At 38.8% G+C, this 72,089-nt stretch overlaps 3 pseudogenes across 3 annotated transcripts; 2 read left to right on the top strand and 1 right to left on the bottom strand.

Moving 5' to 3' along the window:
- The first annotated feature begins 518 nt into the window (after window positions 1–518).
- On the top strand, window positions 519–17,032 carry LOC143626004 (serine/threonine-protein kinase VIK-like; annotated as a pseudogene). The gene is made up of 14 exons (XR_013152354.1): window positions 519–688; window positions 2,266–2,340; window positions 2,565–2,681; window positions 2,782–2,876; window positions 2,967–3,087; window positions 3,164–3,243; window positions 3,484–3,543; window positions 3,640–3,761; window positions 3,847–3,932; window positions 4,025–4,044; window positions 10,413–10,427; window positions 12,306–12,307; window positions 16,623–16,701; window positions 16,788–17,032. The product of XR_013152354.1 is annotated as a serine/threonine-protein kinase VIK-like (transcript).
- A 338-nt stretch (window positions 17,033–17,370) lies between these two features.
- On the bottom strand, window positions 17,371–19,605 carry LOC143626005 (transmembrane emp24 domain-containing protein p24delta9-like; annotated as a pseudogene). Its single transcript, XR_013152355.1, has 4 exons — window positions 19,395–19,605; window positions 18,384–18,593; window positions 17,618–17,694; window positions 17,371–17,508 (listed from the first exon to the last, which is right to left on the bottom strand). The product of XR_013152355.1 is annotated as a transmembrane emp24 domain-containing protein p24delta9-like (transcript).
- A 5,935-nt stretch (window positions 19,606–25,540) lies between these two features.
- LOC143626059 (rhamnogalacturonan I rhamnosyltransferase 1-like) lies at window positions 25,541–39,967 on the top strand (annotated as a pseudogene). Its single transcript, XR_013152367.1, has 7 exons — window positions 25,541–25,980; window positions 36,517–36,584; window positions 36,670–37,005; window positions 37,100–37,389; window positions 37,460–37,664; window positions 37,742–37,899; window positions 39,721–39,967. The product of XR_013152367.1 is annotated as a rhamnogalacturonan I rhamnosyltransferase 1-like (transcript).
- Window positions 39,968–72,089: the final 32,122 nt, after the last annotated feature.

Here is a 72,089-nt window from a genome sequence, read left to right on the forward strand (position 1 = left end):
AGGGGGCGTCTATACTCCCCCTGGGCCTGGCTTAACACTAGATCCGCTACTGGTTAAAAGACTTAACTGCATGGTTATTGGTTAGTCTTTGAGGTTTGCTGCAGGATTAAGCATGCAATATCGGCAAACCTAAGGAATCAACTGATATTTTTGTGATTTTGTCATTTTATCTTTAAATAATAATTTATAATAATAATAATATTATTATTATTATTATTATTAATATTATTATTATTATTATTATCCCGCGGTGTCACGCTGTATAAACATAACGAGTATCCATCACTCAACACTGGCAAAAACAACCTTCACTTTCTATGTTTAATAATAATAATAATATATAAACAAACTCTCATAAATCTGTTACAATCTCCGATCCAAACACACTAACTGAATGAGCGGCAGCGAAGAAGGAAGCTCCGGCCACTCCGCCGGAGATCCGCCACCGGCAGCCACCGCAGCGAAGAAGAAAACAAGCCGGACGTCGTTAATCCTCTGGCACGCTCACCAGAACGATCCAACGGCGGTAAGAAAACTGTTGGAAGAAGATCGTTCGTTAGTTCAAGCTAGGGATTACGATAACCGGACTCCGCTTCACGTCGCCTCACTTCACGGATGGATCGAAGTCGCCAAATGCTTGATTGAGTACGGTGCGGATGTTAATGCGCAGGATCGTTGGAAGAATACGGTATTATTTCTATTATTATTATTATTATTATTGTTGTTGTTGTTGTTTATATTTGTTTGATTGTAATTAGAGCTGCTTGAATGTTGTAGACAAATTGTTAGGCTAGGCCTGGAAATGAACAGAATGTTATTTAAGATGTTCATTCATTTAAGTTCGTGAACTGTCGTTTATGTTCGTTTATTTGTGTTATACTGGTTGGAATGTTATTATTATTATTATTATTATGATTATTATTATTATATTTGTTAAACGAACCAAATGTAAGTTTAGATATTCGGTTATGAACTTTCATTTATGTTCGTTTATTTGCGCTATGTTCGTTTAACTTATTAATTATGTAATTTTATAAAGTTTTTAAAATAATTAACTGTGTAAATTTAGAGGTGTAATTTTTGGATTTTTGGATGAATTATGTACTTAATGTGTTATATTTGTTCATTTGAATCATTTGTATAAGTTTAAGTGTATGTTTGTTCAATTACGTTCATTTTTGTTTGTGAACTGTTCGTTTAGATTTCGAACGAACATGAACATGCTTATTTTTTGAGTGAACGAACATGAACACAAATATCTGTTCGAATAACTGTTTGTGTTCATGTTCGGTTGAAGTTAAATGAATGAACATGAACATGTCCTTGTTCATGTTTGCTTAGTTCGTTTACAGGCCTACCAGTAGGGCTGTAAACAAACCGAACGCTCAACTAACTGTTCATGAGCTGTTCAGCTGGAAGTTTGGTTAACTAAATGAACGAACACGAACAAATTAATTGTGTTCTTGAATGTTCGATAATGTGTTCGTTTATGCCCGTTTATGCTCGTTGATGTTTGTTCATTAAAGCCTTTTACTGACTTTTCTAATTTCATCATATAAATTTAAGCAACATTATTAACTGTAAAACAAAGATATATATGAGTATTATGCGATTAATTTATATACAAAATTAGCATGAATCTGGATGTTAAAAAAAACCAACACAAACTTGGTAGCTGGATGGAATTGTTGACACTGACCATTCTCGGCTAGTCAAATTACATAAAACTATTTGTGATTATTTGTGTTCATGAACAGTTCACGAACAAGTTCATTTTCTTAATGAACGAACACGGATAAGAAATTTCATTCGTTAGTTGTATAGATGCATATTGTTCATAATTTCATCTACATGGCAGTATATCATATGGACAGCTTGATATTAATGCTTTTTAGGTTTTTGTATTTTATCATAGTTTATTCAAAAGTGGTTACCAAGTAGGCTTGACTGACAATCATAAAAAAACATAGTTTATATAGATACAGTGCATCTGTTTATGCTGTCCACCAAAGCAAACATTTAAAACTGATTCTGGAAGCATATATGGTGGTGCAATCAAACCTAGATTAGTAGGTTTTGCTTGAGTAATCAATCACCTATTTGTACACTTGTTTATATTGTAACATCAACAAATATATGATTATAATATTCAATTAGCATGCCTAATTGCTTCTTTAATTCAAATTTTAATAATTTTGGTGGTAAAAGATGTTCATCATCTTCTTGATTCAGTCAACTCACAATATTTGATATTGCTCATGACAGCCTCTAGCTGATGCAGAAGGAGCCAGAAAACATAACATGATTGAGTTACTAAAGACATATGGTGGCCTGTCGTATGTAAGTTCACAACACCTGTCATGTAATGTGGAATTTATTCTTGAAGCTTCATTTTGTGGTATAACTTTTTGATGCATGTTATTGTTATACATTGGATTCTTTAAATCAGTTAAGATTGTATTTACCAATAAACTATTCATCATTTAAGACTTTTGTTTATGGAATCCTTCATTAGTGATTTTTATGTGTTCTTAAGTTTCAAAGTTTTGGATTTTTTTGTGCAGGGACAAAATGGAAGCCATTTTGAACCAAGAGCGGTGCCACCACCCCTTTCAAATAAGTGTGACTGGGAAATCGACCCTTTAGAGCTCGACTTCGCAAACTCCCACTTAATAGGCAAGGTATGTGTTCGTTTTCTAAGATCTTATCAATATTTAATGTTTTAAACCGTTAATGAATTAGTGAATAGTGACTAATGACTATAGCTATTTACACTGATAGGGATCTTTTGGTGAGATTGTAAAAGCTTGTTGGCGTGGCACTACTGTAGCTGTCAAACACATACTTCCAAGTCTTTCAGATGACAAATTGGTGATGTGAGTTTTATCATATCTGGTCAACTAGTCAACTACTGTAAATTGTGAAAACAACCCTTTTTTCTTATTCTTGTTTTGTTATCAATCCAGTCAGGACTTCAGGCACGAGGTTAACTTGCTGGTCAAACTTCGCCATCCTAATATTGTGCAGTTTCTTGGAGCTGTTACTGAAAAGAAACCGTTAATGCTGATAACCGAATATCTTCGAGGGGTAAATTTTAAACAAATACATTAATATTTACATTCATGTTATAGATTGTTATCTGAATATTAATATATTAATGCAGGGTGATCTTCATCAGTTCTTAAAGGGAAAGGGTGGGCTAAGCCCACAAACAGCCGTAAACTTTGCTTTAGACATTGCCAGGTACTTCTTATATTATTTAGAGTTATTTGCGTTAATTACACGGATGGTCCCTATTATTTCACCATATTACACCATCAATGTTACCTTGTTTGTGTATAGTAAGGACTATAGGTGTAATTTTCAAAGGATGGGAACTAAATGTGCGATATGGCTAAATCCGAGGACCATCTGTGTAATTAACTTTGTCCGTTTATAAAGTAGTAAAATACACCTTTTTTCATTTTCGTTTTGTATTTGCAGAGGCATGGCTTATCTTCATAACGAGCCTAATGTCATCATACATAGAGACCTAAAACCAAGGTTTGTTAACTTGTTTATTTGATATTTTGTATATTAAACACAACATAAATAAAGATTAAGGTTTTCTCTAATTTGGTTCATTTTTATATATTCTAGGAATGTTCTTTTAGTCAACTCGAACGCAGACCATTTAAAAGTTGGAGACTTTGGACTTAGCAAGCTTATTAGAGTTCAAAATTCACACGATATTTACAAAATGACCGGCGAGACTGGCAGCTGTATGCTTTTTTTCGTTATAATTTTAACATTTTGTATTATTTTCTACATAATCATCTTTATAATTTTTTCTTGGTGTAATTACAGATCGTTACATGGCTCCTGAAGTCTTCAAGCACCGTAAATATGACAAAAAGGTCGATGTGTTCTCTTTCGCAATGATTTTATATGAGGTAATTTCTGGTTGAATAATTTTTGTTATATAAGATTATAAAGATAAAACAAATAATACACATTTTGATTATTATTTTTTTGAAATTTTTAGATGATTGAAGGGGAGCCACCGTTATCGGGCTGAAGAAACGTGGATCTACTCACTGGTAGCAGATCTACTTTCCTCGGGTATAATTAAACTGTTTCACCGATGGTTCTTCTGGATCCGTGTTCTTCCACCTACAAAATGAACAGCGCCGTTACTTACCCCTCAGAAAGGGACAGAGGGGTCCTCTTTGGGGTAACCCTCCGGCGTGAGAATCAGTATCTTTGTGGAGAAGATAATAATGTGTGAGTCAGTGAATCTCAAGAGTATTGCTGAATCGCTGAATACTCTTGATTGTGTGACTGTGTGTTTTCTGTAACTGACTGTGAGTGAATATAATTCAATATGATTGAATGTGATATCACTGCTTGTAACTGTCAATGATTGAGTGTCAATGTGTCATCAAAGTGGAGTTGATGCTGTATTTATAGTGCTAGGGTTTCCACTGGTTGGGCTCAGCCTCGTTGGCCTCCTCCAATCGCACTGCGCCACGTGTCCTCTGGGACACCTGGCGCTTTCTCGTTGGTTGTAATCATGTGGTAGCACATGTGTCATGCTGAGTTGTCGACCTTTCATTTGGCAGCTGTCAACATCAGCATATTCTTACTCCTTAAAAAGATGCCTTCTAGAAGATTGTCTGACGTGCACAATCAAGGTTGCCCTGATCCTGATTTGGATAAGGACGAGGTTGATTATGTGCACGTGTGATATGCGCCCATCCTGAGGATGCGCGAAGTCTTCTTTTTATTCTCACGCGCAGATATTTCATGCGCAGGTGTGATATGCACGAGCGTGTGATATGCGCCGCGCGCTGGTGCGCCACGCGCATATGTGATGCGCGAGCATATGTGATGTGCAAGAGCATGTGATATGCGCCGCGCGTTGATGCGCCGCGCGCATCACATATGATGCCTGAGCATGTTTTGTATGCGCCATGCGCCTGGGTTTTGGCTTTGTGCCTTCATAATGTCTTTATCTTGTGGGTTGACCCGCCTTGCTTGGTGTTGAGGCGGGTACATACCTCTTCAAGCCCCCCCAGTCTAATGTGTGTCTTATCTTGCGCGAGCGCGGTAAGATAGATATTAGACTCACTGAATTGTCCTTTTAAAGGGGGTTTTGTCGTTTTCTTGGTTGTTTCCATCGTCGCGCGAAGTTCTATCCATTTGGTTGAAAACGAAAGGTCCAAACACGTGGTTGGTTGGTGATGACGTGCGCCGTAAACGTGTCAGACGTTTCGTGTGCTCGAGGTGCTACAGTTGCCTTTCATGTCCCCTCACACAGCTGTCTTGAACACGTGTCGCACTCGCATTGGTTAGTACCTGCGAGTGGGGGCGCGTCTCTGTTCCGTGGCAGGTCGGTTACATCTTTATGTCCCCTCACACAGCTGTTAGGGACACGTGTCGCGCCTTCGTTGGCTTGCCCCTGCGAGTGGGGGCGCGTGAAATCCGATCAGCTGCCACATTTCTCTCTCCTGGGCCTATAAAAGCAGGCCCTTAGGAAATTTTTATCTTCATCTTCATTGTTGCTAAAATTCAAATTTCTGCTTTCACATTCTGATTTGAGTGTTTACATCGATTCGAATCCTCGATTATCGGCTATTGCAGTTGTATGTCTGATAGTTCATACTCGTCTAGCCCTTCAATCACCTCCGTTGCCTCTCGAAGACGCCGTGTGAAATCTGTGGTGATGTCGACATTGAAGCAAAAGGGGAAGGGGAAGAAGGTTGTTGAGACCACATCGGAGGAAGTAGGGAGGACCAAGGCCACCAAAAGGTGGAATGAAATCCCCTGCAAATTGAAGCAGGCAGATCTCGACAACCTCATCACCTCTCAGGGCTTTCCCACCCTGTTTGGCTGCACGTTGCCTAGGTCCGGGCAAACGGCGGCGAACCCGCCTGCCGGCTATATATCCCTATATAGCCACTTTTTCACCCACTGCAACCTTCGTCTCCCGATGACAAGGTTTGTGGGTGCACTGCTGAAGTTCTATGGGATTCATATATCCCAAGTCCATCCGTTTGGACTCGTGCGCGTGACTCACTTTGAGTTCATGTGCAAATCCCAGCGCGAGGAACCCACTCCTCGGCGCTTTCAGTATTTTTATAAGGCCAAGATCCAAGACAATTGGATCTCCTTTATTCCTCGCAGTCAGAAGGTGAAGTGCTCCACTGTTTCATTCAAGAGCCTTCATGACTGGTCTGAGAGGTTTTTTTACATTAGGGCCGGTGTGATCCCCATCCGTATGACCATGCGCTCTATCACTTCTGCGACTGCGGATGAGGGTGTCCTCAAGAACCCAACTGGCGCATGGGTTAAGAAACTGACCGCCGAACCATCCCCCGCGAAGAAAATTTGCGAGGAGGCGCTGGTTGGGGTCGGCATGAGCAGGCTCTGGGCCGACAGCGCGATTGAGCCCGTTATCCAAGTCGACGGGTTGTGTAAGTTTTTTTTTTTTTTTTTTTTTTTTTTTTTTTTTTTTTTTTTTTTGCGCGAACATCGTTCTTTTGCTGATATCATTTAACTTGTCTTTGCGCAGTCACCAAGGATTACATCCTTGCCGCTTATGATGAACATGTGGAGGGCGGCTCCGTCGAACTTGGCGCTGGGGAGGTTGGTTTCCCGGATCGCTTCGATGACATGTTCATCCCAGTGGATCTGGATTTTGACTTTGACGGTGACACGCCTGGTAAGCCTTCGCACTTCTGCTCATTCCTTTAGAATACCCAAGTTTATTAACAGTTCTGTTGCTTGTTTTTGTAGATGCGCTTGAAAACTACAAGCTAGAGCTCGCGGAAGAGGAGGAGGAGGAGGAAGAGGAGGCGCCCCTACTAAAGCGCAGAGCTAAGGGGAAATCTGGCGCAGGGGCCAGTAAGAAACAGAGGAAAGATGACACCCCTGTCGCTCATCCCCATGCTCAAACGAAGGGACCAAAGGAAACCCAGGTGTTTACCACCAAGGTTTCTTTAGCTTCGTTGCCTGTGAGAGTGGGCAGGCCTCCTGTCCACTTGAGGTATGGGGGCGTCGCCTCCTCCGTTCGCGCGGCTGAAGAGAGAAGCAGTGCCGCGCCTGCAACAGGTATACTTTGCTTATCTTCATCTGGCTGAATTGTTATTAAACCTTTCCTCCTTTGAATGTTTGCAGAACCGGCGACGGTAGGAGATGAGCCACAGGCGCCACAAGGTGCTGAGGCTGCGCCGGGGGCTGCTTCGGAGTCCCCTGTTCTACCCTCTGAAAAGGGTAGAATGAATTTTATGGCGATGTTCGCCGCGCGAACAGAATTGCGCCAAGGTATGTTTTGCACACTTGTCTTCTTTATTTTTCTTTTGGATTCAGTCATAAACCATTTTTCCTTGTTGATTTGTTCGTAGGAGTTGTAGCTGGCGTAACAGTTGCTGGTGATACTCCTGGCGCCGCTGCCGGCGCCGCTGGTTCTGGTCCTGCTCCTGCTCCTGCTAGTCCTGAGTCTCCCCTTATTGGGATTACCAAGGAGCAGGAAACCGTATTGCGCGCCGAACTGGCGGCGTCGAGACCTCCCTCGCCTCCTCCTGCACGCAGCCCTCCCCGCGAGGCTGGTTTGGAGCCTTCCAGGTCGCAGGAGAAGAGGCCTGTTGAAGAAGATGAGGAGGATGAGGGGGTTCAAGCTGAAGACTCCTTGGGAGACCGCGCCAGTCCTGCGATGCCGCAAGTGTTCGCAGCGCAGACTTCTGGTGGGGCTGGCGCTGACTTTCCTGCTTCATCCCCGCAGGTATGTATTGATTTGTTGGTCCGCTGCGCGTACCTCCATATAAGCATGTTTTATGACTTAGAACATTATGTTTTATAACTTAGAACTTTTCTTGTGTTTTGCAGGAAGATGACCACGTTTACCGCCCGAGATGGAATGTTAATGAAGAGAGTTCCTTTCAATCCATGGGCGTATGCGAGGACTTCTGGGCTCATGCCGTGCCTCCTACTGAAAGGAGGTATCAGGAGGAGCGCACCCGCGCGGACTTGCTGAACGACCATGTTTTCGCTGGGTCGGCTTTCTTCGCTGCTTCCCAAGAGCTTCGTCGTGATTATATTAAAGTACGCGACGCTCTTGTGGAAGCCCAGCGAGAGGCTAAGGTGGCCGCCTGGAACCTGTCTGATGCTCGCGCGCGAGCTGAGAAACTCCAGGCGGAGCTCAGTGAAAACCGAGCAAGTGCCAATACCGCATACATCAAGCGCGGGCATGAGCTCCAAGCTGCGCGGGAGAAGCAGCAGTTGGCGGAGGCCGAAGTTGCCAAGTACGCGCGCAGAGTGCGTGTCTTGGAACAGCAGGCCGAGGCGCGTGACCAAGTTATCGTCCAGAGTATCACTGAGAAATCATCACTGGAGAGCGAGGTTGCGCGCCTGAAAAGGGATTTGGCGGCCGCGCAGGCCGATAGAGATGAGGCCTTGGCGACGACGGCGTCTAGCCAGGAAGCACTTGGTGCTGCGCAGGCGGAGAAAGAAAAAATTTTGGTGGCAGCAGCGTCTGATAAGGAGGAACTAAAAAAGACTAAGGAAACTGTTGAGTTATTAAACTCTCAAGTTCCTGCCCTCGAGACGTCTGTTGCTGGCCTCGCGCAGGATCGCCAATGGCTGGTGTCACAGGGCATGGCTCGCTGCGCTTTGGCGATGAAATATTCCGCCGAGTTTCAAGCCCTTGTGATGGACTGCAATGCCGCCGCGCGCTTGGTGGGCCGAGCTGAAGGGTTTACGGATGGGTATGACTATGGCATGTTGAAGAAGAACCCATCCGAGTACCCTTACAAGAGCGACGCGGCCTGCGCGGACATGGCCGCGGTGGGGGAAAAGTATATGAATACTCCCATCCCCATCCTTATGCAGGTACCTTGATTTTAATGAGTTTTACTTGACTAATTTTTCCAAGTGTTTTATACTCAATATTTTTCTAATGATTTACAGATAGCTGCGCTTGCTGACCAGCCCGACCTCGGCGCGCTAAAGAAGTTGCTTGATGAATGCGAGAGGGCTGGTGGCGATGATGGTGGCGTGGGGGATGTTGCCCCTGCCAGCGGCTCTGGCGCGGCGAAAGAATCTGCTCCTGACACCGTTGTGATCGAAGACTCCAACGAGGAGGAAGAACTTGACTATGGTCAGTTCGGGGATGAGGAGCAGACCGCGCCAGATGCTGCGGGAGATGATGAGGGTGATGAAGCGGCTGACGTCGACGTGGAGACTTGAGAAGCCCTTCATCAAATTTTGTATATTTATTTTTTTTTGTTTTTGTACTTGTAATTTGTAACTCATCATACTTGTAAATTTCAATGCAATGGAATGAAACTTGTTTTCTCCTTCTTTCATCTTGCGCAGTTCCACTCATCTCTTCATGTTTGCTTGTATAGATATAAGATATGGTTGCACGTTAAAAGAAGAACAAGGTTGTAAGGAAATTAGTCACTTAACCATAGTCCTATTTTGTAAGTGGTTTCGCAGTATCTTGTTTATGCTGACATGCGCGATAACTTTTCACAATTCCTTTTTCGCGCGTCATAGTCGCGCTGTTTTTACATGGAAGTATGAGTTTTAGCCATTACATGTCAGCATGTGTTAGTCAGATATCCACTTTGATTCCTCGCGCGATCTCGACCTGAGACCTTAACAACTATGTTATGGCATGTACTTTGCCTTAGTCGTTTTAGGAGTTTTATGATCAAGCTGCGCGGGATGTAAAATGGATGTTTGTGAGTGTTTTGAGCTAAGGCTCTTTGTTTTGGGCTAAGGCCCTGACGTATTTAGAGTTAAGACTCATTAACGTGTTTGAGCTAAGGCTCGTAGGTTTGGGCTAAGGCCCTGGCGTTTTAGAGTTAAGACTCGTTAACGCGTTTGAGCTAAGGCTCGCGCATGTATGTTTTACTTCGCTTTATGTTGCTTTGAAGTCGATATAGTGTTGTCATATTGTTCCAAATTAATAAAGGAAGTGTGAAACATGTATGCAAAGGTAATAGAACAAATATTGAAAGATAGCGCGACAAATATTGAAATATAGCGCGAATCATCATTCATGATGGCTTAGAAGCCTTGATTACATATTTGAACTTTTTACATGAAGCATTTTCTAAGTTGTGCCGCGTTCCACGCGCGCGGTATCTTTTTTCCATTCAAATCTTTTAAAGTGTACGCGCCTTTCCCCAAATCTTCTGAAATTTGATAAGGTCCCTCCCAATTGGGGGACATTTTTCCTGGGGGTATTGCGCGACTAGCTTCATTGTTTCGAAGGACAAAATCATTTTTCTTGAAGTGGCACTCTTTAACGCGCTGATTATAATATTTTTCCAGCTTTTTCTTGTATCTGGCTTCATTAATGATAGCCGCTTCTCTGCGCCCTTCAAGTAAGTTAAGGTCCAATCTTCTTTCGCGCTCGTTATCAGTTTTGCTCATCATGAGTACCCTATGGGATGGGCATCCAATTTCTGCTGGGATCATAGCCTCTGTCCCATAGGTTAGGCTGAACGGGGATTCGCCATTGCTAGTTTTGCTTAATGTCCTGTGCGCCCACAGGACATTAGGTAACTCTTCGACCCAAGAATGGGATTCTCCCTCCAACCTTTTCTTCAGCCCATTTAGCAAACTTTGATTCGCGCGCTCCACTTGGCCATTCCCCTGAGGGTGGTAGACGGACGTGAAGATTTGGTTGATGTGCAATTCTTTGAGCCAGCTTGATATCTTCCTGTCAGTGAATTGTTTGCCATTGTCGCTCACGATTTCCATAGGAAGGCCAAAACGGCAAATGATGTGGCTCCAGATAAATTGCTTCATCGCCTCAGCTGTGATTTTTGCTAGTGGCTTGGCCTCAACCCATTTTGTGAAATAGTCTATCGCCACTACCAAAAATTTCACTCGCCCTTGCGCTTGCGGCAGGGGCCCCACAATATCAATGGCCCATTTGTGGAAAGGCCATGCGGAGGTGACTGGAATCAAGTTGTTCTTTGGACGCATGGTGTTTGGCGCGTAGCTCTGACATGCCTTGCATTTTTGGATTTCTTTTAGCGCATCCAAGTACATGCCTGGCCAATAGTAGCCTGAGCTCATCGCCTTGGCAACCACCATGCGCGGACCAGCGTGAATTCCACAGATTCCTTCATGAATCTCCCTAATCACATAGGTTGCTTCTTCAGCATCCAGGCATTTCATGAGCGGTCCAAGATAAGAGCGCCGATATAATGTACCATCAAGTAATTCATAGTTCTGTGCCTTGTGTCTTATCTTTCTCGCCTGTGCGCGATCGTCCGGTAACTTCCCCTCCTTCAGGAATTCCATTATTGGAGTTATCCAGGATGAAGGGGTTGTATGAATTACAAGGACCGATTGCGTTTGCACTGACGGGCTGCTCATTACTTCCACCCTGACATCTTTGCCAAAGTGATCAAAATTAGTTGATGCCATTTTACTCAACGCGTCAGCGGACTTGTTTTCGCTTCGCGAGATGTGTATGATTCTGAAGAAGTCAAACTGCTCAACGAGCTTTTTTGCCTGCTCTAGATACAGAGGCATTGTGTTCTCCTTGGCGTCATATAGGCCGTTGACCTGAGCAGCTACCAAGTAAGAATCAACATGCGCCTCTAGTCTTTTAACCCCAAACTTGCGCGCGATGCGCAGACCAGCCAGCAGGGCTTCATACTCAGCCTCATTGTTGGTACTCTTGAAGTCCAACCTGATAGCATAAGTATATTCATGATTATCAGGGTCCACCAGTTTGAGGCCTGCGCCGGACCCTTCGCTGTTGGAGGCTCCATCAGTGAATAGCCTCCAAACATCTTCTTCTTCATTTGCTCGCGGAGGGTCTACCTCGCGCTGAGCTTCTTCAATCTTTCCCTCTGGGATTTCCGTGATGAAATCCGCCAAAACTTGACCCTTTATCGCTGGACGGGGCTTATAAGTGATCGTGTGTTCACCTAATTCCAGCGCCCACTTTGTCAGCCTTCCGGAGAGCGCGGGGCGTCGCAAGACTTGCTGGATGTTGTAACCAGTCAGAACTTCAATAGGATGACCATTGAAGTATCTATGGAGCTTGCGCGACGCGTGTGTTAGTGACAAAACTAACTTTTCCATGATGGAATAGCGCGTCTCAGGGTCTGTGAGCACCCGACTCACATAGTATATTGGCGTTTGTATCCCCTTGCGATCCACCAATAATACTGCGCCGATCGCGCGGTCTCCAGCTGACAGGTACAATGTAAGGGTTTCGCCAGGAAGTGGAGCTGTGAGCGCTGGCAACTTTATGAGACATTCTTTTATCTCAGTGAAAGCTTGCTCAGCCTCAGGCGTCCACTTGAATTGGCTCTTCTTCAAACAGTTCCTCAAGGTGTTAACGAATGGAGTAGATTTGCTGGCGTGGTTCGCTAGGAACCTGTTGATTGACACCAATCTACCATTCAGCTTCTGAACCTCTTTCATGGTGGATGGTGAAGGCATGTCAAGGATGGCTTCCACCTTTTCCGGGTTCACCTTGAAACCATCCTTAGTGACCATTACACCAAGAAATTTCCCCTCTTCTGCGCCGAAAGTACATTTGCTCGGGTTGAGCTTCATGTTAACTTCCGTTAGGCGCTGAAGAGTTTCCTCGATGTCTTTGAGCATTTGTCTCTCCTCCCTGCTCTTGATCACCAAATCATCAACGTAGACTTCTAGATTTCTTCCGATTTGTTCACTGAAAACCGAATCCATAAGTCTCTGATAGGTTGCGCCCGCATTCTTTAAACCAAAGGGCATTTTTGTGTAACAAAAAACACCCTTGTCGGTTCTGAAGGCAGTCTTGTCTTCATCCTGTGGTGCCATTTGTATCTGGTGATAGCCTTTGTAGGCATCCAAGAAACATTTGAGCTTGAATGGCGCCACGGAGTCCACCTTTGCGTCGATGTTTGGGAGGGGGTAACAGTCTTTCGGACATGCTTTGTTGAGGTCCTTGAAGTCAATACACATTCTCCATGACCCGTTGCTTTTCTTTACCATCACAGGATTGGCTACCCATGTCTGGTATCGGATCGGGCGGATGATGTTTGCGCGCAACAGGTCCTCCACTTGCTCATTCATGGCCTTCGCCTTTTCATCCCCCATGATTCTCTTTTTCTGAGCAATTGGCTCCACCGACTTGAACGTGTTAAGAGAATGTTGCGCCAAGTCTCGCGGGACCCCCGTCATATCGGAGTGTTGCCACGCGAAAACCGACGTGTATTTTGTGAGCAACTTTTTCATTCTCAATCTCGTTTCGTCTGAAATGGTAGCGCCAATTGTGACCGTTTGCTCTGGGAATTTTGGGTTTAAAATCCACTTCTCTGGCGCATTGTCAGCCATTGGAAGTTTCATTCTCCCTTCCCGCGGCGTGCTTGTCACTGCGCACAAATGATCGCGGTAAACAAATGCTACGCCTGTTGGTGTAGGGATCCCCAATGCGCCGTGCGCTGGCGACGGTACAGCATTAAATTGGGCAATCGTTCCCCTACCCAGGATCATATTGTGGCATGACGTGGTGGGCAAGACCAAGAAGTTGACAACTTCGGCTCGCTTGTGCTCATCATCCCCCATAGTTAGTTCAAACTGAATCTGGCCTAGGGGATGTATGATTTCATTTGAGACACCACAGATTGGTGCGTTCACAATTTCGAGCCGCGCTTGGTCTGCCGGGTCTAACTTTCTGAAACACTGCTCATACATAATGTCAGATTCGCTTCCAGTGTCCACCAGGACCTTTGACACTTCGTAATGAGCAATGTGTGTGGTGATGACGAGAGGACTGCTTATTGAAGGGCCTCCCCTGATTCTTGGGAAGATGACTTGCTGCTCGCGCCAATCTCCGTGGATTTGCGCGCTTCTCTTTTTTGACGTCTGCCCTTGTCGTCCCCCCTCAGCCACACAGATTCTTTTGTATTTCTTGCTGGCAGAGGCTCCTTCCGGTTGCTCATCTTCTATTCTTTGATTTTTTACCAAGTGAGCCAGCCTGCCTGACTTTACATCCTTCTCGATCGCATCCTTTAAATGATGGCATGCGTCGGTGTTGTGGCCCGGGGACCTGTGAAATTCACAATATTTGCCACTGTTTTGCGGTCCCTTGTAGTGTAGTTGTTTGGGGGGCTTGAATTGGACATTCTCAGTACTTAACACCTGTGAAGGTGTTTTAGTGAGGGGCGTCCATATTCTTGGCAGAGGTCTGCTAGGATCTCTGCCGCCCTCCCTCTTGTCACCCTCCCCGCGATTACGAACTTCTTTTTGGGGTTGTGGTGAGGTTGGTTGCGCTTGTTTTTCCGCGGAAGAAAAACTTGTTGGCTGCAACCTGGACCATACAGAGTTCTGTTTGGCCCTCTTATCCTTGCTGCGCGGTGATTCTGCCTGATGCGCTCTTTCTCTTGCCCTATCTTGGGCAATCTGTTTCTCATTTCTCGCGAAAACTCGCGATGCCTCCATTAACTTGGCCCACGTGGTGGGCATACCATCTTTGCTTACAAGAGCCCGGCGGAGTTGATCACTGCGCGCGCCTTGTATAAAGGCCACGCGCAGGAGCTGCTCAGTTATACCCCCGATTTCCAGGGATTCCTGATTGAAACGAGTGATGTAATCTTCAATCGTTTCATCATTCCTGCGTATGCAGTGCATGATGTCATCAGGATCGCGCGTGTGCCTGCGCTGCTGTACGAAGTGGGCTTGGAACTTTTCTAATAGTTCCTCGAACCCATCAATTTGCCCTGTCGGCAAGCTCTCGAACCATACCCGCGCTGCGCCCGTGAGGCAGCGAGCAAACATATGACACCATGTTGGCATCGTCCAGCTCTCTAGGTTTCCCGTGTTATAGAAACCTTGCAAAAAGTCATCTGGATCTGTTGTGCCATCATATTTGCCCAGACCACTTGGCATCTTTGTCTTGTGCTGGATGGGAGCCTGCGCGATGCGCGCAGTAAACTTTGAGTGTTTTACCAGGATGGCTGGTCTGTAGGGCGTGGTTACGTCCACTTGCCCTCTGATCGGTGGGCTGTACGGCATGTGCAGATCCAGATCCGCTCTGGCTCCAGGCGCCATGTTCACAGGCGCGCGGAGCTGTGAGCCTCCTGCATGAGTATCCCGTGTCTTCCTCATGCTATGCACTTCTTCATCACTGAACTCAGTGTGTGTAGTGTGAACAGAATGTCCTTCTTCCGGCGCGCGCGGCCTCTTTGTAGTCTGCTTATCAAAAGCTTGCCTTTGTGTTTGGTCGGCTAGCTTCTTCTGCTTGACCATTTCGTTGTACTTTTCAATCAGACGCCGCTGCTCGTTTATGAGCCATTCATTCGGATCATTTGCTTCATCTTCTGGACCCATTGGTCCTTTCAGCTTCGCGCCGGCCATATTTTGTAACGTGTGATCGTCTGGAGGAGTTTCAGTCTGGCCGTGAGGGGTTGTGACGAAGGGACGGTTGCTGGTGGTACGCGTAGAATCACGCGGAACCCTCAGAACCTGCTGTCCGTCGTTAACACCCTCACGTTCAATATCCTCCAGAGCTTGATCAACGTTACGAACTCCAGAAACCATGGTGATTGATTTTTTTGTAGATCTGAATGAGATCTGATTGCCGTTTGTAACAGTGGATGGCGCCAATGAAGAAACGTGGATCTACTCACTGGTAGCAGATCTACTTTCCTCGGGTATAATTAAACTGTTTCACCGATGGTTCTTCTGGATCCGTGTTCTTCCACCTACAAAATGAACAGCGCCGTTACTTACCCCTCAGAAAGGGACAGAGGGGTCCTCTTTGGGGTAACCCTCCGGCGTGAGAATCAGTATCTTTGTGGAGAAGATAATAATGTGTGAGTCAGTGAATCTCAAGAGTATTGCTGAATCGCTGAATACTCTTGATTGTGTGACTGTGTGTTTTCTGTAACTGACTGTGAGTGAATATAATTCAATATGATTGAATGTGATATCACTGCTTGTAACTGTCAATGATTGAGTGTCAATGTGTCATCAAAGTGGAGTTGATGCTGTATTTATAGTGCTAGGGTTTCCACTGGTTGGGCTCAGCCTCGTTGGCCTCCTCCAATCGCACTGCGCCACGTGTCCTCTGGGACACCTGGCGCTTTCTCGTTGGTTGTAATCATGTGGTAGCACATGTGTCATGCTGAGTTGTCGACCTTTCATTTGGCAGCTGTCAACATCAGCATATTCTTACTCCTTAAAAAGATGCCTTCTGGAAGATTGTCTGACGTGCACAATCAAGGTTGCCCTGATCCTGATTTGGATAAGGACGAGGTTGATTATGTGCACGTGTGATATGCGCCCATCCTGAGGATGCGCGAAGTCTTCTTTTTATTCTCACGCGCAGATATTTCATGCGCAGGTGTGATATGCACGAGCGTGTGATATGCGCCGCACGCTGGTGCGCCACGCGCATATGTGATGCGCGAGCATATGTGATGTGCAAGAGTATGTGATATGCGCCGCGCGTTGATGCGCCGCGCGCATATGTGATGCGCGAGCATATGATGCCTGAGCATGTTTTGTATGCGCCATGCGCCTGGGTTTTGGCTTTGTGCCTTCATAATGTCTTTATCTTGTGGGTTGACCCGCCTTGCTTGGTGTTGAGGCGGGTACATACCTCTTCACGGGCCAGGAAGCTTACGAAGCAGCAAAATATGTGGCCGAAGGACACCGGCCTGTATTTAAGTCAAAAGGTTACACACCGGAACTTAAAGAGTAAGTCAACAAGTCAACTATCAGACTTGATATTTACATAATATTTATAGTATGCGATTTTGATGTTTTTGAATTTAATTCGGTAGGTTAATAGAGAACTGTTGGGCAGCCGACATGAATAAGAGACCGTCATTTTGGAGATTTTAAAGAGGCTTGAGAAAATTAAGGAAACAATACAACCAGATCATCATTGGCATATTTTTTCATGACCAATCATTGCTTGCCACTTGGCAGTCATCGATCATGTTCGACTCATCATCACATCATCCGCTTATGAACATATTCAGTTTTAGGAAAATGAGTTTCCGTCTTTTTTCTTCAGGTGAGTGTTAAGGAGTTTCAACAAATCTTGATTCAAATAATGAAATCTTACATTTATATCTTGTCATTTTTTATTTAAAAGATAATTGTTGCTTCTTGTGAGGAACGATTCAACATTTTGTAAATGTGTACGCGTTTACTTGTTATAAGGAACGATTTAATATTTTGTAAATGTGTACGCGCTTTTGTATGTGTCGTTGCAAGATCCACATAACTAGTGATACTGCAATCATAGTTTTTACATGCGATTATAAACTGCGAGTCTGTGACTTATATAAAAGTCAACTGTTGACTTTTTAGCTACACTTTCATTAAAACCGTAAAAAACAAAATGTCACGATTCTAGGCTTAAATGAGCTTCTTCTTTTCAAAAAATGTCTTCAAATGCCATGCTTGTAAAGCGGCTACAGATACGCAAACAGTGAAAGGAAACTCAATGCCATTCTCGAGTTTGTGTTGCTGTTAAGTTGTTGCATTTCGCGTTCCCTGCAGAAAGCATACAAAACACGACATTCTGTTATTGACATGTTCGGTGTTTGACTTTTAAAAGTCAAATGAACTACTTTAAAATGATTTACTAAAACTATTTGTTGACCTTTCGCGGAGATAAAGCATCTCTTCATGAATGTATGCGATGGTATCTTCAAGCCTCTTTAGCTCTAATTCCATTGCCTTCAAATCAGTTAACCAAAAATAGTGTTATATTATGTTCATCTTGAACATTTACAGATCAATTTTAATTTAGGGGTTTAAATGAGCCTTGCTTGTGGGTTGGTGGGTTGAACCCGACATGAACCCGAAAACCTTGTCATACACATGAAAGTAATTACATTTGATTATTTGAACTATAAACTTATGCACCCATTTCTCCATTATTGTCATAAAACACCCAACAACTTAAAACACACTTTTTAAAAATTAAACGAGTCAAGAACGAATCTTCCATGTCGACCTATTTAGCACATAGGGGAGCATACAAGCCGAGCCAAGCTCATTTACGATCGAGCTCTATTTCTCAAGCTCGGCTCGTTTATATACATTTATAATTAATATTTTATCTGTAACATATTATATATCATTTAGTCATTTTTATCATAATTGTTTATATAATTATTATACGTATTTAATATTTTAAATAAAAATTATGTAACTTCTTGTTATCTTCGGCTCGTGAGCCCTCACAAGCTTTTAATAAGTGAAGCTCGGGCTTGCTTATTAATCAAGCTTAAGCTCGAGCTCGTTTAGCTCAGCTCGAGCTTTTAACGAGCCAATCTCGAGAAGCTCGCAAGTGGCTTGACTTGTTTACCCCTGCTTCGACCCGAAACTTGCCTGAAAATGTTTTGACTAAGAAAGATGCTTACATCTACAGACCCTTTCTTAGCAACACTTGACCAATCCTTAGCAGCCAGACCAGACCTCCAATCAAAATCAACCGAAAACTTGATCGTCGGACGATGATCAAGTGCGAAAAAACAAGCTAAGTAATCCCCACCCTCAACAGCTTGAAATGAAAACTGTCCTGATTGTACATGATCAGCATAATGATATGAATTCCCATGCACAGATGTCACCTAATAAATTCAAAAAATAAAACAAGTTGAATCCAAAGTTGGCAACTGATGGTTTAGAGACGGTCAACTATAAACACCGTCTGACGTCTAATCCCATATTGTTTCAAATGGCCGTCCAGATATAGTTATTATGACAGCCGCTTTGAACAAAAGTTTTCAAAGTTTGACCCTTTTTTGTTCATAACGGACGGACGTACCGTTCCGACCAGTAATTTTCAAAGTTTGACTTTTTTTGGTCAAAACGGCCGTCTGAGTGTTTTGTGGACAACCGTTTGTTAAAAAATTTTCATTGACTGTCTATGGTCAGAACAGACATCTGGATATAGTTCTAACGGCCGCTTTGAACAAAATTTTTCAAAGTTTGGTCGTCTATGGTCAGAACGGCTGTCCGATCTTTTTCAAATGGCAGTTCTGACAAATAACTTTCAGAGCAAGACATTTTTGGTCTAAACGGTTGTTTGGATATAGTTCGGACGACCTCTATGAACACCAAATTTCAAAATTTGACCGTTTATGATCAGAACGACTGTATTGTTCTTTTTCAAACTGCCGTTCTGATCAATAAATTTCAAAGACAGACCGTCAATGGTCAGAACGACCGTCTAGATATAGTTTGGACAGCCGTTTTAAACAAAAAGTTTCAAACTTTGACCGTATATGGTTAGAACGGCCGTCCATATCTTTTCCAACGGCCGTTCTAACCAACTACTTCTAACGTTGACTTTTTGGTTTTAACTCTTAACAACCATCCGAGTGTACATGTTTTGTACACGAACTGTTTGATGGTGTGAAATCAAATACCCGTAAAGTGAGCTTGTGTGAATCCGGTAAGGGGTATCGTTCATCGGGTTTAACGACGGAATAGCGACCAACTGTCATCGAGTTGCTTTTGATATCTTCTGATATGCATTTGGTGCGACCTGATTCTATATCGAACCGGACCGATTGCGTGATGGTGGAGAGGAAGGCTATGATCACAAAGGTAGAAAGCATGAGGGTTTGAAGGTTCATGGTTAACTCGTTAAGAGGTTTTAGATATATTCGATGTGTTTTAGGTAGAGGCTGCTTTCAAGCATCACAAGATGTCATGTTGTTATAGTAATAGTTTATGCATGAAAGACAAAGATATATTTTGTTTTGAGGAAGCACATTACTGTAAGAAGTTATAAAAATTAGTGTTTAAAATAGAGCTCGAAACAAGCCCGAGTCAGAGATAAATAGGGTGGGTGGAAATGATAAATATATTTATTATTCTAACATATACTTAGGGTGCAAATGAGCCGAGTTACTTGATATCGGCTCGTTAAAAAGCTCGATCGAGCCGAGCTTAATCAAGCCCGAGCTCGAGCCTAAAAGCAAGCTCGTTTAATAAACGAGCCTGAGCCCGAACTTCACTTATCGAACTCGAGCTAGCTCGCGAGCCTAAACAAGCCTGCCATTATATAAATTTTAAAATATATATTTAATAATTATTAATTAATATATATAATGCTATGAAAAAATAAATAACAATACTTAAATAATATATATTATTTTATAATAAAATTATAATAGAAAAAATTATATAAAAATAATTATAATTATACAAAAACTAGTTGATATATAGTAAACCAGCCGAGCTCGAGCTAGTAAACCAGCCGAGCTCGAGCTTGAAAATCTACTCACAAGCCGAGCTCGAGCTTTGAAAATAAAGCTTGAAACGAGCTGAGCTCGAGCTTTAAAAATAGAGCTCGAAACGAGCCGAGCTCGAGCTTTGTGTAAGTTAAACGAGCCGAGCTCGAGCCTGGTCGAGTCGGGCTCGGCTCGGCTCGTTTGCAACCCTACATATGCTACACTAGGATATAGCCCGTGTAATGCGCGATTGGTAAAAAATGCAACAGAAAAGATAAATTTAATAATATACATAATAACATACTTTATGGATTCATATGATATAAATAATGATAAATAGAATTTTATAATTCATAAATGTCTAAAAATCTCATTTAATACAACATTTAAAGTTATATTTGTAACTTTGTTATAACTATATAAAGGATAATAATATTAGTTGGCATCCAAGTTGACTAGTCTAGTTGAATGACATATTGAAGAATTTTTTGTTTTAATAGTATACGACTATAGGTAGATAGATAAGTAGATTAGTTTGGAAACTTGTCTATTACACACACTAAATAAAAAAAAATTATTAGTTATGCAGATTTAGAAAATGTTACAATTTTCGATGGTTACGGCCAAGACGGAAACCTTAATTGGGAAAGGTAATATGTGCTCACGAAATTGTAACTGTTGCAGCAATACTTGTTTTCTCTCTCTTTATTCATCTACAGATCCCAGATCCCTCATTCTAGTCTTGTTTTGCTCGTCGTGGTTTTTATTTGTTCGTTTGGGCTTCCGTTTGTTTGTTTAAGAAGTGTCGATTCTGTTATCACTGAACGAGGCTAGCATCGACTAAGGGGCTTTTGTTTCAATTAACAAGGCTATAAGGGACTCATGGGATGATTAAGGAGGTTAGTCCCTCATTATAGTCTTGTTTTACTCGTCGTAATTTTCATTTGTTCGTTTGAGATTCTATTTGTTTGTTTGAAAAGTGTCCGTTATGTTTTCACCGAACGGGGATAGTAGCAACTGGTGGGCTGTTTTTTCCAATTAACAAGGATATCTGGGACTCATGGGATGATTACGGAGGTGAGTCCCTCATTATAGTCTTGTTTTACTCGTCGTGGTTTTCATTTGTACGTTTGAGCTTCTATTTATTCGTTTGAAAATTGTCGCTTATGTTTTCACTGAACAGGACTAGCAGCGACTAATGATCTTTTGTATTCACTGAATGGGACTATTAGAGACTCGTTGGATGATTAAAGAGGTAAGTACCTCGTTTTATTCTTCTTTTACTAGTTGTGGTTTTCATTTGTTCATTCAGGCATCCATTTGTTCGTTTGAAAAGTGTCGCTTATGTTTTTATTGGACGGGGCTTGAAATGACTGATGGGCTTTTATTTCCAATTAACATGGCTATCTGGGACTCATGGAATGACTAAAGATGTGAGTCCCTCATTCTTTTATTGTTTTACTCGTCATGATTTTCATTTGTTCGTTTGCGCTTCCATTTGTTCGTTTGAAAAGTGTCGGTTCTATTTTCACCAAACAGGGATAGTAGCGACTGGTGGGTTGTTGTTTCCAATTAGCAGGGCTATCTGGGACTCATGAGATGATTAAGGAGGCGAGTCCCTTATTATAGTCTTGTTTTACTTGTCGTGGTTTTCATTTGTTCATTTGAGCTTCTATTTGTTCGTTTGAAAAGTGTCGCTTCTGTTTTCACTGAACAGGACTAGCAGTGACTAATGAGCTTTTGTATTCACTGCAATGGACTATTAGGGACTCGTTGGATGATTAAAGAGGTAAGTACCTTGTTTTATTCTTCTTTTACCCATCGTTGTTTGCATTTGTTCATTTGGGCATCCATTTGTTCGTTTGAAATGTGTCGCTTCTGTTTTCACTGAACGGGGCTTGAAACGTCTGGTTGGCTTTTATTTCCCATTAACAAGGATATCTGGGACTCATGTGATGACTGGGGATGTGAGTCCCTCATTCTTTTCTTGTTTTACTCGTCATAATTTTCATTTGTTCGTTTAGGCTTCTATTTGTTCGTTTGAAAAGTGTCGCTTCTCTTTTCATTGAGCGGGGCTACCAACGGTTGGTCGGTTGGTGGGCTTTTGTTTCCAAGTAATGGGGCTATTAGGGACTTATGAGATGATTAAGGATACGAGTCCCTCATTCTAGTCTTCTTTTACTCGTTGCGTTTTTCATTTGTTCGTTTGGAAAGTGTCGCTTATTTTTACACTATACGGGGCTAGCAGCGGATGGTGATATTTTATTTTCATTTAACGGACTCGTTGGATGATTAAGGAGGTGAGTCCCTCATTCTAGTCTTGTTTTACTCGTCGTGGTTTTCATTTGTTTGTTTGGCCTTCCATGTGTTCGTTTGAAAAGTGTCGATTTTGTTTTCACCGAACAGGACTAGCGGTGATTGGTGGGCTTTTGATTTTACTGAACGGGGCTATTAGAGACTTGTGGGATGTTAAAGAGGTAAGTACCTCATTATATTCTTCTTTTACTCGTTGTGGTTTTCATTTGTTCATTTGTGCTTACATTTGTTCGTTTGAAAAGTATCGATTTTGTTTTCACTGAACGGGGCTAGAAACGAATGGCGGGCTTCTTTTTCCAATTAACGGGGCTATCATAGACTCATGAGTGATTAAGGAGGTGAGTCCATCATTATAGTTTTCTTTTACTCGTGGTTTTCGCCTGCTCGTTTGGGCTTACATTCTTTACTCTATAGTCAAATGTCCAGAACAATCAAAATAGGTTGCAAAATATTTCTTCTAATCCCTGCCCAATTGTTTACTCTACAGTCACATGTCTAGAACAATCACAATAGGTTACAAAATATTTCTTCTAAGACTGAAGAGGTAGGTCCCAGCAGAGCCCAGTTGGACCCGCAAGACTCACCTTGAAGAGGGACGTCTGCGCAACGACCAACTGCTTCCGCAGGACCCACCATGCTCAGAGAAGACCTTACGCGCAGTACGCCAGCTGTACCCGCAGGGAAAGCCTCCCAATGGTGAAGTACCCCGCTTGTTCCCGCAGTTGCGGATACAAGCCATCAGGGAAGGCTACCCGCACTGATAGCAAGGCTACACGCACAAGGCACTAACTCTTGCTACTTCAGTAGTCACCTGAAGGAATGAGCAAGGCGGGAATACTCCCGCCCAAATAAGCCAGTCCGTATGCTTCTGGAAGATCTTTTGTACTATACCTGCCAAGGTATGGGCAAAACAGACGATCTGACCAAAACAGCCCATGAACCAATCACAGGGTGACAGCTCACTGACAACAGTACGAGGAGGAGCACCCTCTAGTACTGTTTGTCACTATTAGCCGCTGCCTACTCACCAACCCTTACTATGGGACGTGCGCAGCCTACAGTTGGTGGAACAGTGCATAGCCGGCAGTAAAGGAACAGTATACAGCCGACCTTGTCACTATCGGCCGCAGCCTATCCACCAACCAGCATGGCTTGTGCGTAGCCCACTGTTGGTAGAACAGGAATACTATTCAGCCGGCTGTACCTTCTAAGAAACCTACCTTCGGCTATAAATACTCCAACATCTTGGAATGGTAAGGGCATCATCTGATATCTCATTATCTTATCTTCTCTAGCAATCTCTTAATATACACTTATATTCAGAGCAATCTAGTCTGATTCTCACGCCGGAGGGTGGTCACAAGGAGGAACCCCTCCCTTCTCAGTGACGAGCTTACGGTGTCTGTTTTGTAGGTCACCTGAAGAACAACTTTCTTTGCTGGACCTCATCCTCGTGGGAAACATTTATTTAACCCCCAGATTATCCGTAATCTGCCCGGGGTCACTTAGTGTTTCTTCAAAGACTATCCACAATGCAAAATGCCCTTACTATGTGCCCTTCTCATCTACCCAATGCCACATCAGTTGCCCAGACTCAAAAGTCCTCATTTACAACCGGCCATTATCATGTGCGTCCCTCATTTCCACTAACAAACGCCATTTTCTACTTTTTAAGCCCTTAGCTAAGGGCTTTCTTCACTCTCGCTCATCCATATCATCAAAGGCATGTAACGGCTTCTTTTTTCTTCCTCATTGGAGATAGTCTAATCCCCGCCTATCCGTATAAGAAAAGAGACAAAAGACTATACCCACCTTTATGTGAGTCCGTGAGGTCACATTTGAGTTAACAGAATCATTAGGGTCCTTTCTTTTAGGGACGAAAAATGTCAAAAACTGAAATGTTAGTAATCTAAAGGGTTAAAACTTTAAAAGCTGGACGCATGTTGATTTATGGACCAAAATTCATAATCAAAATTGAAGTTTTCATGAAAGTAATATAAGTCTTTTAAAATGTCTCACTAATAATTCGATCTTTTAGATGTTTATGAAAATAAAAAGAAAAGAAAATGTCAACCCACCTCAAGTTTCAAGCTTTTAACATGGATCTCTCTCTCCTCCGCGTTAACTCAAAAAGCCCCAAAACATGTATTAGGATTCTCTTTAAATTAGGAAATTTGTTTAGCTGTTTAGCGAAATTATGTGAGTAAAATTTTCTTTTAAAAACAAAATCTTTTAACGGGTTGGTTTAAAAACTTTCTAATGTTATGCCAAGTTAGCAGACTCTTCGTTAAACTATAGAAATATATTAAAATCACTCATTCTTTATAATGCTACATAGCAATAAACTTTTCCTGTTATTCGGGTAAAAAAAAAGAATTAGTTCTCATTAGTCGTTACTAAACTTTTCATTCTCTAAAAAAGTTATTTAATCTTATAAAATAGTTTTAAATGTGTCATTGATACGACACAAAGGCAACACTCACATTAAATAATCTCATGTTTGTAAGCATATTATTTCGGGGCTATGCTTGTGGTAGACTTATTGACCATCGTGAGGCTATATCGCCTGATTTGCAGGAACAGATGAAATTTGTAACCTCTCGTTCGAACCTTGGATTAAAGCCCTACTAGGAATCAAACCTATATCTCCATTAAAGGTGGACAGACAACAGTAGACCAACTTCTCACAACACTCACATTTTACATAATTTATTATTTTTTTTAATATACAAACTTGAAGTATTTATTTGCATTATTTTGTTTTTGGATGATATACTCCCACCAAAAAAATATATTAATCCACCATCACTTTCACCACATTAGATCCCCTTTTCCCCAACAAACAAAATCAAAATCAAAATCTTCACATTTCTAATTTCTTGATTTTAAACTTTTAATAACCTCCCAAATCACAAAAAGTTTAAATCTTTTTGCAAATTTTTAAACACCCATTTCCTATATCATTAATTCCCATCAATGTGTTATCATCATAAATTCATAATCTTGAAATCTTGAATATTCTCTTTCCCAATTTCTTGATCACACCCACCTCATAAAGTTTGAATCTTTTCATCAAAGTCATGTAAAGATTCAATCTTTTTGCAAATTCTTGAACACCCAACTCAAGTTTTGATCTGGGATATTAAAATTATTAATTTAGGGTTCATTTTGGTATCAGAAATTGACAAAAAATGTGTTGAGAATGAGGAAGAAATGGATGTTAGATCTGATATCAGTTCCGGGCAGGGGGCAAGGGGAGTTAAATTATCCGGGCAGGTGACCCAGAGGACCAGATTAAGGGTCTGGTTTATTAGGGTTTGTTCAAGTATTTTGATTTGGACTTGTTTGGTTCAGTTTTTGACTGTTACTGAGCTTTGGCATCTGAGGTTCTTTACCGGGATCTTGAACCCGATCAATGCGTATATTCGGGGACCTCCGCCACCGCCTTTGCCGCCTATAAGTGAGTGTTGTGTAATTGTTGGTTCATTGTTCATGTTTGTTTGTATGTGCTTTTTTAGTTAGTTACAATGTATGTTTGTTTTAGGTAGATAGTTGCTAAATAAATGTATCTTGACACCACTGACGTGTCATATGGCACGATGACTCGTATGATATGACAAGGAGAAAATGGTCATTTCTGTTGTATGAGTGAGAAATTATACTACTCGAATGACGTTTTTTACTGATAAAGAAATGACTGATATGATCACTGGTATCATACAACACGTTAGTTACAAAGTATGTTTGTATTAGGTAGGTAGTCGCTTAATAAATGTTTCTCGACACCACTGACGTGTCATACGGCCCGATGACTCATATGATATGACAAGGAGAAAATGGTCATATTAGTTGTATGAGTGACAAATCATTTTACTCATGTGACGCTTTTTACAGATAAAGAAATGATTGATATGATCACTGACATGGGTCATACAACACGTTTGACCATTTTTCGTCCTATCTATGGTCCCGTATGATGTGAAGGGCTCTGTACACCAGAGTTGATTTGACATTATATGGTCTACATGATGTCATATAATTTGTATGGCATCATATGACCCTTATGATGTGACATACAAGCTGTGTATTGCGTACACTTTTTTTTTTTTTTGGGGGGGGGGGGGGGTTACACGTATGGCCGTATAACGTGACAGGCTTTGCACACCAGAGTTGATTTGACATTGTATGGTCTGCATGATCTCATATAATTTGTATGACATCATATGACCCGTATGATGTGATGTACAAGCTATGTACCGCGTACACTTTTTTTGGGGGGGGGGGGGGCGGTACACGTATGGCCGTATAACGTGACAGGCTTTGCGCACCAGAGCTGAGTTGACATCATATAGCCATATGATGTGACAGATAAGCTGGTTTTTCGGGATGACGTATGTGTACCAATAGCATGACCATTTTAGGTAAAATGTTTTAGTTCATTGGTAGGACATAGGTATGCCACATAAATTTTCTAAATGTTTATGCTACAATAATTCCTTTTAAATTATTAGCAATTTTTACCAAGGTTTAGGTGGATTTTGTTTGATTTTAATACTTTGTTGTGCAGGTGAAGAAACACTAACCGTACCCACGACAGATTACGGGTAACCTGGGGGTTAGATAGATGTTTCCCACGAGGGGTTAGACCCGGCAAAGATGGTTCTTCTGATAACCTGCAAAACAGACACCGTGAGCTTGTCACTGAGAAGGGGGGGGGGGGGTTCCTCCTTGTGACCACCCTCCGGCGTGAGAATCAGACTAGATTGCTCTTTAAATATAAATGTATATTAAGAGATTGCTAGAGCAGATATCAGGTATAATATGATGATAATGTGATAAGATATGATAAGATGAGATGATCATACCATTTGTGGTATTTATAGCCGAAGGTAGGTTTCCAAGGAGGTGTGGCCTGCTGAATAGTATTCCTGTTCTACCAACAGTGGCCTACGCACGTGCCCTGCTGGTAGTTGGTGGGTAGGCAGCGGCTGATAGTGACCAGGCCTGCTGTGTACTATTCCTTTTCCACCAACTGCCGGTTATGCACGTGGTTTGACAGGAGTTGGTGAGTAGGCAGCGGCTAATAGTGACATACAGTACAAGAGCATGCTGCTCGCCATACTGTTGTCAATAAGCTGTCGTATCTTTAGTCAGATCTTTTGCCCATACCTCGTCAGGTACAGTACAGAAGATCTTCCCGTATCGTACGGACTGGCTTATTTGGGCGGGAGTATTCCCCCTCCCGCCCTTGTGCGGGATTGTTCCCGGCTTTGCTCATTCCTTCAGGTGACACTGTGATTGAGAGCTAATTGCCTTGTGCGTGTAGCCTTGCTGCGCGGGTGGCCTTCCCTGATGGCTTGTATCCGCAGCTGCGGGAACAGGCAGAGTCCTTCACCATTGGGAGGCATTTCCTGCGGGAACAGCTTGCGTACTGCGCGTAAGGACGTCACGTCTCTGAGCATGGTTGGTCCTGCGGATCCAGTTGGTTTCTGCGCAGACGTCCCTCTTCAAGGTGAGTCTTGCGGGTCCAACTGGGCTCTGCTGGGACCTACCTCTTCAAGTCCCCCCAGTCCAATGTTCTTCTCATGAGTGTTTAATAAAGTGAGGTGAACTTTTGGACTTAAGCAAAGGGTTTTGAAAAGGGTTTTTTAAGGTTTTCCATGGAGATTCTTCCCGCGGAAGTCCTTGTCACTTGCAGAAATTCCCGACTTTCCTGCTTGATCATTGGGTATGATGCGGGTAGGTCTGTAACCTCGTCGCAAGTCAGGAGCGTTGAGTCCCACTTGTGTGGATTCTCCATGAGGTTTTGATAGTTTCGAACATAGTGATCAATTATGTTAAAACCACCAATTCCATCCTGGAGCTTCAAACAACGTAGTTCTCGACGTTCCCGCTATGCGGGGATGTTATTTCCGTTTCCGCAAGCATTGCCCAGAAGATCCTTCTTGGTTTCAATTCCCTGCGGAGCGCTAGGTATGTGAAGGGTTTTGCCTTAACACTGTACCCGCGCTCGTCTTACGGTTACTTTACTTCCAAGGTATTCCTGGCGTCCATTCCCTGCGGGTGCTAGGTATGTGAAGGGTTTTGCCTTAACACTGTACCCGCACCCGTCTTATAGTTACTTGGTTGCCGAGGTATTCTTGGCTTCAATTCCCTGCGGGTGCTAGGTATGTGAAGGGTTTTGCCTTAACACTGTACCCGCATCCGTCTTACGGTTACTTGGTTGCCAAGTTATTCTTGGCTTCAATTCCCTGCGGGTGCTAGGTATGTGAAGGGTTTTGCCTTAACACTGTACCCGCATCCGTCTTACGGTTACTTGGTTGCCAAGTTATTCTTGGCTTCAATTCCCTGCGGGTGCTAGGTATGTGAAGGGTTTTGCCTTAACACTGTACCCGCATCCGTCTTACGGTTACTTGGTTGCCAAGGTAAGGGGTATTTTCCCGCTTACTTTTGAATCTTTTTGAATTTTGAAATTCGAAGAGTTGGTGAAAGGATAAGAACAGTCCAAACGTCTGAAATGTCGTGCGACGGTTTCTTCTGACTGTGTCAGGACGTGCAGGAAGTTATGGTGACGTGATAGTACTTGGTCATTCCAGACGCTTTTTCAGGCGCGTGGGCCCGATTTTTCGGGCGCGTGGCCGCGAAATTAATGGTATGCGTCCTTTCAACAGCTGTTGCCAGCTTGCTTTTTGCCACGTGTCATAGTTTCATTGCACCTTCGATTTCTCTCTCTTCCGCATTAAATGCATCGCATTAATTGCGATTAGTATATAAAGGGGGAGAGGGTTCTTTGTAATCCACACTTTCACTCTTCTCTTCATCTTCAGAACGATTTCCGGCGAATACTCATCTTTCAGTCGAGCATTCTCTTGAAATCGTTTTCTTCTTTCTTTTGCAAGATGTCGTCTCGTGATCTCGAATCTACAGCCGATGACAAGAGGACTGCTGGCGAGTGCCAGTGTGCTCTGCCTGTCGATCTGTATCAGTACGTCGTCAGGAAGTTCATGCTCGAGTCTCTCGAGCCTGAGTTTCCTGAACCCCATCAGACGGTGTACGATGCCCCCAGAGGCAAGATCGGGGTATATGCTGCATTCTTTGTTTATGGGAATCTTAGGTTCCCATTGACGAAGTTTGTGTACCGTGTCCTGGAGAGGCACGGTGTGCACCTGACCGAGGTGCACCCGATGGCGATTGCCAAGATTCGGCACTTCGAGTGGGTGTGCCGGATTCTGGGCATTGAGCCCTATGTTGACCGCCTGATGACCTTCTACACTGGGAGGTGCATCCAGGGGTGGTATACGTTGATAACCCGGATTAAGGGTTTGAAGATTTGCGCAACCGAGCGCAGTCTTCGCTCGTGGAAGCGGGAGTTCTTCTACATCTCCGCTCGTGCCATCCCCCTTGCCATGAAGTTCAAAAATGGGCAAGCACTTCCCAGCCTTCACGCCTCCAACTACCAGGAGGCGGAATGGTTCTCAAGGATATCCCGGGTCCAATCTCCGGTTTACCGGTTTGCGGAGTCCGGGATGGTGATGCTGGGGATGAGCCGGGTGTGGAAGGAGGCGGATGCGCAAAAGATCCCAATCGTCCTTGAATACGGTTCGAACTCTGTTCCTTACGGTATGCTTTGTTTCTTTTTGTTGATTTAGAAACTCTTCTAACTTCTTTCCTGTTTATTTCAGAGGGGAACGACTTGCAGTCGCTCCTGAACCCGCGGGAGGCTGACGGTCCCGCTCGGATGGGTACTCGCGCTCTAGACGAGAACGAGTTGCCCATCCTAGAACAAACGGCGGATCGGTTCGTGGAGGTCTACCCGCTAGGCCACGAGATCCTTAGCGCCAGGCTGCCAGGTAAGGCGCTATTCAACCCTCGACCCCTCAATGTTGAAACCTCTGCTGGAATTCCTCTAATCGTATGTTCTGATGAGGAATCCGCAGATAATCCTCCGTTGGTGCGGAAGAAGAAGGCTGCCGGCGGGAAGGGGAAGGAGAAGGTGGCCTCCACTGCCGATCCGGTGCCTCGGTCTGATTCGGAGACCGAGAGCGAAGAGGTGGCGGGGAATCCCGGTGGTGATAAGACCACTGCTCCGGAGGCTGCGACGAGTGTCACCTCCGGAGAGCCCAGGATGACAACGGTGACCGGCGTGAAGAGGCCGGCTCCATCGGGTTCATCCCCGCCTGTTCGCACTTTCAGGCTCAAGAAAACCCGTAAGTACAAACTTCATTTATCTTTAACTTCATAGCTTAATATCATTTAACACTTTTCTTTGTGCAGGCGTGGATGTTGACGCATTCCAGGGTGGAGCGCAGAGGAGTACCTCTTCGCCAATGACGGTAGGCTTGGTCAGCCTACCTGAGGCGACGACCCAGGCGGCTGCGCCTGCGCCTGCTTCCGCTGGTTCAGTTGCTCACTCCTTTGAGCCGACTGTTCCAGCTGTGATGACGTTACCGCCGGCTGTGAGTGCCATTTTTACCGCATCTTTCACCGAGCCGGCGGTTACTTTTGCTGCGGATTCCGCGGCGGCGACCGCGGCGGCCGCGGCGGCCTTTACCATGCCTCCTCCGTCATCGGCAACGACGGCCGATCCTTCAGGTATGCATGGGGCGTATCGCCAACCTCTGCCTCCTTCCCATCTGCCTGACCTCTTGGATGAATTTCCCTTGGGTTCAGGTGATGGGTTTGGCGGCTATCGGCCTGTTATTGACCCTACAGGTGCGTAGGGTTCTTTTGGCCAATTTTATATTTATTTATTTATATATATATATTTTTTTTATATATCATCTTTTCCTAACTGCTTTTTGTTTTTTGCAGTGTCGGATTCCAATGAAGTGTTTGTTCCACGATGGAACATTCGCCGAGGAACAACCCTTCGCACCCCTGTGGAGTGCGTGGAGTGGGCTCGTCACGCTGCTCCTAGTGGTGCGTTGGGGGAAGCCATGGCTAGCTACCAGGAGGGTAGGCTAAGCAATGAGCTTCGGGTTCTCCTGGCCCGGATGCAGCCGCGCGTCGAGCTGCTTTGTCGTGAAAACGACAAGTTAAAAGCAGCTCGCCTTCAGGAAGTAGCTCAGGCGCGGGCTGTCCGGGAGGAGAATAAGAGGCTCTCCGCCGCGGCGGCGGAGAAGGAGAAGGCGTTCAAGGCCCTTGAAGTTGAGGTTCAGGCCCGTCTCGAGGCTCGCTCCAAGGCTGCCCAAGCTGTTAATGAACAGCTTCGGCTGGCTAAGGAAACTGCTAGGAACGCAACTGAAAGGGCCACCAAGGCTGAAGCTGTTGCTGAGCCTCTACGCCTGGAGAATGAAGAGCTTAAAGCCAAATTAGAGGCTCTCCAGTAGGCTCATGATGCCTTGGCGATGGAGGACGCGAAGAAGCTCCAAGAAATCCTGGACCAGAGGGGCGTGCTTGACCACACTGAGCGGAAGCTAAAGGGCGTCGAAGAGGCTGCTGCAAAGGAAGTGTTGCTTGCCAACTTTAATAAAAGTGAAGCCGAACGCGCCTGTACCCAAGCTCAAGCCGCCCTCCAAGAAGCTCTGGTTGCCAAGGAATGGCTTCTTCGAGAAGCGTTGTCTCAGGTAAGCTTTTCATGTCTTTACGCTTTTCTTTGTAAATAGAAAAGGTTCTGATACTTGTATATTTTCTTTTGTAGGTTGTGCATCGAGTCTTCACTGAGACGTCTTATGACGATGCTATGAGCGCAGCCCTCAATGCTTCTCACGAGGATGGGGAAAAGGCCGGCTTCCTGCTTGGTCTAGGGTTCGTTGAGAAAGGCATCCCGCCTTCCAACTTCCCTTTATTCGATGTAGATACTGAAGCTGTATACGACCAAGCAGTGAATCAGTATGCCGCCTTCCCGCATCCGGTGGTGGAGAAGGTAAACGAAGTTGCTGCTGCTGATGATGGGCTAGCTATCCTTAAAGCTTTCCTTGAACTGCCACGCTCTACTGATAGTGCTGGTCCAAGTGGAAGTGGCCCTGAAGCCTGATCTTGAAGATCCCTTCCCACTGCTAGGATAGATTTAGCTTGTATAGATTTATTTTCTTGTAGGCGGGTAGTTACCCGGCCATTCTTGTAATGAATCATTGTGAAATATAAATCTTTGTGCGGGTAAGACCGCTATTTTCTCTGGATTCCTTGCTTTATAAACGTTATATGACTTGCATACTTTAGTTTAAATTAGCAATTTTCCAAGTGTTTAGAATAAGTTAACCTTTGAACGTGGTAGATAATAGGTTGAAGTTTTGCTTCCTCTTTAGTGATTGTGCGGGTAGGACCGTCACTTGCACTTAGTAGGATGGCTAAACTTTACCATCTGACCTGCGTGTAGGTTTTCCTCATCTTTTTTGAAATTTCTAAGTGTTTAGGATAAAAACCTTTGAACGTGGTAGATAATAGGTTGAAGTTTTGCTTCCTCTTTCGTGATTGTGCGGGTAGGACCGTCACTTGCACTTAGTAGGATGGCTAAACTTTACCTATATCTGACCTGCGTGTAGGTTTTCCTCATCCTTTTGTTAGAAATTCTCTTGAATAAGTTAACCGTTCGACGCGCGGTTGTCAATAGGTTAGTGTTCAGTTTCCTCTATCATGATTCATGCGGATAGACCGGCACTTTCATTTAGTTGGATGACTGAACTTTTTCCCTTCAACTGACCTGCGTGAAGGTTTGCCGTTTTTTGGGTTTATGCGGGTTTTGCCGCCTTCCCCACGCAACGACTTTCACATTTATGTATGCGGTGAAAACCGGCATATTCGTTTTGAATAAATTGACCGTTCGACGCGCGGTTGTTAATGGGTTAGTGTTCAGTTTCCTCTATCATGATTCATGCGGATAGACCGACACTTTCATTTAGTGGGATGACTGAACTTTTCCCCTTCAACTGACCTGCGTGAATGTTTGCCGTTTTTTGGGTTTATGCTGGTTTTGCCGCCTTCCCCATGCAACGACTTTTCACTTAATTATGCGGTGAAAACCGGCATATTAGTGTTGAATAAATTAACCGTTCGACGCGCGGTTGTTAATAGGTTAGTGTTCAGTTTCCTCTATCATGATTCATGCGGATAGACCGGCACTTTCATTTAATGGGATGACTGAACTTTTCCCCTTCAACTGACCTGCGCGAAGGTTTGCCGTTTTTTGGGTTTATGCGGGTTTTGCCGCCTTCCCCATGCAACGACTTTTCACGTAATTATGCGGTGAAAACCGGCATATCCGTGTTGAATAAATTATAAAGTATAAATGTAAAATCATCAGCGTCGATGTTCTAAGGAGAATCATTTCCATTAGAAGTGGCTCTTGGCCTTTTCTTTACAAATTTGGAATTGATCTACATGCAAACTGTGTAATTGAGCTCCCTTCCATGTTGTTGGGATGGGAGTGCCATCGAGCCGATACGCACCTGGTTCGGGATCTCGTTCTTTACGCAGCATGTAGTCTCCACATTGAAGCTGGAATTTTTATTCGTGTTTTCCCCAGCTGGGGTTCTACACGCATCAGCCTGCTCAGCGTTGATTGCGCCACTAGGTGCGCGAGCGTCCCATCTCTGACAAATGCTTCGACCATGTCCTTTACGTCTATGCATTCTTCAGTGTTGTGGCCTTTTGTCCTGTGAAAGTCACAGTATTTGCTTCGATCAGCATTGTGACGATTTCGGATTATTGGAGGCTTTGGCCATGGGAGCTCCTCAGTGGCGAATATCTCGGTGACGCTTTTGGTGAGCGGCGTCCATCTGTTCTTGTTTGACTGTATGTTATCCCTTCCGCCTAACCGATGTTGCAAGCCGGATGAGGTGTCAAAGTTTACCCTTGACTGCCAAATGCCTAGCTTTCGCTTTTTGTTTAATCGGGCGGTAAGGACGTTGTCTTCCCTTGTTTTCTGGGTGTAGAGGTTTGTGCTCTGTGGGAGATCTCTACCCAGTTGCTTCTTCATTTCCGCAAAGCGTTTTGCTGCTGTCATGATGGCATCCCATGTGGATGGCATGCCATCTTTACCCGTTAAGGTGCGGATGAGCTCTGGGTCGTTCGCGCCCTGGATGAAAGCAGCGCGAACAAGATCTTCGCTGATATTACCCAGACTTAGCTTCTTTGAGTTGAAGCGAGTGATAAAGTCTAGCAAAGATTCATCTTCCTCTCGAATGCATTTGAGGATTGTCCATTGCTCCTCGGTATACTTTCTTTGCTGGCTGAAGTGTTGGCTAAACTTCTGTTGGAAGTCTGCCCAGTCGTAGATGTGGTTGACCGGTAGACGATCGAACCACGCTCTAGCAGCCCCAACAAGCGTCATTTGGAACATGTAACACCACGTAGGTTCCGTCCAACTACTGACGGTTGCCCCCGCTATGAATCTGTTCAAATGATCATCTGGGTCAGATATACCATCATATGTGCCTATGCTGGACATTTGTTTGGCACTTTTTGGGGCAATTGCTTCCGCAATGTCCATTGCAAATTTGGACGTTCCCGCATTTGCAACGTTTGGTCTGAATGTTTTGGAGAAGTCACGTGGACTTCCTCCTGTGTTTTTTGGTTTGAAGGCTTCTCCAAAATGCCTTCTCGGTTGAGAGTCTGTTTCCTTACGCTTCCCTTTTGCCCTATGGCGAGGGTTCGCGTCGGTGTGGATTCCTCCGAGTCATCGTCCAAGTATTCTTCGAATTCGTCAGCCTGTTGGACGGAACGCAAGCGTTCGTCCAACTCAGCTTGGAATTCCTTTTGACGTGCCTCTGCCCATGCCTTAACTTCATCGAGTGTTTGGCGGGGGAGTCTTGTTCGTTTCTCTAACTGGGTATCGGTGAATCCCAGTGAGCGATTATTTACTGCACTTGCCCCAGCTTGGGTAACTGGGGTAGTGTTCGTAAAATTTACTTCACTTGCCCCGGCTTGGGTAACCGGGGTAGTGTTTGTAAAAACTGTGTAGCCGGTATTACCCCCAGTAGCTGGGGTTGTGGTTACCGGAGTTTCTTTAACCATCTTTCCAGAAGTTTGAAAAAACTGGAGAAAAATGAAGTTCTAGCTTTATGCACGGATGGCGCCAATGAAGAAACACTAACCGTACCCACGACAGATTACGGGTAACCTGGGGGTTAGATAGATGTTTCCCACGAGGGGTTAGACCCGGCAAAGATGGTTCTTCTGATAACCTGCAAAACAGACACCGTGAGCTTGTCACTGAGAAGGGGGGGGGGGGTTCCTCCTTGTGACCACCCTCCGGCGTGAGAATCAGACTAGATTGCTCTTTAAATATAAATGTATATTAAGAGATTGCTAGAGCAGATATCAGGTATAATATGATGATAATGTGATAAGATATGATAAGATGAGATGATCATACCATTTGTGGTATTTATAGCCGAAGGTAGGTTTCCAAGGAGGTGTGGCCTGCTGAATAGTATTCCTGTTCTACCAACAGTGGCCTACGCACGTGCCCTGCTGGTAGTTGGTGGGTAGGCAGCGGCTGATAGTGACCAGGCCTGCTGTGTACTATTCCTTTTCCACCAACTGCCGGTTATGCACGTGGTTTGACAGGAGTTGGTGAGTAGGCAGCGGCTAATAGTGACATACAGTACAAGAGCATGCTGCTCGCCATACTGTTGTCAATAAGCTGTCGTATCTTTAGTCAGATCTTTTGCCCATACCTCGTCAGGTACAGTACAGAAGATCTTCCCGTATCGTACGGACTGGCTTATTTGGGCGGGAGTATTCCCCCTCCCGCCCTTGTGCGGGATTGTTCCCGGCTTTGCTCATTCCTTCAGGTGACACTGTGATTGAGAGCTAAGTGCCTTGTGCGTGTAGCCTTCCCTGATGGCTTGTATCCGCAGCTGCGGGAAGAGGCAGAGTCCTTCACCATTGGGAGGCATTTCCTGCGGGAACAGCTTGCGTACTGCGCGTAAGGACGTCACGTCTCTGAGCATGGTTGGTCCTGCGGATCCAGTTGGTTTCTGCGCAGACGTCCCTCTTCAAGGTGAGTCTTGCGGGTCCAACTGGGCTCTGCTGGGACCTACCTCTTCAGCAGGGAACTACACGAGTAACGGGTATCTTAAGGTTTCTTGTAACGGTGGTTTAAATCAAATGAGAGCCGCGGTTCGTATCTCTTTTATTTCCTTTCATAATCAATCTACACTTCACATAAATCATTTTCATCATATACTAAATGTTGCCATTTCAGATATGTGACATGGTGACCGTCGCTCGTCTTCTAAATCTCACCCTGGTTGTTCCAGAGCTCGATAAAAAATCTTTTTGGTCCGATCCTAGGTATGTTATTTTTTAGTAATAATAACAACATTTTCGGCATGTTATTTTTATTTCAGTATATTTGTGTTTTGGTGTTTCGTTATGTGACTTTGAGGACATATTTAACGTATGTCACTTCATTGATTCACTAAGAGATGAAATTCGGATTATTAGACGATTACCAAAAAGATTTAGACGAAAATACGGATTCCCGCCTTTAGAAATGCCACCTGTCAGCTGGTCAAGTGAAAAATACTACCTTGAACAAGTATTTATCTTTATATTATTATTATTATTATTATTATTGCTATTATTATTATTATTTTTGATATTTAATGGTTACATTTTGTACCTAATTGCAGATTTTACCACTTTTTAACAAGCATAAAGTTATACACTTTAATCGAACTGATACACGATTAGCAAACAACGGGATTCCACCTCATCTCCAAAAGCTTAGGTGTCGTGTCAATTTCTACGCGTTAAAGTTCACACTGTCAATCGAAGCTCTCGGGAATAAATTAGTGAGTGCACTTAAAGAAAAAGGTCCATTTATGGCACTGCATTTGCGATACGAAATGGACATGTTGGCGTTTTCGGGTTGTACACATGGATGCACTATTGAAGAATCCGAGGAACTTAAACGTTTGAGGTAAACCCAAATACCCATTTTGACCCGTTACCCGACCGACCTGTTTTGATGACAAGTTTTATTTTTTTAGATATGCATTCCCGTGGTGGAGAGAGAAAGAAATAGTGTCGGAAGAACGGAGATCGCAAGGTCTTTGTCCCTTGACACCTGAAGAAGCAACGTTAATATTACAAGCGCTTGGGTTCGGTCAAGATACGCAAATATATATTGCTTCGGGTGAAATTTATGGTAGTGAAAAACGACTTGCGGTTTTGAGGAATACGTTTCCTCGGATTGTAAGTGATTGTTTTGATGTTTTTGAGGTGATTGGTGTTTTTGGAGTGAAGAGTTGACTTTTGGTTTGACTTTTTAGGTGAAGAAGGAAACGTTGTTACATCGGGAGGAATTGAGACAGTTTCAGAACCATTCGTCTCAAATGGCGGCTCTTGATTTCATGGTTTCGGTTGCTAGTAACATTTTTGTTCCGTCTTATGATGGTAATATGGCAAAGCTTGTTGAAGGTCACCGAAGGTAACTTTTTGATGCGTGTTGCAGCAGTTCAAAACGCTCGTGGCTCGTTTGTAAGAGCCGAAGCGAGCCAAGGTCCGCTCGTGGCTAACTCGTGAGCTCGTTTGAATTAAAGCCCAAATAACAATATATTCTAATGAAAAAAAACAAAAAAAAAACAATTTTTATAAAGTATTGGCTTCATGACTTGTTTAAAAGCAAAGCCCAAATATTTTATGCATATAAGTTGTAGGGAAAAGTTAAAATACAAAGGGAGACAAAAATGAGAAGGGTGAGAAGGATTTGTGGTCACACAAAAAACCCCTAAAAAAATTCCAAAAAATTAATAAAAAGGAAAATTGGAAATAAATAATCCCAACTTTTGTGTACTGGCCGATAATAATCCCAACTTTAAAAATCACTACCAGCGGTCCCAACTTTCAACTATTTTTGTCTCAATGGTCATCCGTTAAAAAACACTTAATGCTGTTACGTTTTTTCCCGAGTTGCAAAACGATGTTTTAGGGCTTTTGATCGAAAGAGCGATACGAGTCGACCGATGTAAAACTTATCTCGAAACGGTGATCCAAGCGACGAAACAATGTTTCAAGCGACGAAACATTGTCTCAATGGTCCTCCGTTAAAAAACACTAAAGTCATCTGAATCATCGTTTCGAGATAAGTTTTACATCAGTCGAATCGTATCGTTATTCCGATCAAAAGCCCTAAAACATCGGTTTGAAACTCGGGAAAAAACGTAACGGCGTTAAGTGTTTTTTAACGGAGGACCATTGAGACAAAAATAGTTGAAAGTTGGGACCGTTGGTAGTGATTTTTAAAGTTGGGATTATTATCGGTCAATACACAAAAGTTAGGATTATTTATTTCCAATTCGCCAAAAAAAATCATAACTCAAAATATAAATAAAAAAATTTAAAAAACAAAAATGTTTCCCTCGTGATTCTCGTTCAAAAAAAAAACCCGAAAAGACACAATGCAAAGACAAAAGGCACAATGACGAAAATGAAAAAAGACACAATTATAACTAAAAAAAGACACAATAAATCGCAAAATATAACACAATGCCGAACAAAATATAACACAATGTTGACTAATATAACACAATGTCAAGAAAAAAAGACACAATATCAAGGAAAAAAGACACAATCAATGACGAAAATAAACACAAAACACAATGATAAACAAAAAGACACAATGGTCTTTTTCACTCAACATTGTGTCTTTTTCGAGTTTTTTTTTGTAAGAACGAGGAAGACGGTGGAAACATTTTTGTGTTTTTACTTTTTTTTGTTTTTTTATTAAATTTTGAGTTATGATTATTTATTTATTTATTTTAATTTTTTTGAAGGGTTTTTTTTGTGTGGCTAGAAATCCTTCTCATCCTTCTCATATATATAAACTATGAATTATGTTTTATAAATTCTGCATTATATGCATTTTACAAATATTATTACTTTTATATATATCAATATTTGTAAAGTATACAAAACTTTAATTTTTTTAAAAAATAAACAAGCTGTCTCCACGAGCCATGAGCTAGTCCGAGCTTTTGATGAGTCGAGCTTGAGCACAATGTTTTAGCTCGTTAAGATAAACGAACCAAACCGAGCGTGGCTTGGCTCGAATGATTTACACACTAATGCCCAACGTTTTGGCTCGTTAAGATAAACGAGCCCAGCTAGTTTAATGCATACAAAGATGGGTAATTTAGTTATGAACGGTTTCATTTGGTTTGTGATTTAACTCAAACGGGTCAAAACAAAACATTGACCAAAAGAACGGGTCAAACCGGTTGAAAACTCAGTTTGAAATATTGTGATGCAGGTACCACGGGTTCAAGAAAACCGTCCAACTAAACAGAAAAAAACTTGTAGAATTGATAGACTTGCACCAAAACGGGACTATATTGTGGGACGAGTTTTCAAACACGGTTAAATCGTCACACGAAGAGCGAATGGGCCAACCGAAACATCGTACAATAATTAAAGAAAAACCTAAAGAAGAAGACTACTTTTATGCTAACCCTGAAGAATGTTTTTGTGAGATGGCAAATTGTAGCCAATTTTCATAGTTGTTTATATTTGATGAGTGCAACAAGGAAGCACTTGTCTTTATGGCATAAAGATTTTGTTTTTTCTTGAATATAAATACTCGATAGTTATAAGAATGCTAATTTTCTTTGATGATTTGACAAGATTGTTGATGCAAGTTTTTGGTATTTTGATTCTTATATAGGACTCATTTTGGAGTACAAATCTTGATTTTGCCAGCAGTAAGTAGTAAATGTTCAAACAATTTTTTTACTCTCTTTTCTTTGTTGACTATTTAAAACATCACCCTTCTAACATTTTTCATCACATGCAGGCAAATAAAGTTACATAGTTCTCTTATCTAAAAAAGTGGCCTTTAAAGCTCTTTTCTTATAAAGAACACAAGAGAAAGATTAAAAAGAAAAAAAAAGAAAAAAGATGTGTTCCTTTTTTTTCCTTTTCTTCTTTTTTTAAAAGCAAAAAAATCTTTTAAATGGACTACTGGTTAAATTCAACATATCAGGATACATTTACCTTTCGATCTGGGAAAAACTCTCATCTATGGCTAACGCCCGTGACCATTCGCTCGAAGACATGATAGTGCGGTGAGATAATTAAAACCCGTTCAATTCAAGGATCTAACTGGTGAACGTCACCTACTCATCTTGTCTCCCGTCACCATCTGGTGCCGTCAAAACTAAATGATGAGGATAAGAATCGATCCTAGGTCATATGAAACACCAAGTCTCTGTGTTACTAAATGCTCATCGTTCATCATTATAAATCTTACACACACTTCTTTGATCCTCTTTTTAAAGAATGCAAAGTGATCACGTGATTACTGCCAAGATTAGTAAGACAAGAAGTGATAATTATCACCAAAATTATTGAGATGAGAATCAGTATCTTCTTAGTGAAATGCTATATTGATAATACATACCAAATTGTACATACTTAATTAGAAAAGAAAACAATGGACTTGCAACTATAGTTTAGGAAACAGCTTCTCAACACAAAAACACACACACATATATATATATATATTGTGTGTGTGAGGTCGTGCGTGATCACTACCAACTTATTGATCCTTTTAAAATTGGCCTACTCTGGCCCAAGCTCATTTTCACTCAAACTCAATCTAATCCAATATGACCCGAATCCGTTCTAACTAACACCCAACTCATCCTGACTCGCTTGTCTTGTCGGAGCATATCTTCACATCATTCTCAAATTGTTGTCGTTAGGTTAATTTCATGCGACTTATCCTACCATCATACCTTGTAATTCCGTTATCAGTTCTTGGACACTCCATTAAAACAAAAATTATCTTATATTAACTTCAACCTCAACTCTTCATTTACAAAATATATATATATGCATATATATTCTTTAATATTAAAAAACTAAATTAGTATCCAATTTCCTCCAGATTGGCTAGATGGCCCGGCCAGACCATAATCACCCCAATAATAACCAACAGAAAATTAACCCCATCATAATCATATTTCTTCTCTATGTTTATGTAAGAGCCTTTCTAGAAGGACTGCAAAACTAACAAAGAAAAAGATGGAGTGTGATTATGAAAATCTGCATATCAGAATCTAGTTTCCACATCCTATATATAACTCTCATTTTGTAATTCATTCACTCATTCATATTCATTCAATCCTTCATTCGTTCATAGAAGTTTTACTCAATTCTACATACCATCTTCATCAATCAATCCATCAAGAACCCTACATTTGTTCAAAATCTTGAACACTTATTACTTACTACAACATCCCTTTATTCTTGTGTACTTTTTCATTCCGAAAACAAACTATACAATGACGCGTAAGTTTGATCAATTTTTTAACCTATCTCCTTCTTCTAGTGATGAAGAATTTGAAGAGAGTTCAAAGAATATAATTGCGGTATTCAGAAAGGTACATAAAATGAAAGAAACTGATCATGATTATCATGGGGTCACATTGGATACAATTATCAACGAACCCGATTTATCCAATGTTCTTAAACGTCTTTCCGGAAATGAAGAACAAGTTCATGATCCAGAACCACAAGATCATGATCATGATGATAATATTCTCGAGAATATGCAAGAAGAAAGTAGAGATAAAGATCCACAAGATCATGTTGAAAACCCTAATAATATTTTGCATGAAGATACCAAGACGTTAAGAAGAACTAGAAAGATACCAAGTGGCATCACTTGTAAAAATGAAACCTTGGTAAACCCTAGTGAAGTGTCTACAGTTCTTGAACATGATCAGAATATTATGCAAGAAACAAGAAGTGAGTGTTCGGTACGAGATCAAGTTGCAAACCCTAATAAGTTCTTGGAAAACAGTAATAATTTGGAGGAAGAGAGTAAAAATGCTTGGAAAAACCTAATGAAGTGTCTAAAGTTTGTGAACATGATCAGAATAATATGCAAGAATCAAGAGATGAAGAATTAGTGAAAGATCATGTTCAAAACCCTAAGGGATTGCCTACGGTTCTTGATCGGAATAATATGCAAGAAACAAGAAATGAAGAATCAGTACAGGCTGATCATGTTGAATACTCTAATAGTTTGCATGAAGATATTAAAAATGAAGTCTTGGAAAACCCTAATGAAGTGCCTAAAGTTTGTGAGCATGATTAGAATATTATGCAAGAAACACGAAATAAAGATTCGGTACAAGATCATGTCGAAAACCCTACTACAGTTCTTGATCAACATGATATGCAAGAAACAAGAAATGAAGATTCGGTACAAGATTATAATGTTGAAGACCCTAATGAAATGTATACGGTTAATAAACATGATCAGAAGGATATGCAAGAAACTACAAGAAATGAAGAATTGGTACAAGATCATGTTGACAACTCTAATGAATCATCTACACTTGTTGAACATGATCAAAATGGTATTCAAGATCATGCTGAAAACCGTAATGAATCATTGAAAGCAGGTTCCAGTTCTTATAATGCTTCAAGGGGATTACCGGAAAGAGTTGAAGTATCAAGAAATGGAAATACTGTAATTATGGAGTATCCTGAATCATGTGATGGTAAAGCCCAAATTCTAAATGGCCAGGTTCAACAGAAACAGAAACAAATTACTATGGATACAAAATTTGAAGGTTTGTCTACTTCAAACGCATTCAGTGTTCTAGACGATTTAGATGCATTCAGTGCTATAGATGATTTGGATCATGAAAAACAGAGAAAAAGAGATCGAATTAGGGCTGTGCAAACTCGTCGTTCACTCGGAAACTGCTCAAAAAATGCTCATTCGATTTCGGCGCAGTTTGGAAATGAGCCTATCGTCTTGGTTCGATTTGAAAACGAGCCAACCACGAGCAGGGCCTCGACCGGTTTGGTTTGGTTCATTCTGCTCACATTATTTTTTAGTCTTTACTTTTTTTTTTATATATTTGCATTAAGTGATGATCAGAATGTGTAACAATATTACACTCAAAATGTACAGGAAATTAAGTGATAGTTTGATGATTCTTGATATTGCATTGAGTGAAATGATTGATGATTCTTGATATGGTGCGCAGATAACCGAATTAGCCGACACAACCAAATAGTTATAACCAAATCATATGAAAAAGGTGGGTTGGTTTAATAATTATTTGAAAACTGACAATAGAGGGTCGGTTATGGCTAACAAGGTTTTCATGCTTTTCAAAAACGTACTGAACCGATTATATGTTTTTTCTTAATAATATAGATTATATGTATTTTTTTAATTCTATGTAATATAGTAATATATACAAATGCATAATAAAAATATATTCAATGGTAAAAAAATTTCAAGCTCAAATAATGTCTAACTATACCGTTTGAACTATTTTTAGCTAGTCTCAAATTTACGGTTAACTGGCCTGCTATATCCTTCAAAACGGATTAACCAAAACCAACCTCGACTATGGTTATGGGTTTTGGCCAAAACCGATCCATATACACCCCTAATGTCAAATGTAAGTGTTAGCGACACAAGAGAAGTCAATTACCGAATCCAAATAGATCCCACATTACGTAAAAGCCATGCATGTACTTGGTCACACTAGAGTGATCTAACAATTCTAATGTTGTATGCATAACATTATTGAATTATGAAAACATAACATTATGCCCCATTTATAGAAATCTAAATTTTGTATGTATTGCCAATTATTCGAAAATGAGAAGACACGTAATTGACGTTTAAAAATAAACACATAAACTAAAGTAATAAGTGAATTACGCGCTTGACACTAAAATAAAAGATTTAGAAATGACTAAAACCTGGGGAACATCTTTAATGACAAAACAGGAGCTTAACTAACTGATTTGCGGACACAAATCATATGCCTATAATTAACACATGTTTAACTCACTTTTGATATAAAATTTGAATGATTACATAGACATAAATATATAACAAGTTGTATATACCGATTAACTAACTTAAGCACCAGTTCTTTATATTTCTACAATCTATCATTTCCCTGATTACTAAGGTTTTTAATATCAGACAGGCACTTGAACTAAACGTCTTACTGGCTTGCTGGTTGGACCGGTTGGACTGGTATCAAGAACCAGCTAACCGTGATGAAAATAAAAATTAACTTATATAGTAGATATACTATAAATATATCTCCACCAAAGCTCTTTGGGCCAAAATAAATCCTAGCCCAAGTAAATAACTACTTGGTCCTAACATGTGAGCCAATTCTTTTATTTTATTTTCGTTTCGTTCCTACCTCCTAGAATTATCTATATGCATTGCTTCTTCATTTGCCTTATATGCAGTGGCGAAGCTTGGTAGTCACTGCGGTGATCGAATTCACGGACCCAATATAGACCGTTCTCAATACCTATACAAATTTTCTGCAAAGTTGCGAAAATTTACCCTTCTAAGCGAAAAAAGGGCTGGTCACTCTTATACTTCGCCCCTGCTCACATGTCACGTACGATCTTCAAAATAGGGTACGGAATTGATGCCTATTACTTTAATTGTTAAATAAACTAACAATTTGATCTATTGCTACCAATCTTTTAATGTATTACTGTTGATCAGTTCTTCACGTATGTAATAGAAAACATGAATGTTATGATAAACTCATAAGTAAAACATACCTGTTACAGTAGGGGAAGTAGTAACCGCCCGGAGAAGGATGTAGATGACATGATAGTCAGCTTGATCGAGTTCCCCTTTAGGATGTATGTTAATGATGGGGATTAGGGTTCTTGAGGAAACCAAATATGGAGAGATATAGGGGTCACGAATTTCTTTAATGTGAGAATTAGGTTTTCTTATGATGTTAATTAATCTCTTCCATGTATTTATATACACCCAAGGGGAAACTCTTGATTAGCAAGTAATGGTAATATGGTCCATCAACAATTACTAGCTAATATAATAATAAGGTATAATTTAATTATTTTGATATATTATTATATAAATGATAATGATGGCCATACATAAATATATATATCCATATATTTATTCTTACATTCTCCCACTTGGCCGAATAATCATTTATTATGAGCATTAGATTAGTCTACAGATTTTAACACTCATTTTAGCTTTAAACTCAAACTGGAGCAGAGAAATACAGTCACTGAATTGAACATCAGCTCAAGACCTCCATTAATCATACTGCAGTCCTTGTTTAAAACCTAAGTAGTTATGATTAAAATTTTATAAGTAAGCCCTTCAAATATTTGATTTGTATATTAATTTGTCTATATGTCATTACGCATGCAGAATATATTAAGAGACATACAAAATCAAAATTGGTGAGGAAAATTAATAATTAGTCAATTAGAATTAGTCATTCATATAACGATATACTTTTATACATGGTCATAAATAATCCCGTCGTTATTATAAGCGCTTTCATAAGACTTATGGGTAATAGACCTTTAATTATAGGATCCTTAAGCATATCATGAATGTATTCGATATGAGAATTTAGTTTCCTCAATTCATTCATAAACGAATAATTTATTTCATATCGAAATTTAATGCAGCACCTCTCGAACTGTTACTGTTTGAGAAAACGTGGTAGCTGACTTTATCACAATAAGTCTTCAATATATAATTTCTATGGAGTTAATAAACCTATGAGTCCAATGATAAATTTTCAACAACATTTATTGACAATTGCGTTGAGATTTAATCATCATATTGTGTCATTAAAATTTAGATTGTTGTTATCAGTTTATTATGACTCCTCCATGAGATAGATTATCTTCTAACATAAGAATATATCCCGAAAATTATATTATGTTATCTTTGAACATAACAAAATTTAGAGTAATTAATCGGTTTGAATTCTCACTTATTCTTTTAAATTTTAGTCCCTCGTTTCATTTAAAGATAATTTCAATACTCTTTTAGATGTTTCGCGTTAATCTAGACATATCTAGTGTGTTGCAATTCGAGTAATATCTGAACGAGTATAGACTTGTACCTATATGAAGGCTTCTAATTAATGAAGCACAAGGAAATAATCTCAGTGACCCTGTTATCCTCTAAAGGAGAGCAATATTGTTTGTTACATGTGTAAGGACCCATTTAGAGTAAAATTTATGGAACAAGACTAACGTCCCTGTGGGTTTATCTCATAATGTTTTGATATATATTACGTAAGGGATATCTCTTGAGATCTATCATATTAAAGTATGTATAAACAATACTTAGACTTATGTAACATATGCTTGTCAAAAGAATGTCATCTATATAAGGACAAGTTTGTTTTTAGTTGCTCCCATTCATCTTGAGGTAGGTACATTGATCCACTTAGTTATTGATGAAAATTATTGTATAAAGGTTTCATCACATTTTGATGTTTGCATTAACCCATACATGGATTATATTGACTTACAGACTAAATGTTCTTTGACCTTCAGTTTAAAACTTCAAGTTGCTTTATAAACATGTAAATATGCAAGTCAGTTGCTATGAAAAGTTGTTTAAATGTTCATGTAATGTATCTCTTAAATATTATAAGCTACTTGAACAATGATGATCCTCAAAGAAATCTTTTGTAACAAGGGTAATTAAGAAGATTCTTTGATGATTTATTCTCTCTTGAATATAACCTTTAAAAATCAATTATGCTTCTTAGTGTCTTAACGTTTGTATTAGGATTTAGTTTAGTTATGAACACTCTTAGGTGATTCAACCAAATCCCAAACGTTACTATGACTTATAGAATTTAATTTAGATTGCTAATAATAGCTTTGTTCCATTCAAAAGATTGATTGATATTAATGGTTTAATTAGAAGATGTAGAATCAGTAAACTTTCCAACATCCATTTCAACTTTAGTTAAGGAGGTTATATAATCATCAAAATTAGTAGGTTTTTAAAAACTTAGATGACCTCCTGAGTTAATTATTGGGTTTATTAGAAATTTCAGTTTTATGGATTAGCTCTTGTTTAGGTTGCTATCATTCTTATGATTCTAAGTGTTTAAGAGTTAGTGCAGTATGGTGTACAAGAGGTGAAATAGGAGTTAAATTCGGAGTAAAATTTAGTGACTCTCTTCCCCCCACCTCTTGTACCTCTGACAAGTCATTATAAGGACTTTTACTGCTCCCACTAACCTTAGAAACCTTTAGGAAATTAGCATACTTAAGGTCAATATTTAAAGACCAATAGATTCTAATAGAGAAACAAGTTAATAATGCAAGTTGTTGTAGTTTCTCTTGGTGAGGATTAGTTTAGAAAGAGATCTATATGCCCACATTTAAGCAATAATGAAACTTTTGTAAGAGTAGTATTAAATTCTAAGGAGATGAATTTTGATGGAACAATGTTATGATGGAGCAGTGTCTTATACAAGAGGTGTAAACTGAGATGATATCAAGTTTTCACCCACACCTCTTGCAAATCTTGCAAGTTATGATTAAGACACTTAATGCTCCCACTGATCTTCAAATCTCTTGGGAAAGCTACATGAGAAGTTTCAATGATGTATGTAACATATGAACCTTTCATTCATATGTTAGACTTAATTTGATTTCTTTAACGTTCATATGTCATAAGAAACTTAGGGACATATTTAGAAGAAATCATATTAAATTAAGTATATATGAATAGATCTCTATAAGACCGTGGACCATAGAAGATAAATTAGATACAAGAAAATAGTCATTAAATGATCATTATGTCTGAATATTCCATTTAGAATAAGTTCCATGAATGCTAGTGAAATATAACTTCGGGTGGACCCATATTTATTCCTTAAGCCTAGTGATGTTTATGACATCTAACACATGATTTTAAAATCACTTAGAATGAGATTAGATGAAAAATCATCCTCATCAACCATGTCATGATTTCTCATGAAATTTTGGTTTCAATGGATGAATTTCATTGGTCTCATTTATCCTTTGTCAAATTTTTAATTTTTTATGACAACAAAAGTTGTGAAAGTATATAGTATCATCTAGTTCTATTTTATAAAAGTTTCAATCCAGATATTGATAACAAATAATATGAGAGTTTAATGTAAGAGTGACTTTATGTTGGCTATGCAAACCTTACAACTGTCATAATGTAGCTTAAGTAATGACACTAAATTCTGATTAAACACCCGAATATAAGGTATCGTAGAGCATAATTAAAACAGTTTGTTATGGTTTATAATAACTTGAACATTTAATTTTATCACCAACACTCATTTTAGTTATTCATTGATTTTTTGTAAGGAAACATATAAAGAACTAGAATCAACCTATCATGTGTTAATTGGAATATAGAATTAGCAGACTTAACTATCATGAATATGTGACTACTTATTTCAGCCAGTTGTTCTTTTAAAATATGGATCATCTCATTGTTTATGCCTAGTAAAATGGCATATATTTGCAGTGAGGCTTTTCCTTAGAGAACTTAAAGCTGAAAGTAATATTTGTATTTTGTCCATGAACCTTAGAATTATCCTCTTTTAGTTTTATTTTAATGGTAGTGAATTTAATAAAATCTTAATTTCTAGTATCAGATATTTCTTTTCTTGTACATATGTTGCTGATCAACACACTCATTTTCCTTTGGTACTTTTGAGTGTTATAGTTGATTCTTAAGACATCAAATTGTACTTTTGAAAAATGTAGTATTTAATGTACTTGAAAATTATACTTATTTTCATGTGTGAGCCCTTAATTTTATGGGTCATGTCATGATACTGTACATTATGATGTATTTAATAATGCCATTTGACCTTGTAGTTAGAATTTTAAGAAGGAATGTATGCATCTTAGGGGTTATTTTGATTATTTTCTAGATATTAGATTAGTTTTAGGGAAAACTAAATCTAAAATAACTCTATTTGATAGCATGAGTTTATTAATTATCATAAGAGACATTATGTTTGACTTATCCCATTTATGCTCTAGGTTTCTTCTTTATTACTATTATTAGAAGGAGCAACGGGATGGTCATGTTTTTAGGGATAATCAAAAAAATGCGAAGAGCTAAAAGTTAATGAAACTCTTTATGAAGCAAAACATATTGGGTTTTACATTAGAGTGGATGATTTGAAAGAGGTAGTAATTTCTAGTAAGAAAATTATAGTGAATAATGTAATGGGATATTAAAGTAAGATAGATTAAATTTTATGATCATTAGATTAATGAAGGATCATTAATGTGAGGATCAATTTATTTTATTGAAAATGTGATATGTCTATTATTAACATCAAACTAATATACTATATTAATTAAAAGTTCTACTTAAATAAAAAATAAATCACATTTGGGCAGAATTAAAATTTATTTAAGTATATGTGCAAAACAATTGTAACACATCATCTTTGGGCAGAAGTGAAACAATCATTTTAATTATGCACGAGTTAGTTTTGCTTGATTTAAATGTAACTCATCACCTTTGGGCAGAAGTGATAAATTTAAATCATGTTAGGCTAAACTCACACGGCTTGTATTAAGACTTGAATGATATGTTAGATGTAATGCATCACCTTTGGGCAGAAGTTTACATCAACAATTTATTCAAGTTTAAGCTTTTTTTTTATGTTTTGTAAAAATTAATCAATATATATTTATATTTTAAGTGTTTTACAAAACATTTAAAAAATTTTCGTTTTTTCGGTTTTATGAGATCTCGAAATTATGAGTTCTCAGTTAACACTTGAGTTTTTGGTTTTTATTGGGTTTTCGGTTTTAATGAGATCTCGGTTTTAACCAAGATTTCGTTTTAATGAGATTTTAGTTTTGATGAAATCTTAATCTTTTGAGATTTCGGTGTTATGAGATCTTGGTTTGACCAAGATTTCGGTAAGCACTAAAATCCAAATTATTTAGGGTAAACATATTTTGGTTCAAATTCTTTAGAGATTAATTTTATCTCCAAGATTTGTTTTAATTTTGAAATTTATGTTTTCCATAATTATTCAAAATTTAAAATCTTTGAAGATTTGTTTATTCAATTATTTTAGGAAAAACATAATCATAATCCGAATTTTAACCAAAATATGTCATATTTTTGAAAAAACCCATGATGAACACGAAGAACACCACCGAAAAAACATAAAGTTTTTAACAGGTTTTTTAATGTGAGATTGGTTATAAGATTGTTTTTAAACAGTTTATATATAACCAGATTTCAATAAGTTCAAAAGGTTAATAATAATAAAAAAAACAGAATTAGGGTTCATTAGATTTTAGTTCATGTCTTCCGGTTTAGATCCAGATTTAGGGAAAACATAAAGAACTGATTAATCAATATCGCTCTGATACCACATGTTGATCAGTTCTTCACGTATAAAATAGAAAACATGAATGTTATGATAAACCCATAAGTAAAACATTCCTATTACAATAGGGGAAGTAGTAACCGCCCGGAGAAGAATGTAGATGACATGATAGTCAGCTTGGTCGAGTTCCCCTTTAGGATGTATGTTAATGATGGGGATTAGGGTTCTTGAGGAAACCGAATATGGAGAGACATAGGGGTCATGAATTTCTTTAATGTAAGAGTTAGGTTTTCTTATGATGTTAATTAATCTCTTCCATGTATTTATATACACCCAAGGGGAAACCCTTGATTAGCAAGTAATGGTAATATGGTCCATCAACAATTACCTAGCTAATATAATAATAAGGTATAATTTAATTATTTTGATCTATTATTATATAAATGATAATGATGGCCATACATATACATATACATATACATATACATATATATATACACATACATATATATATATACACATATATATATATACACACACACATATATATATATATATATATATATATATATATATATATATATATATATATATATATATATTCTTACAATTACTTCTTGTTGACTTGAAACCTATAAAATACAGTAAAGCGTAAAAATAATATATTTTGTCTTAATAATGGTGTAATATGAGACGATTAAGATGCAATACGACGTATATAATAATCGCCTATCATTTAACCCATGTCATATTTCCACAAATTATCTTACTAATCGAAGTGGAATTGGGTCAGTTTTCTGAAAATGTGAGATATTAAAAGGGGTCTTTTACGGACACTAAACACCCCCTATATGCCTTGTACAAGGCTATACCCCTTATACGGGGCGTATAGGCCCCATATAGCCCATATACGGGCGTGTATATGAGGTGTTTGAAATGTCCCTAGCAGGACCCTATTAAAACTAGGAACTACGTCTAGTGGGTGGAATTTAGGCCTGACAGCTCGGACACATCGCCTATCACAGTTTGCCACATGATCTAGCTCGTAGAACCCATTCCGTCCAATGGCATTAGGCCTGTAATTATACTCATAGCCCAATAATACATGTTTGAAGTTTGTGCTAAATATGCTAAGTTTTATTTGATTAAATGGTCCAAGTAAATATATATCAATTATTTGATCTTCTCATCATTACTACTAGGGATGTCAGTGAAACTTAAACCTGATGGGAAAACTCAAAACCTGTTATTATTGGAATAGGTAATACCCGACTCATTAGGGTTTGGGACTAGTTTTTTAATATTTTCGTGGGTTTGGGATAGTTGGGATTTGTAATATACACGGTTACCCAACCCGATTACCCGATAATATAGACCCATTTATCCGATTATATACCCGAGATACCCGACCTAACTTTTTTTATATATTTGTATATAGTATATTCTAGTTTAAAATATATTATCAATCATTTATTTCATATATTTGAACGTGCATAACTAGATATTAAAGTCTTAAATTCTCATTTATTATAAGTTAACAAATTATAATTACAAATCCCGCCCAGTCTAACATGCACATTTTAGTTACTGGTTTTATTTAATCTATACTAACTAATAAATAAAGGTTTTCTTATACCATCTGTCCTCTTTTTAACCCATCATTCATTTCAATTTCCTGCCTCCCATCACATTCCTTTTACAAACCCGGTTCATATCCTTACCCGACCCAATTAATTACTTATAACCCGAACAAACACATTGACGATTTTTCAGAAACCCTATTTCTTGTCTCTTTCATAATATTTAACATTCCAATATTTCCTCTCATTGTTCTATCAAATCGATTCCAAATTCCAAAATCACTGGCGGCAATACTTCGAATTTCATCTCCAGAAAACCTAAATCAGAAACTTCTAATTTCATCTTCAAAATCACTGGCGACTAGAACTAATGACTTTCTTTGATTTCTCTCATATCATATCGGAAACCCTAAATCATTTTTTTGGAGTTTGGTAATGCTTTTTCGAGAAACTGTAAATCAATCTTTAATTACAGGAAATGAATCTGAATCATCACCTACCCATTCATCATTTTTCTTGTGTCTAACATATCATATATAATAAATTCGTAATCTTTCTGAATTTTTTATTGCATTTATATTATAATTTAACCTATCTTATATAGGTTTAGCCAATTTTGATTACCTAGCTTACAAATATTTATCTGTACTAGGATTTTTTTATATGAAATTATAGTCATAAAAATAGTTATGAAAAAACGATAGCGCCGCCATGATCTTGACTGTGTAACAAAAATGAAATTATATTTACAAACTTTTTTTTGTCCGTAGACCTATAAATCTTCTTTTCTTTTGACCTAATCTTTTTTTTAGGCTTCTCAAACACTTTCACTGCAAATATTTTTCGTTATACTTAAACGTAAACACTTGCATAACTATTTGATGTTTGTTTTGTAATTTTAAAAAATAAATGTTCTTTTTCAATTTTATATATGATTTTTGTACGATTTTGTGTTCATATGACATATAATACCTATTCGATGTTCTTTTTCGAAAATTTAATAAAATGTTTTTTTCTTCTTAAAATAATAGTCAAGATGAAGATTAAGTGATTTTGGAATAAATAAATCATATCTTATGTAACGTTTACTATAAATAACTTGGTATCACTTCTTATACGGTACAAAAATGTGTTTCGAGGTTAATCTAACCCGTTTTGACTCTTTTAAGTTATTGAGAAACAATTGACTTGATTGTATAATTTTAATCTTGGAAATAACTACTAATTTTTACTAACTGGTAAGTTTTCTATGACTTTTTCTATGATTGAATATATCATTTATGAGTAGAAATTATAATTAATTAATTATAGTATTTTTCGCATTTTACTCCCTAATTACAGTCCTCTAAAAACGTTTCCAAATAGCAAAACTTATCAAGCTATTTGAATCACGTTTTGCTGTGTGAAATTCAAATTACGATTTTACAATGACTCTATCTAATTTAGCAAGTTGACTGTGTCATTTAATTTCTGTGTGAACTTAGATGTCAACCTAAATTAGGTCTAATCGTTCAATTCAGTTACAAACTTATTTACATCAACAACAAATTTCGTGATTTATTATACAAATTATGGAAATTTGATTAATAATCAAAACAATTATTCTGTTTCCAAAGCAGACGATTGGTTCATTAACAACTTGCTAATTTTATAATGTTATAAATAGCAAAACGTGATGACATTTTTATATCAAATTAATTCATTAACAACTTGGTAATTCTATAGTGTTATAAATAGCAAAATGTGATGAAATTATAATGGATGGGGAGGTAAATTTTCAACATCATTTTTATGTTTTTTTTTATATTCATCAATCACAACTTGATTAAACTTTCAGGGAATGAAGACGCAAGCAAGCCGGGTTTAAAACTTACTTTCCTAACTTTGAATCAGTGTTTTCTTAATAGGCACACTTGCTGAAAATGTGCTAAAAGTTAAGCATGTGTAGAATACCAAGAAAATCTCATTTCGTTGGAAAACATCACTAATTTGCCTATTTATGATCAATGTATTAGTCACAAGAATTTTATTTATCTAATAATTGTAATGTTTGTTTGTACCTTTTTGTTTAATAAGCAAATTTATCTTTCATGACTTTTCGTTATTAATATTTCAAACGTTTTGGAATTATAAAATTAATTTATTAAACCCGTGTTGTACACGGTTAGCTAACATAGTTTTCTATATATTTAACTTTTTGAAGGTTGTATATACATTGTTAACTGGTTGCACCTCAATAATTCACTTGTTTGTTAGGTAGTAGCTTGTGCTTCGTTAATGAGCAATTTAAATGCAACTAATATCAAATTACTATTTACAGTATGTTTATAAGTTATTTCTATTTGTTAAAACCCAATAGAAACCTGACGGGTTTTTGGTCGGGTATACCCGAAACCCGATGAGCATCCCCGAAACCGACAGGCAATTACCCGATTAATACCCGACGTGTTTGGGACGAGCTTTAATAATCGGGTATGAGTTTGGTAATACCTAAACCTGTCTCAGATTCGACCCATTGTCATCCCTAATTTATACTCGTTATAAGAGCATTCCAATCCCTTCCCCTATCTCAAAATTCAAAATTACACTAAAAATCACCACATTTTCTCTCTTATTTTTAATTAAATAATAATTTTTATACCCTTATCATTACCATTTCTTTTTCCTTTATTCACAACCACTTTCAAAATATATTAAAAAATTATCTGATACAAACAATAACTTTTCAGATATACAGAAAAATCACTGTATTTCTCTTTTCTTTACTCACAACACCCTAAACCATTTCATATATTATAAAAACACCGTTTTTTATGGATTGAATATGAGCTCCAAGTTAAAGTGAAGAACGCGACAAAGAAGAAGATAGTTCATAAATACATCTCAAGCAATTATTTGAACCTTCGGATGTGATGGCCAATTGAAATTTGACATTATGAGGAGAGGACAACCTAGTAAACACCCTATAACTTAATTAATTTACATTTACTTTCCTTTTATTATTTTATTTAATTTAACTTGATGTATTCTAGAATGTTGTTTTGTTTGACTATTATACTTAGCATACTTAGCACACAATTTGTTTATGCTTGGTTAATTTAGGATTTTCTTGACTGTAAGTAGTCTTTTGGAATCCATAAGAAAAATGACAAATATAAAACATTTTTTTTCATGTAGTGGCATATAATGTTTTTTAAATGTATGAACCAAGTGTGATTATCTTGTGTTAAATCTTTTAGATACATGATTGATTAAGATGCACCATATGAATCATTTAATATTTTTTTTAAACTTATTTATTAATAGGCTTTATTAACCATTAAAAAGTATATTTTAAATCATAAAACATACTCTATCTCTGATTAATTCAAAGATCTGACTAATTCAAAAGTATATTGTTAATGAAAACCTTAAAACGCTACCAAACAATCCATTGAGCTTATTAGTGACCGTAGTGAATCGATTAATAAAAGTAGTAAAATAATAAATAATTGATGTATACTTGTGGATCAAGAAAAAAAGTTTCAACAAAACTGATTTTAATCATAATTTCAGTTTTTGTGAATTTCACTAACTAAACAATCCACTTAGGACCATCTTGAATTAACATGCCAATAAACGTCATCAGCTATTGGTTCTTGAGCAGGACCGTCTGTAAGAATCAAACATATCCTTTCCGGTCAGCTATTGGTTCTTGAGCAGGACCGTCTGTAAGAATCAAACATATCCTTTCCGGGGGCCCTAGGCGAGTAGAAAAATGAGCTCCTAGTGTATTTAGTTGCATAAATGAGTTCACTTGTTTAATAAGGCTAAACTAAAGTAGCATGCCAACAAACTTCACCAACTATTGGCTCTCGAGCAAGACTGACCCTGAGAATCCCACTTTTTTTAAGAGCCCTAGGCGAGGTTTACTTGTTTAACGAGTCTAAATTAAAATTAAATTGATTTAACAAACAATTTGTGGACCCTGAGTGACCCCCCCAAACCCCCACACCACTTCGCATTTCTCTTGTGTTTAGAAAAACCGAGATAAACTAAATTGTAGGTTGTAGGGCCGATTAATTTAAATTAGAAAATATATCATAAGTAAGGGTGCAAACGAGCCGAGCTACTCGAGATCGGCTCGTGAAAAAGCTCGATCGAGTCGAGCTTAATCGAGCCTAAGCCTGAGCTCGAGCCTAAAAGCAAGCTCATTTAATAAACGAGCCCGAGTCCGAGCTTCACTTATCGAGCTCGAGCCGGCTCACGAGCTTAATCGAGTCTGCCATTTATATAATTTTTTTAATATATATTTAATAATATTAATTTATATATATATATATATATATATGTGTGTGTGTGTGTTTGTGTAATGCTATCAAAAGATAACTGAAAATAACTAAATAATATATACTATTTTATACATAAAATTATAATTGAAAAATAAATATATAAATAATTGCAAATATAAGAAAATAATTAATAAATAGCAAACGAGCCGAGTTTGAGCTCGAGCTCGAGCTCCATATAAGTTAAACGAACTGAGCTCGAGCCTAGTTGAGCTTGGGCTCGGCTCGGCTTCGTTTGCACCCCTAATCATAAGATCATTAATTTAATTTTAAGTATTCTTGATAATACTTATTGAACGGCTTGGCACAACTGGCTATCGAGAGATCCATTAAAAATTGTTACACGATTAACATCACACCTTACCCAACTTCGAGTCTCCTCGCAACAAGAAAATGCGGATAACAAATACTTGGATGCTAAAAAGTAAAAAACCCGAACATTTATTGATTACTCCAACTGGGCATACCAAACGATGTGACACTCAAGGTAATCTTTCGTGTCCACTATGATGTGTTTATTATGTTTTTATTTAATAAATGATAAAACCTACAAAATGTACAATTGAAGGCAAACATTCAAACAAGAATGATCACATTCACAAACGCGTTTTTCACCCCACCAAAAATCCTTTTTCCTTATTTTCAAGTTATTTTCATTTAGATTATTGTTTGTTAAGTAATTAAAACTAATAAAGTTAATAAGTATATAAATAATAAATAATATAGTTATTCCTATTTTGATTGGGTACGTGGTAAGATGGTTAGGTTAGTTATAAATAAGATGTCAATGGTTCAAATATTGCAAAGTATTATATTTAGCTGTTAAAAAAACATAAATAATACTTACGAAAACAAATATTGTCAATAAGCATTTAACACATGTAGTTTTTTTTTTTAACTTTTATTCTTGTCATTTATTTTATTAGATCCGTCTTTAATTAGGAAAGAAAAGGTCTTTTATTAAACTAACTATTTTGTTTCATTATTTTTTTTAGTTAAAATGGTTTTGTGGACATGGGCGATATGGAGTTTTCTCTACCAAGTGATGTAGGTCCCGTTAAAGGTTAATATTTTTTGTGGTAAGTGGAAATGGGGAGAATAGCCATGTCTGAGGGGCTAAGGAGAACTGGAGAAGGGGGATGATTGAAGAACAAAGTCGGTGTCCGTTATGTGGGAAAGAGCAAGAGTCGGTTGGACATTTATTAATTTCATGCTACATGGCTACGATCATTTGGAAATTCGTTAATAGTTGGCGTAACACCCCACCGATATATGCTTTCATTGTCTAAGACCTACTTGAGTTACATAAGTATATGCAGGTTCCCAATCAATCAATCAATCAATCAATCATACCCAGTAAAATCTCACCGATAGCAGAGCTATAGGTAGGGTCTGGGGAGGGTGGGATGTAGGCACACCGTACCTCTATCCAAAGGAATAAAGAGGTGGCTTCCAGAGAGACCCTCGGCTCTAAGAACATGTGTATGAAGCAAAAAAAGGAAATCAAAGTTTAACAGTTATATAAAAAACTACTACTAATTATAATAATATTAATAATAAGGTCACAGTTTAACCGCAATATATGCAGGTTCCCAAAACATAGAAAAAAAAATGAGCCATCCAAGTGAACTCCACCCACACCCTACTTGAGTAATCAATGATACTAGGTTTCCATAACTCTAATTATACGAACATGAACAGTAGATAATAAAACACAATATTTGTTATGTGCAAAGAATCAACCAAAGTAATCCTTCAATTTAATGTTCTTGATCCAAATCGAAGCAATATGTGTGTGTTCCTTGATCAAAAACTGAACCAAAGGGGGCTGTACATTGAGTTCACCGTCCAAAAAAGAAGAAGAAAGGAAGAAAAGAAAGCCAAGGATCGATCAAGTAACTTATCTTTGTTTTAAGTGTGTGCATAATTACCTCATAAGTGGTTTATAAATGGCCTACTTATTGTTTTTAATTAAGGTTCTCTTTAAAACACCATCTACATGTACATGGTTAATACAAGTTCCTAATACTCCATTATGTGTAGGCATATATAATTTTACAACACAAAACAAATAATAACATGGTTTCTCATATGATAAATGTATTTTGTTATTTCAATTATTCCTAGCTTGTTATTTTATTAGACCATCAATGTTCGTGAACAGACTCGTGTATATGAACACGTGACGTGTGTGTTGGTGTCATAACTGAGATAACGAAGTTTCATTCATAGACTTAACCTGAAAATTGCCAATTGTCACAATGAGCTCCTTATGGGCAACACTGACAATATTAGAAAAATTGAATGGGTTAAAATATATATTGTTTATAGTATAATGATGGGTATTGAAATTAAACGAAATATATTTATTTATTATACTAAAATTACTATTTTATAGATGGGCATTGAAATTAAAAGAAAATTATGTATTTTTATACTAAACTAGTGTTGACACCCCTGCGTTGTGGTGGGGACGTCAAACTATTAAGAAATTAACCGCTCAATCAACACACAAAAACTCATATAACAAATGTTGAATCATGTAAGCTCGTTGCACCATGTCAACGTGCAAAAGTTAGACCGAAACGTAAAACATAATGCGGCCACAAAATGAGAAAAAATTTACGTAAAAACGTTTAACTAGTGTTAACTTGCAAAATTTAGACCGAAATGTAAACATATAAATTTGTAAAAGATGAAAATTATACACACACGGCCGTTTAATGCGCAAAATTAGACCGAAATATATAATATATAAAAGAGTAACTAAGTTGAAAGGGCTGTTAAATGGGAAAAAAGAGACGTAAAAACAAAATAATAATTTGTCACAAGTTTGTAAATAATGAAAAGTATAGGGTTTGAAAGTTTTAAAGGAAAACTAAAAGCCACCAACACAAAATGGTACAACAAATTAAGCATGCGTTACAATCAATATTGCATAACAATATTGCTAACTATATATATATATATATATAGGGGTAGGTTAACGTACAATAATTTGTTATAATACATTAGGTACGCGAGCTTTTTGAACGTTGATTTCAATTTCACGCGGTGGCATAATTGTAAATAACTTAAATTTAATTCTATGATCTAATTCATCAATTGATTCATCGAGCGTCCATCCATATCAATATAATTCAACCGTCGCTCAGTATTAAACTAATTTGCAGATCGATATCAAATTAATTGAGTTAATTATCTAACCCTAAAAATGTTCGTTACCTGCAAATAAAACAGAACGTTTTATCAAAATGTATTAAAAAAATCAATTTTATTTCAAACCAGAACGTATTAAGAGAACATTTTATCAAAACGTATAAGAAGACATCAATTTTATTTCAGACTAGAATGTATTAATAGAACGTTTTAAGAACGTTTTGATATAACTGTGTATTAAAACAGAACGTATTAAAACGTTTTGATATAAATCAATTTTGATAAAACGTTTTGATATTATAATACGTTCTGACGTTTAGATAATACTTTTTGATATATATAATACGTTTTAATATATATGGTGACCGACCCTAGGTGTTCTTGAGATGTAAAGAAAGTGATTTAAGAAGCGGCCCATCCCAAAACAGTAAAGTCATGGATCCTTATTATCAAGAAGACCGTGATAATTTAGCCATGGGTCCGCTATTGGTTAACCCTGCTCGACATTCTACACGCATTGCCAGACTTGCGTTGTTGGAAGTAGAGGTGCAGAGGCAGGGTGAGGAGTTGCGAGAGGCGACAAGGATGCTATGGGCTATTCGTGATCACCATGGCATCCGGGTGGCGCCTGAACGTTGTCGACAGTGATGATGGTGACGAAGAGTGTTGATGGCGGTGCCGGCAAGCGAAGGTGAATGAGGTGTGTTGGTGTCGGTGAGGGGTGGTGGGTACGGATTGAGGGAGAGAGACGAACAAATGAGTGTAATTGTGTTTTGGGTTTTGAAAATCTATCGGTTGGAAGTATCCGTACGTAATGTACGATAAAGGATTATTGTATTCTATCATTTATATATATATATATATATATATATATATATATATAGGTTTGAGTTCAGTGGAGAAATCATATTAGTGTGAGAAGTTGGAGAAATCCTTTGAACCAATCAAATTTTTTCTTTTTCTTTTCTCATTTAATTAAATACATGGGCTTATTAGTAAATTTCATAATTTCTTTTATATGGTAAGTATTAATGGTTTTTTGAATTTTCAAATTATCATAATTATTTTAATTCTATATTTTTGTTAATTTAAAACTTAAATCATGACCGATTACTGAGTCAATTATGCCCTATTTTTGCTTTGCGTAACATGCCATGATTTGACAACATAACAAAGACATGATCAGGTTATTTAAAGAATATCAATTGCAATTTTGTGTCGCAATAGTTTCATATATTCCCCTTACACGAGTTCATATTTATACAATACTTGGTAGAGAAACATGTCATTATACTTTTATACCACACACTTTACATCGCATACCCTACACTACACTACACAATAACTTACTAACCACATACATTACCCTACATTGACCTCCACATGGTAACATCCGTAGCATACATGGTTGAAAAACACAAGTCACCAGAGTTTTCAATTTAGCCTACACTGACCTACACACCTTCACATAGATGATATCCTTTTACAAACTGAAACGATTTGTTAGAATCACATGAATACTTTTGTGGATTTGATGGATTATCTCTTAATTTGGAAGATATCGTGCAATAAATGGGTGAATATAATTGATATTACAAATCTTATGCAGAATTGGAAGATGGAAAGTCAATGAGGTTTTGATTATAACAAGCAAGTTTCCAAACAACCAACTTAGTTTCCTATTTTGATTGTATCACAAGATTATTATTGTACCATTTTCATTAAAAAAAAAGCTCTTAATAAAGCATAATTAATTACCAACCTGCCATAATTAATGTAGACCTTTGATCGAAATCTCTAATGACTAGGATTCATTTTTTCAATTTCTCACTATAATATCATTTCTCCACTTAACCGTCCCCTATATATATATATAATGACTATTTTATAAATGGGTTTGAGCACGAGACAAGCCTAGTTCTCTTCCACTGTTCCTTCTTGAACTAAAACATGGAAAACAAATTGATACGATAAATGTCAAGATCAACATTATACAAATGTTTGATCTTACTAATCCTAATTCGAAAGTCGCCAGAGAAGTTTACTTTAAAAAAGTGCGATTTTGACAGAGAAGGAAACTTATAAGTTATAAGTATATTTGGATATTTAAAAAAGGTAAAACTTGTAACAAAAACGTGTATATATTAGAACTCGATCCATTTATTATTTCAGAGTTAGATATATATGGACAATAATAATTTTAACAGTACTTAATGGCAGCAAATGTCAAGTTTAGTAGTTTTCGATCTCATGGACAATGACATGTTATACTCTCTAGTCATTGTTCCTTCAGAAATATCATCATATGTTCTGTCCAACTTTGACCATACATTGTTCTATACTTCTATGCATCAAATAGAGTCTGTTTTTTCTCATACGATTTTTTTATAATTCACATATCATCTTAACTTTATTTTTGTTAATGTAACTTTTATATTAGGTATATTAGTTTTTATTAATCTCAACTTTTACCTTTTGGTCACTAGTGGTCCCAACTAATGAATTTGTTACTAACGGTCCCAACTTTTAATATATTTGTTCCTAATGGTGCGCGACTAACAGAATCCTAACGCCGTTAGTTTCAGGTCGTTGGAAAAACGTTCTTGGCCGGAAAAGTCAAATTTGTTGCCAGAAAACACCACCTGAACACCACAACCACCACCAATTGACTCACCGCCAACCAACTACCACCACTTGAGCATCATCAACCGATTCCGACGATGGTTCTAGGGTTTCCGATGACCTCAAAGGGGCTTTTACTAGAGAAAGGTACCTAAAGGTCCGATACAAAGTTACCAAGATGTTTGGGATGAAAATGTTGAGTTTTCGAGAAAAAGATTTGAGTTTTCTTGCCAAAAACGTTATTTTTAGGCGACCTAAAACTAACGACGTTATGATTCTGTTAGTCGCGGACTGTTAGTAGCGGACCGTTAGGAACAAATTCGTTAGTTAGGACTGGTACTAACTAAAAGACGATGTTTAGAATTAATAAAAACCAATATACCCATTATAATTCATATACCAACTTAACTTAATTTTTGCTAATGCAACTTTTATATTATTTTCTTTAAAAAGGTTGACTTTATAAATTTATGGCTATTGCCAAAAGTGTATAGTTGTTGAAATACTAAAACCATGGTGACCACAAATGATTAATTTGTTTACTAAAGTTAGCATTGTTAGAAAGACATTTATGATTGGAGTGACGTAGTTGTACGTAGCTAGAACTAATAATTTACCTTCTTAAATGCTTATTAAACGACAGCTATCCTGTTGGATTAGGCTGAGGGGTGTGGGGCGCTAACCTGGGCGCGAGAGCCCCTCCGCTCGCGCCCCCAGGCGCTAACCCCACACCACCGGGGCGCGAACCTGGGCGCGAACGGGGCGCGAGCGCGAGCCCCCAGGCAGGCGTGAGTATGGTCGCGGGAGAAGAGAGAGAAAAGTGAACGTTGGAAAAGTGAACGTTGAGAAGGATTAAAATAAAAAAAAAAGAAAAAAAGTCCTATATAATATCAACCATATCAAAACACAACTTCAAAATAAAACCCATTTCAACCCATCTTCCCAACTTTTTTTAAAAAAAATGTCTGGAAATTGGTACCCAAACCTAGATTCAGATTATATTGACGACGATTTATGGTCATCACCAGACCAACCGATGTTTTATTCGGGGCCGCAAGAAACATCCGGCTTTCAACCATCCAACATACAACCGTCTCCTAACTTTGTTGTTCCAGAGACACAAGAATCACACGGACGGGCCGGGACCGGCTTCGACTCCGAGGACGAAACGGAAAACCACTCCGTGGTCATCGGATGAGAAGGAAGCCTTGTGTCGGGCTTGGATAGTCATTTCTGAGGATCGGCGTTGCGGTAATTGTTTTAACGTTTTTAAAAATGATTTTTAATAAAAAAGTTAAATAAAAAAATTAACTGGAAATCTAATTTAATTATTCATTTTGCAGCCGACTACCAAAAAAGCAAGGTTTTTTGGACAAAGGTTAGGGAGACGTTCGATACGCTCGTTGGGAGTACAGAGCGAAACGCCGATATGATTTCGGGTCGGTGGTCCGAAATCAGAAAATTTGTCGGCTTGTTTACTAATCTTTTCAACAGGAACGCCGGTCGTATGAGACCAAGTGGCAGTGATGATTTGGCGGTTTACAATTTCACGGTCGAAGAGTGGAGGCATGAGTGTTTGCGGAGGTATGGGACGGTGAAGACGTGGGACGATTTAAAGTTGTGGGAGAGGTTGAAAAGGTGTTCCAAGTGGGTTGAGCTTGTGGCGCCGGACCATGATGCGGAAGTAGGGCCGAAACGGACTAAAACTAGTTCGTCTGGAGCGTATAGCACTTCCGTCGGGTCGGATTGCCGCGTTGGATTCGACCTAAACATTGCGGGGGAGGAAACGTCTTCACCGCCGAGGAGGCGGCCATTGGGACGGGACGCCAAGGGGAAAAAACCGGCTGAGGGGGGAGCCGTAAACATCGTCGATCTTGTTGAATCCCTCAATAAATTCAACAAAACCATGGAGGTGGTCTCTAATGACAAAAAGGAAAAAAGTCGAATGAGAGATTTGGACTTCCTTACAAGAGACTTCAGTAACCTAAATCCGGTCGATCAAATGCTGATGGAAAAGCAAAAGGAACGTATCCGAAAGAGGTTGATCGAAGAAGACCAAGCCGAATAATAAGAATAATGTTTTTTTAGTACTTTAATTTTTATTTTATTTTTAGATATTAATGTGTTTTTTTTTAATGTGTGTTTTTTTAATAATTTATGAGTTTTTTTAATAATACGTTTTTTGAATATATTTATAAAAAAATAAAAAAAAAAATCCGCTGGAGCCCCTGCTGGAGCCCCTCCACACCAGGGCCAGGGGCTCCAGCGGGGGCTCCAACACCCCCCTTATCCAGTTTCTCTCTCTGCCACACGTCACAATATTATTGGCTGGAGCCCCCACTCGCGCCCCCGTTAGAGCCCCCCACACCCCTCAGCCTTACTTTCCCACAACTGCTGACTGCGCTGTGGCATGACCACCAATCAATTAATACCTCTGCCTTTGTAATTACTTTGTTACTCCAGTCGTGTCCTTCTTTGCTTTATAATAAATTTCCAAAAGAAACCCTAATTTATGTTTTCACTAGGTTTTCATTTGAACAGCTTTTTAGTGCTAAAAAAGCTAGTTTATAGAGGAATTTGATAAAATTTCAACATTTAATATGTTTTTATACTATCGCAAACGCAAGTTATAATAGATGATCGTAGGGTTTGTCAAAATGTATCGAAAACGAATCATGTATTATTGATGGCGCATTATATGTGAGATTAGAATAGATGATAAATGCAAGTGAACATATTAACATAATTAAGTACAATCTTCTATTTGCAAAAGAGATAACCATAACAAACAAAATAAAACGTGTATGACAATTTTATCGCTTTTCATGTTTATCATCACTAATACACCCGCTGATGAAGAAACTCATTTTGTATCCGATCTAGCTTCGTTCTTCCCACTCTAATGCTTCTATTTGGTAGTATAAAAATAGGAGAAAGAAATGCAACTGGAAAATAAGTTTACTGAAAAGTAAGAAGCAACTCACCCAACGTTAATTAAAGAATGGTTTATCACTTGACAAGACTCTGCAAACGTGTCTCACTCTACGTAGATCTGTTTTCAATTATTTGAGTGTTAAGAAATATCTGTCTTGGTAATATTAAGTTTAAGTAACATAAATGTATTCTCTCATTCTATGAATAAGGAAATTTAATCTAAATAAAAGAGATATAATTTATTGTTTTTTCTCTTTTATTATTTTAGGTTTACCTCAACTCCTCCATTCTTTCACCGTGAGGGTTTCAACAGGTCTACCCAACGCCGTCGTTTGTCTCTCTTCACATGCCCATACTATTTTAACGTTCCTTTCTAATTTATCGCTATACTAGTCACTCTTAATATATCCTGAATAACCCACATTTCTTATTCGATCAAACCTTTCACACATCCACCTAAGAATCCTCATAATTTACCACCTCCAACTTATAGTGTCTTCTTGAGGGCCGAACAACATGTTCCATACAACATAGCCAGTCTAACGACAATCCTATAAAATGTACACTTTAATTTAGTTGGAAACCTCCTGTCACATAATACCACTTATGAGTTGTGACTGCTCTCCGCTTACATGAAGTTTACCAGCACACTATGTGCCACATCCGTATCATAGATCATAGATATTTGAACTTGGTTGACTATTGAACCACTGGGCATTTAACGATCATCTGAATGTTCTCATGGTCATTCACACCCCTGAAACCACAGTAAAGGTACTCAATCTTAGAGAAACTAATCTTCAAACATTATATAAGGTTTCTCATCGCTAGCTCCTCTACTATCACATACATGTTTTTTTTTACTATACACGACTTAGAAATCATGGTTAACAAAACATGTGCACAACAAAACCGTCTCCTAAATCGACTTTAAAAATTCCTCCAAGGCTACCACAAAAACAAATGGGATCAAAATGAACCCTTGGTAGAGGCCTACCTCCACATGGAGATGTTAGTCTCCCCCGTGGATGCCCAAATGCTTGTTTTAGCCCTAGCATGCATATCCCTAATTAACTCTATATATTATCTAAGGAATCCCTGTACCCTCAATGCATACCCCAAAACAATCGATGTGGTACCCGTCGTATGCCTTTTCAAGGTTAATAAGCACCATATACAGATCACTTCTTTTCTCTATACCTTTCCACCAACCTCTTCATGTGTATTGCCTCCGTAGCGGTGCCCTAGATGAATCCAAATTTGCCGGTTCACCATAACCTTATGCAACATCTTGAATTTTTCGAACTTGTATCAGTTTACGTTAATCCGACTCGAGAACATTTTTAGGTCTTTATTATTAATGAAAATCAAATATTTATAAGTATTTAAGTTTCTAATATTCATTTCATGCCCTTATACTTTCTTAAGTAGTTTAATTCTTATTTTATTGCATAGAAAGTTCAATAATTGACCTACTATCAAACTACAAGTACCATATATGTCAAAAATCAAAATTAGACCTCCCTAGGCCCAGGGCGCTGCGCGATGGCAACCCCATGGGCTGGCCACGCGGCGCCATGGCCTACCTGATAAGATCGTCTAGTTATTTTAGGTTCCTAGTTCGTTTTTAGCATCCAAATCGCTTATTTTTGGTATAAATCGAGTAAATTAAGGTCCAAGAAAAGGAATATAACTAAAATATATGTCCATATACATAACCCTTGATCAAGCACAAATCTCTGGTTTATTTCATTGATTTAGTCATTAAATACCTATTCGGTTACTTAAACAAGCAAATAAACCAAATATGATTTGTTTTTACTTATTCTATATAAACACATCATATAATCTCTGCCACCAACTTTCCTAACCCTAATATATCATCTCTAGCAGTCACATGCTTTTGTTCATTATCAAACTCTTTGGTTTTTGCTTATTTGATTGAAGACACAAGCTTTGAAGGTTGACTTTGCATACGCGTGGACCTTTGACTCATCGTTTCTCTTGATTCTTTCACTTTTCGGGTAAGTTATAAACTAAGAAATCGTTCATACATATTCCCTAGTCAATAAACTTTAATCAATTTCGATGGTTGAAGAGTTTTGACTGGTCAATTCGTTTAAAACTCGTTAAAGGGCAAAACAGTCAACAAGTTTGACTTTATGTTTTCTCATACTTCTGGTCGGATTCAATATTCGGTCCAGAAGACTTTTATTCAAGTAAAGAAATTTTAAGGCTATTGACCAAAACCCGACTTCCGACGCGCAGTTCGTATTCTGGTCAGTACCAGCTTGCTTAAATCTTAAATATAACATAACTTGAGTTCTAAACCTACGTTTGGATTGATTCCAGTGGAAACGAGTTCGTTTTTACTCATATTATTTTGTCTCAAAGTTTCAGGTTCTGATCATTTATCTCGTTTGACGCGTAGTGGACGATTCGTTTAAATCTTAGTTCGTTTATCATATATATTAATCACGTGCCTTCCATCTAAGGTGAGTTTGATCATTCCTCTTTTTATCTACTGTTTTAAAACATTTTGGGGACATATGCGTACTTATTCATATTTTCTATCATATATATATTATATACAAACTCGCAAACATAATCATTGTATGTATATCGATTAAATGCTATTTGCTTATGTCTTGTAACATCCTAAAAATTTTAATGATGAATAAAGGAAGTTATGTTTAGTGATTTCGCGTAATTAATTAATATCGGGTAGGGAGCGGGTCTTGGACGTGGATTAATTGAGATGGGTTAAATGAGAATGGGATTTCAGGGATATAAATACCCCCAAAATCCCAAAATATCTTCATTTTCACCAAACTCCCTAACACCCCAAAACACACACATACCGCCGCCGGCCGGCCGAGCCAAGGGAAGAGTCGGGCAGGTCCGAGAGAGAGCGATTAGTGTACTAGCAAGTAAACGAGATCCAAACAAGCCCAAAAAGGTATGATTCTTGATCTTTGAAGTTTAAAGATCCAAGCTTTTTAGTGTATAAGCGACCGAAAATGGTCGGGAAGCGTAGTGGGTGATATTGAACCATAGCAAGGGTGTTAAAATCGCTCAAAATGCTGGAAAGAAACCGAACAGCGGCTGTCTGGGCAACTTCGCCTGCATCTGGGCAACTTCGCCTTCAAAGCGATGAACTTCGCCTGCAAGCTAAGTTCGCCTGATGAACTTCGCCTGCAAGCTAAGTTCGCCTGATGACGACTTCGCCTGAGGCCAAGTTCGCCCAATTGATAACTTCGCTTACGGCCAAGTTCGCCTGATGACAACTTCGCCTAAAGCCAAGTTCGCCTGATGACGACTTCGCCTAAAGCCAAGTTCGCCTGATGACGACTTCGCCTAAAGCCAAGTTCGCCTGATGACAACTTCGCCTAAAGCTAAGTTCGCCTAAGGTTTAACTTCGCCTAAAGCTAAGTTCGCCTAAGGTTTAACTTCGCCTAAAGCTAAGTTCGATTAGGAAGTAAACTAAAAATCTAATGAAAAATGTGTTAAGACAATTAATGGAAATAAAATTTTTCCAAGCTGACCTGGCAGCTCGACCCCAGCCAGGGGCTCTGCCCCTTGGACCCTGCTAGGGGCTGCCGCCTCTAGACCCCGCTGCCAGGGGCGCTGCCCCCCGGACCCCCGTTCGTTGTGGGTCATATAAAGATAGACATACATTATGAGAAGTGATAGTTAATTGATACGTATACTTGTTATACAGTCTGCCGTGCACAACTGAAGAAAGGAATTACGATTAACGGTGAACGTAACCGTGTTCAGGTGAGTTTCTAGCCCCATTCCTTGTTATGTTTTCGGGGCTGTGTGCATACTTGATGTGTTGTTAATACATTTATCCTAAGTGATAAGTGTATGCCCTATGTGATATATGTGTTATGTAAGAATGATTGCTTGATGGTACGTGAACGATCTTCGGATATTGCACGTACTGTCAGGTTGTAATGCTATGTATAAGGTAAGTATAATATGAATGCTTATGCGTATGAACGTGATAGAGATAATAAAAGAAGGAAATAATGATGTATGGTCGTATGGTTACGAAAAGGGTACCGAGCCCTAATAATACTCGAGGTATGATGTATGGTTGTATGGTTACGAAAAGGGTACCGAGCCCTAATAATACTCGAGGTATGATGTATGGTTGTATGGCTACGAAAAGGGTACCGAGCCCTAAAAATACTCGGGGTATAATGTATGGTAACGAAGAGGGAATCGAACCCTACTAATATTCGAAAACTAGGGACCAGATCCTTATAATATCTGTGATGTTAGGGACCAGACCCTTATAATATCTGTGATGTTAGGGAATCAAACCCTTCTAATATTCGAAACTAGGGACCAGACCCTTATAATATCTGTGATGGTAGGGACCAGACCCTTATAATATCTGTGATGTTAGGGAATCGAACCCTTCTAATATTCGAAAACTAGGGACCAGACCCTTATAATATGTGACAATCGTCAATTTCAGGTTAACTCCGTTAACTCAACTCCGTCAATTCAAACTTTAGGATCGTTAAATCTATAACACACACTTCATTACATTTAAACTAGGGTTTAAATGACGCTTAACACTTACTACATGTGTAGTCTTTCGGGATTTGCACCGAAACGCAAACGAGTTGACGCAAACGATTGATAAATGAACGAAAAACGTCAAAACAATAATTATGTGATAATTATGTGTTAGATATATGTGTGTTACTTGATTATGTTATGTGGAATGTTAAACAAGAAACAAGAACCAATTAGTTAGGCTAGAGATGTAACACTTGGAAGTAGAGGGACTAGAGTGTAACTTGTATAATTATAAATATAACCTTAACTACAAACCCTAACTTATTTTCTTTTCTTTTCCCCCACACCACAAACCCCGATCGGCCCTCCCTTTGTTCTCCACGGCTGCCGTCCACAAGAACACACACATATACACATCAAATCAAGTGATTAATCCAAGAACTAGGTGCTAGGAAGGTATAATTGATCATCCTTTACCTTCTTGTTGTTTAATTTTGATGTTTAATGGGTTAAGTACAAACCCTAGGCAGCCGATTTTGTTCATGTATATGGTTAATATGATTGTTGTTATTTGGATAATGAATTGATAACTAGATTGATGTTGTTGCATGATTCATTGTTGTCTTTGATTTGAGTTAAAACACAAACCCTAATCTTGTATGTATGGTGTAATTGAGATGCATGGATAGTAGTATTAGTGTCTAGCATGTTATATGATTTATTTGTGATCCATGGCTAGTGAAATTGTTAAGTTTTGATGTGAACAGAATCTGGGCAGAATGTGTATACGATGTTTAAATGACTGTAACGAAGTGTAAACGTGAAAATTGGTTGAGATTGTGGGTACTGCAGTAAACTAGGTTGAGTCTAGTTTCCATGAAGTATAAGTTTGAAATTTTTGGACAAGTAGAAGTGTACTTTTATTATTTTACAAAAACGTGGTGCAAAGCTGAGCTGTTAGACCTGCTGTTAGGTTAAGTTGTAAATGTTATATCTCATGAACCACGAGGCCAATTGGGTTGGTTCCACTTCTGGAAGTTGACTCATTGAGTTAGGAACCAAACCCAAGTGGTCTTGCATTTATTGGATTTTTCGTTTAACGGGAATTGCAAATAACATTCTGTTGCGCATGAATCTGACTGATATGAGTTTGCTGTAATGTTTTGGTCATTATAAGAAAAATATGTGGAATAAAAATAAGATAAAATATGTTCTGGAAACCTAAGATATGTATGCTTCTGTGGTGATTTTTGGTGAATTAATTGAGACGTTATGATTGGTGAAATAGTACAATCCTTCAAGTAGAAATTCTGTCATAATGAAACTAACTGCTGAGTTGTGTAAAAATGCATGAAATATGATAGTTTTTATATATTTGTTATGTTTTGACCAAAATACCCTTGCGGGGAATAGTTGCTAATTGATTGCCATGAATTGACCAAATTGCCCTTATGGGGAATAATGGTTAGTTAATTTTGTTTGTTGACCAAAATGCCCTTACGGGGATAATTGCTAGTAAAGTATGTTATTAGTACGTGACACGAAAGTAATTGCTCACTCATGTATCGTATCACAATTGTACTTGTTTAAGTCACACACGATTCACAAACGAAACACGAAATCTGTTACGTGCATAGGTATTATGTGCCGAGTCTAGAGACTCGTTAAACGTACCGATACTTAGAAAATCTCTTTGTTATTTAGAACGCTAGAGAGTTTCTACGACGCGCATCACTTGGTGATCTATATCGGGATATTCTTCGCAAACAGTGAGTTTCACTTACCCCGCTCTTTGAACTGTTTTCAAACGTTTTTCACTTGGGGGAGATAACATACTCCGATAAACGCATTTTCTGAGATAAACGCATATTTAAGATTTTGTTATAAATTATATATCACTTGTAAAGGCTAAGCGGCAAACGTAACATTTGAAGTCCCACACACATCGAACCGGTTAATATTTGGAATAGCGAGTCACTGTTGAGTAGTACTACTGGGTTTGACAAACCCCACCCGACGCTAAGCTCAACTGGAGGTTGAGTGGGTGTAATTTTGGCTAACACTTACCATGGTCTGGGTTGACCTGGTGACGGGCACTTGATAAACAGTCAGCTTCGGTCTCGAACCACTTAGCGATACTTGTTGTATAGATTAGCTACCTATCGATATATAATTTGACGTAACACTATCTGGTAATGCAAAACACTTAAACGCCGTAACGTGGTTACGCAACACTTAAACGCCGTAACGTGGTTACGCAACACTTAAACGCCGTAACGTGGTTACGCAACACTGAAACGCCGT

This window comes from Bidens hawaiensis, unplaced genomic scaffold (genome assembly GCF_021521415.1).
Source record: "Bidens hawaiensis isolate Kalapana, Puna unplaced genomic scaffold, B.hawaiensis_p1.1 tig00004282_1, whole genome shotgun sequence".
In the NCBI taxonomy this organism is placed as follows: domain Eukaryota; kingdom Viridiplantae; phylum Streptophyta; class Magnoliopsida; order Asterales; family Asteraceae; genus Bidens; species Bidens hawaiensis.